Here is a 72,089-nt window from a genome sequence, read left to right as displayed (position 1 = left end):
CAAACATATCTCACATTACATCTTCAGTGCCTGTGGGACACAGACACTTTTCTTCATCAGCTAGTTGCTTTGGTTGGTTCTTTTAGCAGCTGTGGTTATGACAAAGCATTGCCTTCTGCAGAAGGGCAGGATCTCAGAAACCCCCTTTCTCTTCTTCCTAGATGTATGTTCCCTCAAAGGTCGTGCCTACGTAGGATGCGGACCATCTTTTTTCTCACTCAGGTGCTGCACATTTAACTATGTAGGGCACACAGAAGGTTGGAACAGATTTTGGACTATTTTATCCAAGACTTTTCTGGCATAATGCAGCTTCACCACCTACCCAGAATTCTAGCTGGGGTTACCAGTCCACTAGAGAGTGACACATTAAGAATGGGGGAAGAAGGGGAAATTTTCCCCTAACTCTTGTATACCATGTGGAAACCTCAATAGCAATAACTACAATACTGGATAAAATGTTTATTATTGAGAGTTTGCATTGTACCTTGCATTCATTAGCTCATTAAACCCCCCACGATAACTACTTGAGACAGGTACTTTATTCTCCCCACTCTGCAAATGAAGAAGCTGAAGCTTTAGATAGATACGTGACTTGGTCAAAACTATACAACTAGCAGTCTGAATTCTGGTCCCCTGGTCTCTGTGCACAGATCCTTTTCTTCCACATTAGTGGGGACCAAAGCCAGGTTCATTATATAGAGCATGTGCTCGTGACCCTCGTTCAGTACGTGGACAGCTCTATCTCAGATTTCCTTTTACTTCAAACATGAAGTTTATAATTGAGAACTAACAGATAGCTACAATTTAATACATTGCTCTAATGCTCTAAGAGAAACATCTGCCAAAGTTGGTAATCAGATTAGAGGATTGAGAGAGTTAATCCCTGAAGACCTTATTATCAGGGTTATATTTAGCAGTAAGTAATGGATCTTGACCTTTCAAGTATAAAGATACCCTTTCATGAAAATGCCTTGTTATTTTTATACTCTAACCCAAATTTCATGTTGCTTATACATTACTTACTAAAGTGTCATAAGCCCTCCAAATGTTCATTTGTTCTAGCTTTATGTAGAAAAACTTTGTATATTAAATCACACAGGAGGGACAACCTGCCATTTGGGGGCAGGAGAAAACATTAGTTGCAGTTTGAAATGGGCGTACATCTCCTAGCACTACCACTATTTTTTTCCTCTTATTGACTATCTATTAGCTGAGGGAAAAACTGAATTGAACTGAAATGTCTGTATTAGAAGAGAATTGAGTACACTAGTCTGGACTAGATATACTGAACCAGCCAGAGAAGGGTCAGCTGTTCCTACTGGGCAACTGAATGTCCTGTATTCTCTGTCTTGCTTTTTCTTGCAGTGGAGGGCATGCGCTGGTCTGGTCAGAGACCAACCCCTTGGCTACTGCTCTGGCTCCTTTCCTCTCTTGCCTTCTCAAGGACTTCACTCACTCCTCTGCGACATTCAGCACATACACCCAGGTTTTACGTTTCCATTTGGAGTGCTCTATCTCTGATTCTTTTTCATCCCAAACTTAAAATTCTTATTTGATTCTACATCCCTTTCCTGTAAGGACCCCACTTCACTGCTCCCTCTCCCAGCAAAACTTATCAAAAATGTTATCTTCGCTCTCTGGCTCCACTTCCTCTCCCTTTTTTCCCACATTCCACTCAGTAAACTTTCATACTGGGAAGAGGAAGAACAGGAAGTGCTCTTGTCAAGAGCAACTCATCATGTTGCCACATCTTACTGGACCTCTCAATACGTATGACAAAGCAGCTGGCCCTAAGGTCACCAAAGACCACATTTTTCCATCTGCATTGTGTTTAACCTCTCAGCAGTATTTAACAATTTCAAATCCTTCGTCATTCTTGAAATGCCTTTTTTTTAGTCTTTACCATACCACATTCTTTTGGCTTTTTCCTACATAGTTGACTGCTTTTCAATCAATTTATCCTTCTCCTCTGCCTGCCAATTAAAGGTTGGGCTGACTCAAGGCTCTAACTCTACTCTCTCCTTATGTGATTTCAAGTACATATACACATAAACTTTACATACACATACATATACATATATTTATGGATAGTCTCGATCTCACCACTGGATTCCAAACACTTTTATCTACTTAACATATCCACTTGGATGTCTAACAGGCATCTCAAATGCTATATGTCCTAAACTGGAGTGTTGGTGATAACCCCCAGTCTTCCTCATTTCTGTAAATGACACACTTGGATTCTCAAGCTAAAAACTCTGGAATCATTCTTAACACCTCCCATCCATTCATTGCCCAGTCTATCAATAGTCCTGTCAATTCTACCTCCAAATCACGTTTTTAATTTGCCCGTATCTCTTTATATCTACAGTCACCAGTTTAATTCAAATCTATCTGTTCTTATGGGACCATTATGTTAGGTTAGTGGAAACTCCCAGTTTCCACTTTAGTTCTCCATTAAACCCCACAGAGCAGAGTATTTTTAACACATTAGACTGTGTCATAACACCTGACGCCTTCAAAATAAAAATAAAGCCCCCCATTTAGCTCCTCATTTATTTCTCACCGTGGAAGTCACTAACTGAGTGACTATGGGATCTGACCACTGTCTCCCTTTACTGACCTCATCCCATCACTCTTTCTTGACCTTACTAGACTCAAGTTACACTGTGTGTTTTATTCTCCTCATAGAAGTTCGTTCCCACCTCGGGTCCTTTGCATGAGCTGTTCCCTCTGCTTAGCCCTTATCCCTGCATGAAATGCTCATCTCCTGATCTTTACTTCACTGACTCCTTCTCGGCATTTGGGTGTTGGTCCCACTGGCACTACCTCTAATCAGCCTATATGATGTTGCCCAATATCTCAGTCACTCCTTATGACTTCATGGTATCACAAACTATCCTTATAGCTTTATCATTTGAAATCACTATGTTTATTATTTTAATTTGACTTGTCTAATCCTCTCACTATTATATAAGTTCTATGAGAACAGGAAACTTACCTGTCATACTCACCATTGTATCCCGATGCTAAGAACAAGACCTGGAAAGTAGGATCTCATAAATGTCTGTGGAACAAACGAATTACTTATTATTGCCACAATCACACTTCTTTCCAAATGTCTTGAAAACCCATCTGGCTCAGTAGAAACAGAGAAATAGAGTTGCCCTGGGGAAGAAAGCGAGTTGTCATAGAATATATTTGAATGTCTATGAGTCACATGTGTCTTAAGTATAGGCTATAGGTTGAGAGAGATTGGTATTCATGTAACAAAAATAGCAATATATACAAAAGCAACTGGCTTTTTTTTTTTTTATGTTGGAGTATAGCCGATTAACAATGTTGTGATAGTTTGAGGTGTATAGCAAAGGGACTCAGCCATACATATACATGTATCCATTCTCCCCGCAACTGGCTTTGAAAAATGAAATATGATAAAATGTGTGATCAACTTGATTAGATGGAAGAAAAAACCCCAAATACAAACTACCTTTTATGTGATAAGAAAAAAACCCTCAGCTGAAAAGAATGATTTATAGAGTGATGTAGTATAAACACAGTAAGAGATAAGAAAGTTGATTTTGTTTGCTGCTTCAACCCCTAGCAATCAAGAGTGCCTGGTCTGTGGTAGTTACTCAATAAATATTTGCTGAATAAACACATGCTTGTTAGCTGCTATCATTTTATTGGTCCACGTACAAAGACAGAAGGAAGAAGAGTAGCTACATACAGATATAAAGCGATAGAGGTATTGCATATGTGTGTTCAGCACAGTGTCTTGGCACATGGTGAATGCTCAAAAGTTATTAACTAATCATCACAACAAACTCACTTTCCTTTATTAATTTTGTCTCATCTCCCTCCCTTTAGAGGGTTAGTGTTTAATCCTTTGTTCTCTTCTCTTTCCTATTCATCCTGGGTATTCCCATCCATTCTCATGGCTCTCTCCTAAGCTCTGGCCTTTCCCCTCAACTCCAGACTGCCCATTCAAATGAATGTGTAACAAGCATCTTAAACATGGGATTCCCCTTCTCAAGTCTTCCTCGTCTCAGGAAACAGCATTCCTTCTTCATTTGTTCAGACCCAAATCATTGATGTTATCTTGACTTTTTCTTGACTTTTGATCTCTCAGCGTATCCTATTATCTCTACTTTCAAAATATATTTAGAATCTCACCACCCATCCCCACCTCCACTGCTATTACCCTGGTTTTAGCCACCATCATGTCTCACCTTAATAACCGAAATTGTCTCTTCTCTGCTTCTACCCTTGCCCTCTATGGTCTAGCCTCAAAATAGCTGCCAGAATAATGCTACTAAAATATATGACAGATAGTATCACTCTATTACTCAAAACCCTCCAGTGTTCCCTAAGTCACTGAGTGAATCCAGAGTCTTTACAATGGCCCGAAAGACCCACGTGATCACTGATACCATAAACTACTCTTCCCCATATTCACTTGGCTCCTCCCAGTCGTACTAGCTCACTGCTCCCTGGAATAATCTTCTCTTATAATCAGTAATAATCAATAAGCAATAAGCATTCATGGCTCACTCCTTCAGGTCTTCATTCAAATAGCATTGTCTCAGAGAAGCCTGCCCTGGCCACTCTCTCAATAATTGAAATACTTCTCTTGACACTTCCTGTTCCTTCTCTGTTTTATTTTTCTCCTTAGGACTTATCACACTATATTGCCTCATTTAATTTTTTTTTAACCTTATTCATTGCCTGTCTCCTTCATTAGACTGTAAGTTCCCTGTAGGCAAAGTTTTCTGATTTTTTTTTCTCTGCTCTACCCTCAAGCATCTAGAATAGTGTCTGGCACATAATAGCACTTGGTAAATATTTGTTGAATGAATGAATAAAATGTTAGCTGTTATTCTTTAATAGTCCCAAGTATAATGTCAGGATGAAAAAGAACAGTATGAGACAAAATTTATACCCATATGATTACAAGCTTATTGTACATAACAGAGTGGATTTGTTTCTGGAAAAAATGTGTCAAACTGAATGTTTATGAATCAACATATTTAAAGTGCTAACATTTCTATTTCAAAGAATCTGTGATTGACCCTCTGTATAAAACAAAGGACTTTTAAAAATTAATTTTAATAATTTCCCCTAATATAGCCCTTATAAGTTAAATATTTTATTAGTCAAGTTTTCTTTTTTTTTTTAATAAATTTATTTATTTATTTATTTTTGGCTGCATTGGGTCTTCGTTGCTGAGCGTGGACTTTCTTTAGCTACGTCGAGCAGGGACTACTCTTCATTGTGGTGCGTGGGCTTCTCACTGCGGTGGCTTCTCTTGTTGTGGAGCACGGGCTCTAGGCATGTGGGCTTCAGTAGCTGTGGCACGCACATTCAGTAGTTACGGCACGCGGGCTCTAGAGCACAGGCTTAGTAGTTGTGGCACACGGGCTTAGTTGCTCCATGGCATGTGGGATCTTCCTGGACCAGGGCTCGAACCCGTGTCCCCTGCATTGGCAGGTGAATTCTTAACCACTGCACCACCAGGGAAGCCCTAGTCAAGTTTTCTTACTTCAAAATACGTTAGTCTATAATTGGTAAAAGCAAACAGGAAACAAGTAGCCTTTTGACTTTACACTAGGCCGTTTTAGTTCTAAATAAATTATCAAGAAACCTATGGAAACTCTGAAAGACATTAGTGAGACACTGAGCTACTCTACGTAGTTCTATCCTCAACATCCCTAACCGGTACCTACAAAACCAGTGAAAACCATAAACAACATGACAGTTTCAAAAGGCCCCCTAGGGGGCACTATTGCTCCCATTGAGAACCAGTGCTCTGTGGATGGGGTACAGCTCTGAGAACTTTCTCCCCCTCCTCTTCTCTTCTTGGGTTTTTTGGGCCTTAGCTCCTCTGATAGTAGTAGTGCAGGATGGAGGAAGAAGTAAAAGGTGACATATATTCTACCTAATGAGGGTATGTTTCTCCCCTGAATTAGCTGTAACTGCTACCTTAGCTTGTTGGTCTATGAGTCTCCAGTCCTCCCGTTATATTCTGGTGAAAGTGGGAATGGGGATACTTGCTAACAGTTCCAGCAATCTGATCTAGCCCCTCTTAGGTCTTCCCATGGAGGGTGGCCCAACCTGGAAGTTTAGAATATAAGTGGCCTAGTTAGTGGAGGCACTGGGGGGATGGAGGTGGTTAGTGCCCTTGGTTGTCAACTCTGTGCTTTCTTTCTCTATGTAATTCTGGAGTGATGGAGTATATATATATTAAAAAAAAAAAAAAAAAAAAAAAGCAAACCTACTCTTTTAAACTAGTTTGAAGAGGGTAACTGAGAGAAGTGTGCTAGAGTGGAAGACATCCTAGACCAGAAAACAAACACTTGTGTTATATCCCCAGCTCTGTTGTCACCAACTGTGTGATTTGGGGCATTTCAATTCTCTGGATCACCTTTGCCTCATCTGCAAAATGGGACAAAGAGAAATTAAATGATAACATGGCCAAAAGATGAAAAGATGCTCAACATCACTATTTATTAGGGAAATGCAAATCAAAACTACAATGAGGTATCACCTCACACTGGTCAGAATAGCCATCATCAAAAAAATCTACAAACAATAAATGCTGGAGAGGGTGTGGAGAAAAGGGAACCCTCCTACACTGATGGTGGGAATGTAAATTGGTACAGCCACTATGCAGAACAGTATGGAGGTTCCTTAAAATACTAAACATAAAACTACCGTATGACCCAGCAATCCCACTCCTGGGCATATACCTGGAGAAAACCATAATTTGAAAAGATACATGCACCCCAGTGTTCATTGCAGCACTATTTACAATAGCCAGGACATGGAAGCAACCTAAATGTCCATCAACAGAGGAATGGATAAGGAAGATGTGGTACATATATACAATGGAATATTACTCAGCCATTAAGAAATAACAAAATAATGCCATTTGCAGCAACATGGATGGACCTAGAGATTGTTACACTGAGTGAAGTAAGTTAGACACAGAAAGACAAATATCATATGATATCGCTTATTTGTGGAATCTAAAAACGGGTACAAATTAACTTATTTACAAAACAGAAGTAGAGTCGTGGATACAGAAAACAAACTTATGGTTACCAGGGGATAAGGTGGAGGAGGGATGAGATTGGGATTGACATATATACACTACAATATATAAAATAGGTAACTAGTAAGAACCTGCTGTATAGCACAAGGAACTCTACTCAATACTCTGTAATGGCGTATATGGGAAAAGAATCTAAAAAAGAGTGGATATATGTATATGTATAAATGATTCACTTTGCTGTACACCTGAAACTAACATAACATTGTAAATCAACTATACCCCAATAACAATATTTTTTAAAAAGAGTAATTAAATGATATTATATCTGAATCTTTTATTTTTTTAGTTTGTAATTTTATATTTTCACTATTATTAAAATGAATATATGTATATAACTATATATTCAATATAATAAATTTACATATAATTTTTAAAGATTCCACTTTTATAATTTTTGAAGGTTCTATATTATTTTTTTTTAATACATCTTTATTGGAGTATAATTGCTTTAAAATGTTGTGTTATTTTCTGCTGTACAACAGAGTGAAACAGCTATATGCATACATATATCCCCATATCCCTTCCCTCTTGAGCCTCCCTCCCACCCTCCCTATCCCACCCTACTAGGTCGTCACAGAGCATGGAACTGATCTCCCTGTGCTATGCAGCTGCTTCCCACTAGCTATCTATTTTACATTTGATAGTGTATATATGTCAGTGCTACTCTTTCACTTTGTCCCAGCCTGCCCTTCCCCCTCTGTGTCCTCAAGTCCATTCTCAAAGTCTGCATTTTTATTTCTGCCCTACCACTAGGTTCCTCAGTACCATTTTTCTAGATTCCATATATATGCATTAGCATACGGTATTTGTTTTTCTCTTTCTGACTTACTTCACTCTGCATGACAGACTCTAGGTCCATCCATCTCACTACAAATAACTCAATTTCGTTTCTTTTTATGGCTGAGTAATATTCCATTGTATATATGTGCCACATCTTCTTTATCCATTCCTCTGTCGATGGACACTTAGGTTGCTTCCATGTCCTGGCTATTGTAAATAGAGCTGCAATGAACATTTTGGTACATGACTCTTTTTGAATTATGGTTTTCTCAGGGTATATGCCCAGTAGTGGGATTGCTGGGCCATATGGTAGTTCTATTTTTAGTTTTTTAAGGAATCTCCATACTGTTCTCCTTAGTGGCTGTATCTATTTACATTCCCACCATCAGTGTAGGAGGGTTCCCTTTTCTCCACACCCTCTCCAGAATTTGTTTCTAGGTTTTTTGATGTTGGCCATTCTGACTGGTGTGAGGTGATACCTCATTGTGGTTTTGATTTGCATTTCTCTAATGATTAGTGATGTTGAGCACCTTTTCATATGCTTGTTGGCCATCTGTATGTTTTCTTTGAATCCTTTTAAATCCTTGACTTCAATACAACTCTGAGCATTTGAACTCTCCATGCAGACAATATATGCTGTGCTTCTCTGTGTATCTAGGTGTCCTTGAGGGTGGTGAGAGTTTTGATCCTCACTCTTTGAAATTTTTCATACAAGACCCATGGTATCAAATTTGGCAAGCGTTCTCAAATCTAAGATTCACCTCCACCAAATGAAGTGTGTTTTGCTTAAATTATTATTAAATATGGTGAATCACAGCATTTTAGAGTTAAGAAATCATTTGTTATTAATATGAAGTTATATACTGGAGGGGAGCAGAATATGCCACCCCAAAGTATTCCTCTCTGGCATAAGGAGTATTTTGAGCTAATTATTTTTAAGAAACAGCAGACACAGGGGAAGCCATGAAAACCAAGTAGAAGTTATCCTCTTATAAGAGACATTTACATTTATAAGGGAAATCTCCATTTGTAATTGTGTCTCCCTCTCTGTACCAGAAAGAGGAGGATGAATCTAAATCTCTAAAAGCTCTTATCAGTGGAGAAGGCAGCAACTCAACTCTCATAACCCTTGTTTACTGTGCTTTGCCTGCTAACCTCCCATGTCTGACTCCCCCTCCCCCTCCCCAGCATCTTCTTTTGTCTTTAGCTGGAAGCGGCGTTTAAGGTGGTGGCTTGGGCCATTTGTGGGAGTTACTCAGTTTTCCTGGGTCTCTCCCACGTATACAGGAGGTATATACGTTACTAAACTTTTGTTTGTTTTTCTTCTATTAATCTTTTATTACAGGATGGTCTCAGACAAGAACCTAGAAGTATAGAGGGAACATTATTTTTCCTCCCCTGCAACATCATGCACTTTTCTCTATGTCTAGGTGAATATTTCTGATGTAAGTTGCAAGTGACTTTATCAATACTTCATGATTCTCTTCTGTATACCAAACAATATACAAAACAGTACACAGTGATAAGACATAAGTTATGAAAGATATGGATGCTCTTGTAAAGGTCTTTACAGTCCTTCGTGTCTTAGAGTTCTTAGAAGCAGAGCCTAAGACAGGGACACTTGTCCAGGTGATTTATTGATGGTGAGCTCTCAGGAGAAATCTCTGAAGGAAGGAGGAAAGCAGGATGAAGGAGGAGAAGACAGGCAAAGATGCGGTTTCAGAAGTCTAGCTTCATCCTGAACCCATGGGGTGCTCAGGAAGTTTCTCAATTACACCAAGGCTTTTCAGCCCAGAGGCAAGTTGTCTGGGCTATTAGAACCCCATTTCAGCCAGCCATTTGCTACAGGACACCCACAGGGGCCAGTTGTCGTAATCTTCCAGACATCACCAGCTGAAGTGGCTTCCATCAGCTAAGGACAAACGTATGTAAAGGTTTGGTGGTCAACAACTGCAGCTTCTGGAGGTATAAATACCCCAACCTGGAAAGGGAAAGGGGGGTCTGGGAAGGGCACCATCGGCATGTACTACACATGGTATTAAAGGAGCTAAATCATGTCCACATGATATCCTTTAAGAGCATTTATAAAGCCACCTATCAGCAAGTGACATGTAAGACAACATAATCTGAAACTCTAGACGTACAGAGTAAGTGAGTAACATCAGCTAACAGGTACTGAGGGCTTGCTCCATGCTATGCAGTGTTATGTGATCTTTATTCTTCTCAGAAAACATCTACAATGTAGGTACTGTTATTGCTCCTATTTCCTAGTAAACTGAGGCACAGAGAGGTTACATAACTTGATCAGGACCACACAGCCAGCAAGTGCCAGTGAGTGATCATTTCATTGGCAATATATGGTAAAGCTTTACTGGAATAGAGAAAATGAAATCCTAACCCCTACCCCAAATCAAAATCCCTTAAGTTGGGCCTCTATTTTAACAAATTCCTAAAGTGATTCTTCAAAGTCACTGCCAAGTGGAAAACATTTTCCAAGATGGAGAAAAGTTGTGCAAAAGACAATGTCAACAGGTAAAAATGATCAGCAGAAACAGAGGTGCTTGTGAATTTTTGCAGGTAGTCTGAAGGGAGTAAGAAGGAAGGTAAGAATAACACTGAGAATGGGCTCTTGAATACCAAGCAATAATTACACAGGAAGAAATGACTTTTTTGTTGTCATATTGATTCTTAAAATAAGAACAGAATAAAATAAAAATTAAAAGGATAGGAAACATTGGCTTTGGGTACCCATCGGGTACCTCTATGCTGGCCTATGTAGGTATTTATCCCTAAAAAATAGGTTAAACTACCTCTTTTCCAGAGAAGAACAGGATATTATAAAACAAAGAAGGAAAATAATATTTCCTCAAATGTTTTGGAAATGAAAATACTATATAAATGCAAGGAAGTAAGTTAATTGCTGAAATGTGATTAGCAGCGTATTTTTATGTAGATGTATGATGTTGTTTTCTGAAATAACATGTGACCTAAATGTGTCTACTTTAATAAAAATATGTCGTCATAGAAGTTGGACCAGAGAAACAAAAGAGAAGAGAGGACCTAAAGAGGACAGACTATAAAGCGTGATGCCACTTGGCTACAATGAAATATTTTCCAGGCAATTTCATACAGGAATCACTAGCTACTGTGCCATCTTTCCCATTGCCCATTGATCTAATTAAGAAGAAGAAGACATTGCTAAAAGGGCAGAAGAGTCTGTTTTTTTATGATGTACATCAGGAGATCAGACTCCCCGCATCCCCTTTATCCTGCTGCATTTGCTCATCATTGCTGTCCAATTCGTTGTGACAATTACATAAAAAAAAATTCCAGGAGAAACACATCTAAGTAGTATGCTAGTTTGTTTCTAACTAACAAGGTTATTTGTTTGCTATATTTTCATTCCATTGGTTTATATTTCAATCCGTTATTTACAAGGAACTTATAATAACACTTTTTGTATGTTTCTCTGTTAATACCAGATCAAATACTCCAGCGATTTAGGGGATTAATGGGTAGTCCTCAGAATGACCTCAAACTAACTTAAATGGCATAAATCGTATGGGGGAGGGCTTTGGAGTTGGAGATAAGGGTTGGAACCTCAAGTTTTTACACTGTGTCAAATAAACAGGGAAAAGGAGGAGCATTGGATATTTAAGATTATTTACTGACTGAACTGACCTCTCCCCACAAACCTACTAGCAGGTATTTAGAGTCAAATACTTAGTTTAATCATATTAATGAAGATTATAAGGAAGCTTTAAAACCTCAAGGCTAGTGTGCAGTGCTAGAATTGTTCAGAGAGCATTCAAGAGAAATTGACTATCACAGGAAGTTAAAACAAACAGTTCACTTAGTAGGTTAAGAGCTGAGGGAAGGGTTGGCTAACATTAACTTGACGTGAGTCTAGCAATTCAGGTGTATAAATTTTCTACCTTTTCAGCAGGCAAAAGATGCCAGTGATCAATATTGAGGACCTGACAGAAAAGGACAAATTGAAGATGGAAGTTGACCAGCTCAAGAAAGAAGTGACACTGGAAAGAATGCTGGTAAACTGCTGCTCTGTTTTGAATTTTATTTTTAAACTAGAGATAACTGTAGCACTACCAGGTTAAAAACCATTGAAGGGGAGCAGAATTTGCCACCCCAAAATATGCCTTTTTGGCATATGGATTCTTTTAGGCTGATTATTTTTGAAAAATAGCAGACGCAGGGGAAGCTCTGAAAACCAACTAGAAGTTACCCTTTCCTAAGAGACAGTTACATTTATAAGGGAAATCTCCATTAGTAAGGGTGTCTCCTTCTCTGTGTCAGGAGGAGAAGCATGACTCTAGAAACTCTTATCATGGAGAACACAAGGATTAGATCTGCTTAACAGCCTTACCCTTGTTTGCTGTTGTTAAAAAACAAAATTCAACTGAGTAAATTTGAAGATATAATTGGCTTTATTAAATAATTCATGAATTGGGCAGCATCCCATCTAGCAAGTAGAAAGGCTCACCAAGGAGCTGTACAAAATGGAAGGTTTTTATAGGCACAAAGGGGTGGGACAAGGAAGTCATAAACAAAAGAAAGAATTATTTCAGGCAGGAGCAACTTCCTTTGTGGGAAGAGCAGGGGTCTATCATGCAGATTACCTCACTAGTGCTGATCAGGAAGTTACAGATTGACAGGTTTAAATTCCACTCCTGGGAAAGGCTGAAACTGCAGTTAAGTTAGGTATTAAGTTTTGGTTTGTTGATGTGGAGCTTTGTCCATTTAGGGACTGTTCTTTGTTTTTGCTTTGTTTTGTTTTTTTAATACTGTGCTTTTCCTTTTTTTTCCGAATAAAAAACGTGTATTTGGGGTGTTAAGAATTACAGTTCAGGAGACAGATTTGGGTAAAACGGAAAAAGTGTTCCAGGGAAGAGAAGGAGTCAGGGGCTTACAAAGGCAAAGCCAAGAGGTTGTACTCTGACATAAGGGAGGAAATATTTGTCCTTAAGGGATAGGCTGTCATGAATTATTTTAGGGTAAGGTTCTGGTAATTATCTTAAGCCCGTAACTGGCTCCCCACACCCCTGTCATCTACACCTACCATCTTCTTTGGTCTTTCACTGCAGTGGGATTTAAGATGGTGGCTTGGACTATTTCAGGGAGCTACTCAGTTTTCCTGAGTCTCTCCCTTGTATACAGGAGGTGTACATGTTATTAAACTTCTGTTTGTTTTTCTCGTGTTAATCTGTCTTTCTTATTACAGGGTTATCTCAGTCAAGAACCTAGAAGTGTAGAGGGAAAATTATTTTTCCTCTCCCACATCATTCACTGGAGAAACTCAATATAGTTGAAAACAAGTTGTTCAGATAAAATTCATCAGAAATTAAGAAAATTAATAATCATAATTATCTTTTGATTTAGAGTTAAAATCAACAGTTTGACAAACTATTTTCCATAAGCCAAATCCAGCAGTTAGCCTGTTTTTCTATGGCCACTAAGCTAAAAATGTTTTAAAATTTTTATAGAGTTGCTTTATTTGTATTTATTTTTTAATTTTTATTTTTACATCCTTATTGGAGTATAATTGCTTTACAATGGTGTGTAAGTCTCTGCTTTATAACGAAGTGAATCAGTTATACATATACATATGTTCCCATATCTCTTCCCTCTTGCATCTCCCTCCCTCCCACCCTCCCTATCCCACCCCTCCAGGCGGTCACAAAGCACCAAGCTGATCTCCCTGTGCTATGCGGCTGCTTCCCACTAGCTATCTACCTTACCTTTGGTAGTTTATATATGTCCATGCCTCTCTCTCACTTTGTCACAGCTTACCCTTCCCCCTCCCCATATCCTCAAGTCTATTCTCTAGTAGGTCTGTGTCTTTATTCCTGTCTTACCTCTAGGTTCTTCATGACATTTTTTTTTCTTAAATTCCATATATATGTGTTAGCATACAGTATTTGTCTTTCTCTTCTGACTTACTTCACTCTGTATGACAGACTCTAGGTCTATCCACCTCATTACAAATAGCTCAATTTCGTTTCTTTTTATGGCTGAGTAATATTCCATTGTATATATGTGCCACATCTTTATCCATTCATCCGATGATGGACACTGTCTTGATTACTGTAGCTTTGTAGTATAGTCTGAAGTCAAGGAGCCTGATTCCTCCAGCTCCATTTTTCTTTCTCAAGATTGCTTTGGCTATTCAGGGTCTTTTGTGATTCCATAAAAATTGTGAAATTTTTGTCCTACTTCTGTGAAAAATGCCATTGGTAGTTTAATAGGGATTGCACTGAATCTGTAGAATGCTTTGGGTAGTGTAGTCATTTTCACAATGTTGATTCTTCCAGTCCAAGAACATGGTATATCTCTTCATCTGTCTGTATTATCTCTAATTTCTTTCATCAGTGTCTTATAATTTTCTGCATACAGGTCTTTTGTTTCCTTAGGTAGGTTTGTTCCTAGGTATTTTATTCTTTTGGTTGCAGTGGTAAATGGGAGTGTTTCCTTAATTTCCCTTTCAGATTTTTCATCATTAGTGTATAGGAATGCAAGAGATTTCTGTGCATTAATTTTGTATCCTGCTACTTTACCAAATTCATTGATTAGCTCTAGTAGTTTTCTGGTAGTGTCTTTACGATTCTCTATGTATAGTATCATGTCATCTGCAAACAGTGACAGCTTTACTTCTTTTCCAATTTGGATTCCTTTTATTTTTTTTCCTCTCTGATTGCTGTGGCTAAAAGTTCCAAAACTATGTTGAATAAGAGTGGTGAGAGTGGGCAACCTTGTCTTGTTCCTGATCTTAGTGGAAATGATTTCAGTTTTTCACCACTGAGAACGATGTTGGCTGTGGATTTGTCATATATGGCCTTTATGATGTTGAGGTAAGTTCCCTGTATGCCTACATTCTGGAGGGTTTTTTATCATAAATGGGTGTGTAATTTTGTCGAAAGCTTTTTCAGCATCTATTGAGATGATCATATGGTTTTTCTCCTTCAATTTGTAAATATGGTGTATCACACTGATTGATTGGCGTATATTGAAGAATCCTTGCATTCCTGGGATAAACCCCACTTGATCATGCTGTATGATCCTTTTAATATGCTGTTAGATTCTGTTTACTAGTATTTTATTGAGGATTTTTGCATCTATGTTCATCAGTGATATTGGCCTGTAGTTTTCTTTTCTTGTGACATATTTGTTTGGTTTTTGTATCAGGTTGATGGTGGCCTCATAGAATGAGTTTGGGCGTGTTCCTCCCTCTGCTATATTTTGGAAGAGTTTGAGAAGGATAGGTGTTAGCTCTTCTCTAAATGTTTGATAGAATTTGCCTGTGAAGCCATCTGGTCCTGGGCTTTTGTTTGTTAGAAGATTTTTAATCACAGTTTCAATTTCAGTGCTTGTGATTGGTCTGGTTATATTTTCTGTTGCTTCCTGGTTCAGTCCCGGAAGGTTGTGCTTTTCTAAGAATTTGTCCATTTCTTCCAGGTTGTCCATTTTATTGGCATATAGTTGCTTGTAGTAATCTCTCATGATCCTTTGCGTTTCTGCAGTGTCACTTGTTACTTTTCCCTTTTCATTTCTAATTCTGTTGATTTGAGTCTTCTCCCTTTTTTTCTTGATGAGTCTGGCTAATGGTTTATGAATTTTGTTTATCTTCTCAAAGAACCACCTTTTAGTTTTATTGATCTTTACTATCATTCCTTCATTTCTTTTTCATTTATTTGTGATCTGATCTTTATGATTTCATTCATTCTGCTAACTTTGAGGTTTTTTGTTCTTCTTTCTCTAATTGCTTTAGGTATAAGGTTAGATTGTTTATTTGAGATGTTTCTTGAGGTAGGCTTGTATTGCTATAACTTCCCTCTTAGAACTGCCTTTGCTGCATCCCATAGGTTTTGGGTCGTGTTTTCATTGTCATTTGTTTCTAGGTATTTTTTGATTTCCTCTTTGATTTCTTCAGTGATCTCTTGGTTATTAAGTAGTGTATTGTTTAGCCTCCATGTGTTTGTATTTTTTACAGATTTTTTCCTGTAATTGATATCTAGTCTCATAGCGTTGTGGTCAGAAAAGATACTTGATACAATTTCAATTTTCTTAAATTTACCAAGGCTTGGTTTGTGACCCAAGACATGATCTATCCTGGAGAATGTTCCATGAGCACTTGAGATGAAAGTGTATTCTGTTGGTTTTGGATGGAATGTCCTATAAATATCAATTAAGTCCATCTTGTTTAATGTATCATTTAAAGCTTGTGTTTCCTTATTTATTTTCATTTTGGATGATCTGTCCATTGGTGAAAGTGGAGTGTTAAAGTCCCCTCCCATGATTATGTTACTGTCGATTTCCCCTTTTATGGCTGTTAGCATTTGCCTTATGTATTGAGGTGCTCCTATGTTGTGTGCATAAATATTTACAATTGTTATATCTTCTTCTTGGATTGATCTCTTGATCATTATGTAATGTCCTTCTTTGTCTCTTGTAATAGTCTTTATTTTAAAGTCTATTTTGTCTGATATAAGAATTGCTACTTCAGCTTTCTTTTGATTTACATTTGCATGGAATATCTTTTTCCATCCCCTCACTTTCAGTCTGTATGTGTCCCTAGGTCTGAAGTGGGTCTCTTGTAGACAGCATATATACCGGTCTTGTTTTTGTATCCATTCAGCCAGTCTGTGTCTTTTGGTTGGAGCATTTAATCCATTTACATTTATGGTAATATTGATATGTATCTTCCTATTACCATTTTCTTAATTTTGGGGTTTTGTTTTTGTAAGTCTTTTCCTTCTCTTGTGTGTCTTGGCTAGAGAAGTTCCTTTAGCATTTGTTGTAAAGCTGGTTGGGTGGTGCTGAATTCCTTTAGGTTTTGCTTGTCTGTAGAGGTTTTAATTTCTCTGTTGAATCTGAATGAGGTCTTTCCTGGGTAGAATAATCTGGTTTGTAGGTTTTTCCCTTTCATCACTTTAAATATGTCCTGCCACTCTCTTCTGGCTTGCAGAGTTTCTGCTGAAAGATCAGCTGTTAACCTTATGGGGATTCTCTTGTATGTTATTTGTTGCTTTTCCCTTGCTGCTTTTAATATTTTTTATTTGTGTTTAATTTTTGATACTTTGATTAATACGTGTCTTGGAGTGTTTCTCCTTGGATTTATCCTGTATGGGACTCTCTGTGCTTCCTGGACTTGATTGACTATTTCCTTTCCCATGTTAGGGAAGTTTTCAACTATAATCTCTTCAAATATTTTCTCAGTCCCTTTCTTTTTCTCTTCTTCTTCTGAGACCCCTATTATTCAATTGTTGGTGCATTTAATGTTGTCCAAAAGGTCTCTGAGACTGTCCTCAATTCTTTTCATTCTTTTTTCTTTATTCTGCTGTGTGTTAGTTATTTCCACTATTTTATCTTGCAGGTCAGTTATTCGTTCTTCTTCTTCAGTTATTCTGCTATTGATTCCTTTTAGAGAATTTTTAATCTCATTTATTGTGTTGTTCATCATTGTTTGTTTTCTCTTTAGTTCTTCTAGGTCCTTGTTAAATGTTTCTTGTATTTTCTCCATACTATTTCCAAGATTTTGGATCATCTTTACTATCATTACTCTGAATTCTTTTTCAGGTATACTGCCTATTTCCTCTTCATTTGTTTGGTCTGCTAGGTTTTTACTTTGCTTCTTTATCTGCTGCGTATTTCTCTGTGTTCTCATTTTGCTTAACTTACTGTGTTTGGGGTCTCCTTTTCACAGGCTGCAAGTTCATAGTTCCCATTGTTTTTGTGTCTGCCCCCAGTGGGTAAGGTTGGTTCAGTGGGTTGTGTAGGTTTCCTGGTGAAAGGGACTGGTGCCTGTGTTCTGGTGAATGAGGCTGGATTTTGTCTTTCTGGTGGGCAGGATCGTGTCCAGTGCTGAGTTTGAGGGTGTCTGTGAGCTTACTATGATTTTAGGCAGCCTCTCTGCTAATGCGTGGGGATGTGTTCCTGTCTTGCTAGTTGCTTGTCATGGGGTGTCCAGCAGTGGAGCTTTTGGTCGTTGAGTGGAGCTGAGTCTTAGCGTTGAGACAGAGATCTCTGGGAGAGCTCTCACGGTTGATATTATGTGGGGCCAGGAGGTCTCTGGTTTTCCACTGTCCTGAACTTGGCTCTCCCACCTCAAAGCCTCAGGCCTGACACTCCGCCAGAGCACTAAGACCCTGTCAGCCACACGGCTCAGGGTGAAAAGGGAAAAAAACAAAAGAAAGCAAATAAATAAAGTTATTAAAATTTTAAAATTTTTAAATATTATTAAAATAAAAAAGTAATTTAAAAAAAGAAGAGAGCAACCAAACCAATAAACAAATCCACCAATGATAACAAGTGCTAAAAACTATACTAAGGTAAACATAAAAATCAGAATCTAGTCAGTCACATACAGCAAACCCCAAGTCTACAGTTCCTCCCAAAGTCCACCTCCTCAATTTTGGGATGATTCGTTGTCTATTCAGGTATTGCACAGATGCAGGGTACATCAAGTTGATTGTGGAGATTTAATCCGCTGCTCCTGAGGCTGCTGGGAGAGATTTCCCTTTCTCTTTGTTCGCACAGCTCCTGGGGTTCAGCTTTGGATTTCACCTGCCTCTGTGTATAGGTTGCCTGAGGGCGTCTGTTCTTCACTCAGACAGGACGGGGTTAAAGGAGCAGCTGATTCGGGGTCTCTGGCTCACTCAGGCTGGGGGGAGGGAGGGGTACAGAATGCGGGCCAAGCCTTTGGTGGCAGAGTCCGGCATGATGTTGCACCAGCCTGAGGCCCGCCGTGCGTTCTCCCGGGGAAGTTGTCCCTGGATCCCGGGACCCTGGCAGTGGTGGCTGCACAGGCTCCCGGGAGGGGAGGTGTGGAGAGTGACCTGTGCTCGCACACAGGCTTCTTGGTGGCAGCAGCAGCAGCCTTAACATCTCATGCCCGTCTCTGGGGTCCGCACTGATAGCTGTGGCTCGCGCCCATCTCTGAGGCTCGTTTAGGCGGTGCTCTGAATCCCCTCTCCTCACGCACCTCAAAATGGTCTCTTGCCTCCTAGGCAGCTCCAGACATTTTCCCAGACTTCCTCCTGGCTAGCCGTAGTGCACTAGCCCCATTCAGGCTGTGTTCATGCAGCCAACCCCAGTCCTCTCCCTGGGGTCTGACCTCCGAAGCCCGAGCCTCAGCTCCCAGCCCCCGCCCACCCCAGTGGGTGAGCAGACAAGCCTCTCAGGCTGGTGAGTGCTGGTCGGCAGTGATTCTCTATATGGGAATCTCCCTGCTTTGCCCTCCACACCTCCGTTGCTGTGCTCTCCTTCGCGGCTCTGAAGCTTTCCCCCTCCGCCACCCGCAGTCTCTGCCCACGAAGGGGCTTCCTAGTGTGTGGAAACCTTTCCTCCTTTCGGCTCCCTCCCACTGGTGCAGGCCCTGTTCCTATCCTTTTGTCTCTGTTTATTCTTTTTTCTTTTGCCCTACCCAGGTACATGGGGAGTTTCTTGCCTTTTGGGAAGCCTGAGGTCTTCTGCCAGCGTTCAGTAGGTGTTCTGTAGGAGTTGTTCCACATGTAGATGTATTTCTGATGTGTTTGTGGGGAGGAAGGTGATCTACACGTCTTACTCCTCCGCCATCTTGAAGCGTCCTCCTATAGAGTTGTTTTAAATAAAAGGGAAAGAAAAATAAAATGAAGAATATGAGACATCATATTTTAGCTTAGCAATAAAGTAAAGCAATGTGTATAGGCATTTTGTTTTTACTTTTCTAAATTGATAAGCTTCTCTTTATTTGATATTGTTCAAATACTTTTAGCCAAGACATCCCCTCCAGCACTGTCATGGCCAGTAATGAATGAATACATTCTATTCCTTCTTTGCAAATAAAAATGAGTTCAGGCACAAGAACTCACTGGTTTCTCCTAAAAACATTTGTCAGATCTTAGAAATGGTTACCAAAAGTCCTCTGCCAGTAGAAGGAGGAGAAATGGCAAAGGAATAAAAGTTTCCACCAAACAGTGACTGAAGCTTAGAAAATGTAGATATGTATTTTAGATTTCTTTGTTTTGGGAACATCAGTAGAACAAAAACTCCTTCACAAGTGAGAAGAGTATATTTCATATTTCTTAAAAAAAAGAAAAAAACAAAAACCTCATCAGGCCAAAGCAAAAAAAGAAGCTTGTATTATCTTCATACTTTGCTCAAAACTCTTACTCCCAGTAAAAATTGGAATTTTGACTTCTTTTATGTTTATAGTTGTCTCAAACTTCCCTGTTGCCCTTTCCATACAGGCAAAACATGTAATTTTTAAAAGATAAAATTAAATCTGTAAACAGCACAGAAGCTTGGAACGCACACCAAAAAAGTTTAAATCCTTATGTTTATAATTGGGGGAAAATAAACTTTTGAGGTAAAGGAGGGTTATCTTTTTCTTCTTTATTTGAAACATCCAAAAGCTGTTTTGTTATTTATATACTCAGGATTGTTTTGTAGGCAGTTTGGTTGTCGTCATGTTTCCTATTCACTTGTGGCAAGTTCACCTGGGAATTTTTGTTTTGGATAAATATCGCATCCATCCCCATTTGTCAGGTTTTGGGGTTCCTTTGCCCTATTACTCAGTGTGTCATTGCTCTTGGAAGTCAATTTAATCTAGTATCAGACTGCCAAAACTACACATACATGCTCACACACAGAACTTTCCAAGCCTGAATCCAGAGCTCTGACACAGGATAGCATAGTGTCATCACGGTACGTGTAAGTGGGTATCCTCTGGAACCATATTCCTGGTTCAGATTGGGGCTCTACAACTTACTTCCTTTGTAATACTCACTTAAATGAGCTAACTCATCTGTGCCAGTTTCTTCTTCTATAAAATGGGAATAGTAACAATATGTAATTATTATTACTTTAAAAATTATTATTTATATCTATGAACCAGACCGATTCATAATGTGCCTCAACCTACTTTGCTGTTAAGGCAGCATTATTGTCAGAGTAAGACAACTCTTTGCATCAGTTTCTACAGCTGAAAGATTTACAATGACTATAAGCAAATATAATAGGCAAAAACTAAAAGCAATCTTTATAGTAATAGCTACCATTTGATTGACTATCTCTGTATGCCAGGTACTTAATGCAATCTGTGTTGCTTCTCATATTTCATAGATGAAGTAACTATACCTTAGATAAACTATTTTAACTAAGGACACACAGCTGGTAAGTGGGCAGAGTCAAAATCAAACCTGGGATGGCCTGAATCCAATGCCCGTGCTCTTTGTACCATGCCATGTAATCCTGTATTAAACTATATATACTTATAATAAGGCTCCGTGAAGTAGTTTTGAAGCACATCCACCCACACAGGATTTTAGGTAGTGTGTTCCTCAGGATCCTCAGATCCTAGCCAGGCACTGTCAAAACTAACCCCTCACTGAGTCCTGTTCCTGACAACTGGTTGGGGCCCAAAGAGCTGGTGTTTGGAAGACAGGGGAAGAAGTGAATCTAAATCTCAAGTTTGAATTTTGAGGGGAAAAAAGTGAATCTAAAGTATTGCATATTTCAAACGTGTGCATAAACTCCAAGTATCGTCCTGTGAAGGAGCCACCTGAACGATGTCCTGCCCCCGATTAGAAATGATCTGTTCTAATATGTAGATAATGAGTTTGCAGAGTCTAAGTAATCTTAAGTCTTCTGTCTAATGTTGCTTAGAACTTTCATGCAAAAATGGTGTGAAGATTTTATTAAAACAAAACAATAAATTCCTTAGGTAACTTACAGAATGGTCACTTCATGGACTGCCAAAAATGAAGCAGTTTTGTGTTAATGTCATGAAGAATAAATTAAGTGAAAACAAAACAAGTTGACCATTAAAAGAAATGAATAATTTGGTCCCATGTGTGTATATGCATGTGTATACACACACACACACACACGCACACATACTCATACTTACACGTGTATAGAACTTTGCCTCTCTCTAAACAGTATGTTACATGGTACATTAACAGGCTCTGGCTGAGTCCATTAAAATACTAAAGCCTGATTTTTCACAGGGTCATTACTGTAATGGAGCAGATGACTAAGGAGCAAGCTCATAAGCAAAACGAATGATCTAGTTTAGCCAGTATTTATTTACTGAGCACCAACTAAATGCAGGCTCTGTTCTAGATGCCTGGGATACATGTGAACAAATCAGCCAAAGGTCCCTTTGGAGCTCACCTTCAAGTTTACAATCATGATCAATCATTGTAGACCAGCTTAAAATAAAATTACATGTGTATACTTCTGAGAATCCAGGAGTGGTGATAAACCTGGAATTTAACAATTATTCATTCCCTTCCACCTTCACAGGTCATATTTTTGGAATGAAGTCAACGATTTAATCAATGCTCACTCTGGTAACGTTCTTGACTTGTGCTGTCAGCTGTGTTCTGATCCCTGGACCCTGTCTCCTCTAAAGAAGCTGGAGGCAGCGTGCGCTGAGAGCCCTTAGCTGGAGTATGGCGGCTGGTTAGCCTTTGCCCAGAGATATCCACAAGGACAGGGCAGGGAGCAGCTATTTCTTCTTCTCTCGTAGAAAGTACAAATGCATTGGCAGAAAGCAGAATCACATTAAAAAGATAGAACACACACAAAAATTATTATTATAAATGCATTCTTGGATTCTGCAGTATTCTCTATTAAGCCAAATGAGTCATCTCTTTCTTTTTTTCCTTTAAGGTGTCCAAATGTTGTGAAGAAGTAAGGGATTATGTTGAAGAAAGATCTGGGGAGGATCCATTAGTAAAGGGTATCCCAGAGGACAAAAATCCCTTCAAGGAGCTCAAAGGAGGCTGTGTGATTTCATAAAAAAAAATTTTTTTAATTCCATGGAATATCTTGAGCTTTAATGACATACTGTTTGGTCATATGTAATAATACTATTAAGCATGTACATGAATTTTAAAATTATAAATATGAGCATTTAATAAAATTTGGACTGTGATAATGCATAAGTCTACGCTTTTCTTAAAGTACTTAGCACAGGGTTTAACACATAATTGACAACAAATATTGACTGACCCATTTCTTTAACAATAATATGTTTTATAAATGAGTCTATATTATTCCGGATGCCAGCATATAGTTTATGTTTTATGTTTCTCCATTACCCTTTCAGCACTCTTAATTTCATGGTTAGACTTGTATTTTCCCCAACCTTTCACTTACTTAGAGAATTAAGAAATCTATTCTTTTGATTCACGGAAAACCTATCTTGGCAGAATGTATGCTGTGAAGAGTTTTGTTGTTGATGTTCTGTTTTTTGTTTCCCTCTTTCAACCCCCAGTCAGCAGCAGTGGTTGTAACATAACCTCTTTCTGCATTCTTACCAATTCTGCTTGTCACCAGTGACATGACTTTTTCCCAGAATGCCAGTTGGATTAAGGGTTCAGTCTGTGGTCATGGAGCATGGTGGATTTAAGCAGCACTCAAATAAAGGTCATGAGAAGCCAGAAAGGTCTGGCTCTGGCACTTTACTGCCTGCCTGACTTTGGATAAATTACTTAATCTCAGTTTCTTCTACTGTAGGATAGGGATAATAATGATCCAACCCCCTTTTTCATGGTGGTTAAATATTATACTAGGGTAACTACAGCACTTAGCATATTGTCTGACATGTAGTAAGACCCAATAAGTGTTAACTAGTATTATTACTGGGAACAGAACTAGACAAAATACTTAGAATCCTTTAAGATGCATGCTATTCCATCCCCTCCCCACGAAGACTCACCAGTATAGTCCTTTTTTTCTGCAGCAGTGATAGAATAGAATTTTTTCTGCAGATGATAGAATAATAGCCATCACCTGCATCACCTTCCTAATCAGTTTCCTCCCGGCATCTTAACTCTGTTTTCATAAGCCAAATTTCACTACCTTTGTGCTAATGACTAAGAGATAACTTGCTTACGCTTCTGTAACAAATGACAAGTGTAAACTACCCCAACTCGGAAACTATTTTTGTTGTTAGTGTCTCTTTGTTGCTGTCCCACATTTACAGTGCTGTTTTTGGATACATTAGTAATCAGAATACTCACAAACGCTAATTGATTGTCATCCTTTTAAAAACAAGGTAAGGGCTTCCCTGGTGGCTCGGTGGTTGAGAGTCTGCCTGCCGATGCGGGGGACACGGGTTCGTGCCCCGGTCCGGGAAGATCCCACATGCCGCGGAGCAGCTGGGCCCGAGAGCCATGGCCGCTGAGCCTGTGCGTCCGGAGCCTGTGCTCTGCAACGGGAGAGGCCACAACAGTGAGAGGCCCCGCGTACCGCAAAAAAAAAAAAAAAAACAAAAAACAAGATAAAGGTTATCTATGATTGGGCCTGGAAGGGAATCTAAAGGTCGTCTCAGGTTTGGCTCCTAGCACAGTGCCCTCCTACTCTGAGTAAATGTTCAGCAAAGATCTGTTGACACTTGTCCAACCCCTTCATCTTGGAGTGGAGAAAATCGAGGATCAGAGAAATGAATTGGCAAATTTCTCAGGGCCAAATTCTGGATCTCTGGATGAATCGCTAGCAACACACTCCAACACATATCAAACTGTTACTGAGTCTAAGCGCATACTGCTTGCCGCACGACAGGCCAATAATCAAGAGATGAATGCTTCGGGAAACAACTCTATTCAGAAAGCAATAAACAACTCTATTCAGAAAGCCAGCAAACTAAAAAAGATGATGGGCTTGTGTCCCAAAGAACCATCTTGCCTGAGTTAGAATTCTGGCTTCTTTTATACTAAAAGGGGAGGGAGTAAAGTCAAACCTTTCCTGGTTCCCATCAGCCTCTGGAGGGGATGTATTCATTTCTTCTTCCCTGCCATCGTTCATAGGTGGGCCTGGTCAGAATGTTTCCTGTGAGCTAAACAAAGGTATTTTAGCTAAATGCATATTACCTAGGAGGCAGGGTTCCCAAATATGGGCCATTATGTATAATTTAAGCTTATAGGCAATATCCCTTTAGTGATTAACTTGTAATAGAATACAAAAGATTCTTCCCTATTACAAAACATGCTTTGTGTATTAAGGAATTCCAAGATAAACTACAGGAGTCTCGTCTTTTTTCCTCAGGAGAAGCTTTTTTCCCCTGTGTAAAATTACAAAAACCCTCTCCACCCTTACCCCCAGCACTCCCTATCTCCCTTTCCCACTCTAATTTTCCTCCATAATACCCACCACCTTCTAGCATCCTATATGTTTTATCTATTTGTTTGTTTAATTGTTGTCTGTCTCTAGGAGCTTTTTCCATGTGCCATTTAATGTTTATTAAGTGTTCAATATATCTTTTTTTTTCTGATTAAAAAAATATGAAGTCTTGGCTTTGGCATTTAGTAACAGGTATAGTCCTAACAACATCTCTACCTTTCATCTAACAACTGGAAATAGATTTGGGAGCCAGAAGATGCTACATTAAAACCCTGACTCATCCACTTTATAGCTGAGACCTTCAGATAAGTAATTTCAACACTTGAACTTTGTAAAATGGATTAAGGTGGATCCTTATGTGACTATATAAAATCATTTAGATAGGAGATAAACATATAGAAAAAAAGTAATAAATGTCTTCTATTATTATAAAACCTTTAGACTTCCTGTAGTCAACAGACTTAACTATTAAATAATCCCTGACGTGCCACCTCATTTTCTCACCTGGATTTAGTCATACTGAGCTCTCCACCCGAAATGTCCCTCCACTCCATCTCATTTCAGCCTTTTGAAATCCTACCCTTCTTCTGAGGCTGACTAAAAACTATCTCAGTCTCTCATTCCATTCCCAGCATATATCTCTTAAGTCATTTAACATTACTTTGCTTTCTCTTACTCTAATTTATATGGTTGTCTTAGTATCAATGCTATACTGTAAATTTCCCAAGTCAGAAACTGTTCATCTTTGAAACTGCCATATCAACTAATAAATTGTCTCTACAATTTAATTAACTTAATAAGTGTTCAATTAAAAGCAGGCAAGGGAGGTATTTTTTATATTGGATAACTCAGAATTCTTATTGGCTTAACTAATGATTAAATCAACCATAGGGTAAAATTCCTGTTGCTTAAAAATACAGATTGTCAGCAGAAATTTGAATAAGATCAAAATTATAGGAAAGATGGTCCAGGAAGAAGGTAATAAAATCAGAATGTCCCTCAGCCTACACAGCTACAACTGGCAGTCAGTGACTGTGGGTTTTTTTCAGAAGTTGTTATTCCAGGGCCACCAGTGTACATATAGGTGAGTTTAAACTTTAGCAAGAAAAAAAAAAAAAAACGCTCACTGTTATTTTAATTTGGATTGATTTGATTTTTGCCCAATTTCAAAACAAGGCTAATTTGAAACTTCCTAAATTCTTAAAAGAATGTATTGCCACAAGGAAGACAGTAAACTGAGTAATGAAAAAGACCAATTATATGCAGTAGAAATTAAACTCTTATATGGACAGAATTGGTAAATCATTTTGATACGATGAATTGTAAGTAATTGTTAATGAAAATTGGAGCATCAGACCTGGTCATCTTGTGATTTCCTATTATTTTTATCTGGAAAAGGAATCTTATAATAAATTGAATGAATATCAAATGAACCGAGTGCATCAAATGTGGGTTAAATATTTCCCTTAAAGAAACAATCATTTTCATGGCCTAAACAGTCACCATTTACTTTATAAATTTTAGAAGAGCAGAATTTGGGAGGTAACCTAGTTTTATTTATACTACAGAACAGAGGCAGAAGGGATCTATGTCTTGAAAAACTCACAAGATAAAACCAGAACCCTGCTTTTTTGAGCTCATGTTATATTAAATCAACTCCAATAAAATTAACCTCAACATTTGCTTATAGACTTTTCTTTACATGGATTTTTAACAGCATACTTAATACATTAGAAAAATAGTCAAAGAGCTTTCCCTTTCTTTACATGCCAAGGTAAATATGTCATAGTCTTTGCTCTTTTATACTTTAAAAGTGAAAATAACCACATGGCTGATTTTTTTTTTTTAATTTAGCAGATTCTTTAAAACATTTGTCAAGAGACAGTGGGCTAATAAAGGTTCATTTCTGATTACATCTGTCATCTTCACTGCAGAATGGTTTCTACACATGCCATTTTGTAAAGTAACTTCATTAGAGGTAATATGTACAATATAAGTAAAAAGTTAACACAATTGGATACAACTAATAATGGATTTTAACATTTGTTTATCCAAAATATTTTGCTGATGAAATATGTCTTCGAGAATACACGAGAAATTGCTTACCATGGTTGCCCCGTAGGAGGTGAAGTAGTGCTTAGGAGTAGGGAGCTATGTACTCTTGTATTTTGTTTTTTTGTTTTTTAAAGAAAAAAGTACCCATCATTTTACCATTTAAAACCAAACAACAGCAAAATGTTTTTCAGTGCCATGTGATCATGAGATGTCAGCATTTCCCAACTCAGTTTAATCAATTTACTTAATATGATATTATTAGCATGTGAATTATTTGATAAGAATAAATTTTTTAAATTATTAAATTTTAATTTAAAATTTAATTAAATTTTAAAATTTAAAATTAAAATAAATTTTTAAAATTAAATTTTAATTTAAAATTTAAAATTTTTTAAATTATACTAATATGTATTTCATTTCTAATTTAAGTCTCATAATACTGTGGAAGAAGTTAAAGAACCATTTAAAGAACCATTATGGATTTATAAATATCACTGCATGCAACTAGATGATTTCACAGGGAAGAAATTTCAAGGCCAAAATAACTCTATTCTTATGATTTGGAACGGACAAACATTAATTTACTTAACCAACTTATTTAATTTGGGTGCTGAACTTATTTAATTCAGGCCACATTAACTTACTTTCACTGACTTATTTAAGCTAGTTTTAACCAACCTTTTAAATTTAAGCAATGGGGAAATTAAAAAAAAAAAAAATCAGTTCTGGAAACAGATGTGAGCTTTTTGTGTTGGCTCACTGCTTGCTAACAGGGAAAGCTCCTGCAGCTGATCCAAGTTTTTTGAGCCTGGGAGATCCTGGAATGTGTGGTATTTCAAATACAGAAAATGAAGCTCCTAAATATTTTTCTTTGTGAAAGTGATGTGTCAGATGTAGATACATAAATATAATTAGAAATGAAATTCACCTTAGCTAATTCACCCCTCCCCTACCCCATGACATATCTCACAAACCAGAAAACCAAAATCCAGGAAGAAATAAGTGACTTTTCTAGTGATGGCCAGTGGCAGAGCAGGGACTGCAACCCATCAAGGGGCTCATTGTTCTTTTCATTCTAATATATTTATTGAGGATAAGTGGGTGGAGCCTGGTGAGGAATTATGAGCAAACAAAAACCTCTGCTTACAAAACGGAATGGCTATGGTGTCTAAGGCCAAATACCCTGAAATATTCAGTTACTGCCTCTACTCAACTTGAATTTGACTCCATAGGCAGGAGGTAATCTCTGGGGAGAAAGGAATATGTATCTGACTGCTTGGGATACTTTATTTTTTCTTCCTACATGCTTTATTTTTCTTCTAGACTTTTGAGCATCATTAACAACGTTTTAGATAGTCAAAGGGAAACCTTGTATTGCATGCAAACGTTTGTCACATCAGACATTGTTCCTGGCTTCACAAAGTAGCAGCTAGATGCATGTTGCTTTCCAGAAAGTGGAGTAACCAATACTAAGCGAATCCACTGCAAACATCCAGGAAGATGCTTGAGCCAGGAATTCAAAACCCTCGGTGTCAAGTGTCACCCAAACCTTGACAGATGGGGAATGGAGAAATACTTTCTGGTAAGAACTTCAAGATTTCTGCTTCTGTCTTTTCTAGGATCATCCGCTTATACTTCGAACATTACAAAACATTCCCCTGCAGAAAGAATAAAACTCTATTGTTGAGGATGACAATTTATTAATGTCAGAAAATGGCTGTGCGAGTTATAAACAATATTCACATCCCGATGCCTTTTTTATTCCAAAATTTGTTAATCCGCTTCAGGCATTTAACAGACTGGGTGTGTATACATCAACAGATGCGATGGGCGTTTCTGTGATTACAGCTCAGTTTCATTTTCCTCTTGGGCCTTTTCTTAAGCGTCCACATTTCCCACAGTAAACATGTATGTAGCTGGAGGAAAGTTACATGCTGTATATTTTTGAAACTCTTGGAGAAGTGAAGGGCCGTTATTTCCTGCCGGCTAGTGTCCTCCTTTTCTTGCTTCACAAACAAAACCCGGATGTGACTTGGGGGGAAAAAAATGGAACAAAAGTAAAACTTTTGTTGTTTCTGCAGGAAAGTGGGCTCGCTCAACTCCAACCCTTTGGCCCCAGCCCAGGCCGGTCTCCCGCGGGCGTGGCAGGGTCGGGAGCCGGGGCGGGCCCGGCCAGCATCCCCGCGGGAGACCGCACAGCGCAGCGCGCAGCCTCTCTGCGTCCTTGGGCCCCCTCGCAAATTCAACCCTCCCCGGGCTCCCGGGGACAGGCCTCCTGGGGTTGTGGAGATCTGAGAAAAAGAGCAGGGGTTTTAAGATCCTGGGACGCTAGGCAGGGCTGGCGTGAGGGGAAGTCGTCGGGGCGGTGGGGGAGGCTGTCACCTCCTGCGCTGGCCGGGTGCGCAGGCAACGTAGTTAGTTCGGGACGCGCCCTGGTTTGCGGCACGTCCAGCCGCCCCACTTCCACAGCTGTCCCTGCGCCCAGTCTGGGGCGAAAATGCCGGCCCTTCACATCGAAGATTTGCCAGAAAAGGAAAAGCTGAAGATGGAAGTTGAGCAACTTCGCAAAGAAGTCAAGTTGCAGAGACAACAGGTAAGTTGGATGTCCCAGAATATTTCCTTCTCTGAAATGAACCAAAGTCAGCTTTTCCTAGTTTGTTGCAGTAAAACAGTTTTTGGCTCGGGGGGGTGGGGGGCGGGGGTTGGGGTTTTGTTTTGGGTTTTTGTTTTTGTTTTTTTTTTTCCTTTTTTCTGCAGCTTCTTTTGAAGAAGGGCTTTGGTGGTGCTTGGGAACTGCCAGCTGATGTGGGGAAATCACAGGAGGTAAAGGAGAGAGCAAGGATCTCATGAGTAATTTTAAAGCCAAATATTTGAGAATGAGGGGAACAGACAAGAAATTCTGCCTGCTGTTAGTTGGTTTTAAAAACTACTCAAGCTGTAGGGAAAAGGCAGATGGCTACTTAGTTCCTTGATCTTTTTCATAATGGGAAAGAACAGTATTTAAAGGGTTTTTTAAAAAAATCACAATGTAAGTCTTGAATTACCTAGTTTTGAGTTTCATCAGGGCTCTCTAGGAAGTGTGTGATGAACAGTCCACTGGGGCTTGGGAGCAAAACATTACAGTATCTATCTTTATTTATTTGTAAATCTCATCCCTTTATAATTTCCACTTTATGTTTTGTAAGTATGTGCAATGAACTCATACCTATACAGTAGTATCTGTATTTATTTATGAACAAATAATTATACTGCATACAAAAGTTCTTTTTTGTGATCATGATTAGAAATTTTAGAGACCACTGAAGTGGATTACAAATTCTGTTAGAACATATGTCCCAGTGTTCAGAAGTCTCCACTGAAATTTGTTGGAGACTTTGTAATTTTTACTTTAAGTTTTTACTGGGAATACAGGCCTTCGTTTCTTCCCTTTTTCCTCAATCAGGCAACCTGTAGTCCAGGAATAGGTTTTTGGATAGATAATTTTTTAAGGGAAAAATAGTCCTTTCTCCCCAACAAGAAACATAGTCCCTTCTCCCCAGCAAGAAAAATTTAAACTGATTTTATTTCTCTATGGTCTAATACTAGAAAAAGGTAAGGAAAAAATGGAAAGGAAGTAGGTATGGTTAATACGTTCACTTACCTTCCTGCTCTAGTTATGGTAAATCTGTTCATAACAAGAGTCTTGTTACTCAGAAGGCACATTTTGAGTGATGTTTGGAATGTGCAGGCTTTTTTGTGTTTTACTCTTTATACATTTCTTTTCTCAAATTTAATCTGTAACTTCCAAATCCCTAGTCTTCCAGGATTTTGAAGTTCACAGTCCTTTTTGTACATGTTGAAAGTTTCTGTGGCTTATTAATACTGCTGTGTTTAAAGGCAAAACCAAAGTTCCAGGACCCAGTGCATAGGATTGTTTCTTGAAACTTTAAGGGATCCATTTTGTGGATGGCAAAGCCCACAGCTGGGCATCTGTTGATCACTTAGATTTTTTTCACGCATTGAACCTCAGAGGTTACAAATTAAACAGAGTTGCATATATTGAAGTTGAAATATCTTAATATTTGGTATCACTATGCAGAACTTATAGGGAAAAAAAGAGACAAGTGTCTTCCAGTTATCAAGCTTCAAATTAGAAATTGGGCAGGGGCCTGGATGCAGCTGACTGTGTGGAAGTTAAAGGTATCCTTCATTAGCCTTTCCTCCCTGCCAGCTCCCTCCACTCCTTAGGACACACCCTGCTGGATTGGCTTTTCAGTTCCAGAAACCCCAAGTCTGTGCCAGAGGGAGAGAAAGCTTCAGGGATAACCTTAGAGGGTAGAGGGAGAGGCATCTACGTCCTAATAATAAGATTCCAGCATTTTATTATGCACTTTGAATTATAGAGTCTTAGTGCTAGAAAAACATTATGGCTCTTAGAGATCATTCAACCCACTCACTTTTAAGGATTAAAAAACCTGAATCCTGAGGAGGCTAACCAGCCTTTTATTTAAGACCCCAGAAATAATGATAGAGCTGTTATGAAAACACTAAAACACATATCTTCTTGATGCCCAGTCCACTATTCTGTCAATAAATTGTTCACTTCTGAGCCGTGTACTCTGCTCAGGCCAAGGATACAAAATACACAGTCTGAATTCTGGCTCTAGCTAGTTGTTGTTCAAACATATCCTCTTGACTGTGGAAGGAAATGCATCAGAGAAGTCATTATTCACTTCCGGAGGTTACACATCTTTTTGGAAACCTAATGAAGAAGCCTCTCTAAGAACAGATACAATTTGGGGAAACATGAGTCTTATCCACAAATTTCTCTGTGGCCACAGAGCCCAGCTTATGGACACTTACATCATCACCTCTGAGAATTCACTTAAAATGCCCGCACAATGAATGTCAGCAGTGATTGACAGCAAATGTTACCTGAGAGAACGAACGGTACTTGTAAAGATTTGTAAAGATTTTATTTTGCCACATTTTAACTGTATCACCTAGGCCTCCACCCTGACGTGCCAAGAATCTTTGAGGTGTGGGAGTAAAACACTAAATTTTTTATTAAAAAAAATTTTTAATTGTGGTATAATAGACATGAAACATTATGTTAATTTTAGACATATAACATAGTGATTTGATATGTGTATATATTGCAAAATGATATATTTTTGGCTAGTTTAGAATCTCATCTTTTAATAATTTCTAGTTTATATTTTATGATTATACATGATGTATTAACACAGTAGTAACTGCACTTAGTTATAAGTAAATAATTATTTACATTTTGGGATACATATGCAAACATTTTTTAGTGATCAACATTAAAACGGTTTGAAGATTTCTAATCTAGATTACAAAATCAATGGGAACATTTGCCTAGTTTTAAGAGGACTCCACTGGAATTTTCTGGAACTTCTCTAATTTTTACTTCTAATTTCTTACTACTAATGCAGGCCTTCATGAAGACAGTAATCCTTTTTTTTTTTTCTTTCTTGTTTATTCCCCTCCCTTTTTTAAAAATCAGTCTTACAAACTGTCTCTTTTGAATGGAGTTTTTGAAGACACTATTCAATCCTTCCTCCATTCAGAAAAAGTTTAAACTACTTATATAAACACAAGCCTCAGATAAGCCTACTAAGCCTCCGATAAGTCTTTTCTTATGATCAATTCTGAGCAGAAACATGGGGTGGGGATGGGGGTGACTTTTGGACAACATTAGCCTCTCCGGAGTCAGACTTTCTTCAATGCTTCTATCATTTTATGAAATTGCAGAACCTGGCACATACCCAGTAAGTGAGACTTTTTGCAGGTCACACCCCCAAACATTTGGGGAGTATCTACTATTGCATCTGTTCATTAGCGTGCAAAATTGAAAGTGGAGTATGTTTCAGTTCCTAAAATATGGTGGACACGTCATAATTGTATTTCAGCAGAGGAAGGAAATCATGAGGCATAGTGAATAGAAAATGCTGGTGGTTAATTTTTTTCTTTTAGCAGCTTTATTGGAGTATAATTGCTTTACAACGGTGTGTTAGTTTCTGCTGTATACCAAAGTGAATCAGCTATACATATACATATATCCCCATATCTCCTCCCTCTTGTGTCTTCCTCCCACCCTCCCTATCCCACCCTTCTAGGTGGTCACAAAGCACCGAGCTGATCTCCCTGTGCTATGAGGCTGCTTCCCACTAGCTATCTATTTTACATTTGGTAGTGTATATATGTCCATGCCACTCTCTCACTTGGTCCCAGTTTACCCTTCCCCCTCCCCGTGTCCTCAAGTCCATTTGGAGGTAATTTTTTTAATACAGTGACTTTCAAACTTTTTTGACCCTGACCATAGTAAGAAATATATTTTACTTAGACTGTATCATTCATATATATTATATAGGCTCTGTGCTGTACTCTAATATTTTTATTCTATTCTATTTCATTTAAAAACTTCTGGTTGTACCCAATTATATTAATTTCACTGAAGGGTGGTGACAAAGTTTGAACAATCCTGACCTGATTCATTCTTTCTTTCCTTTCTTTTTCTCCTTAAGGTGTCTAAATGTTCTGAAGAAATAAAGAACTATATTGAAGAACGTTCTGGAGAAGATCCTCTGGTGAAAGGAATTCCAGAAGACAAGAATCCTTTTAAAGAAAAAGGCAGCTGCATTATTTCATAAATAACTCTGGGGAGAAACTTCCTCCTCAGTGGAAGAAGTAGTTTGTTGTAGTTTTCTGAAATAAAACCGACATGCCTTTTAAAGAAGGAACAACAAAATTTAAAGGAGACTTTCTTAAGTGCTCACAGAGATATGGTTTTGTCTGAAAGCTATGTGCTTCTCATCTTGCGCACTACACACCCCTTTTAAGAGGACAGAGAGTATCAAATGTACGATTATGGGAATAAGGACATCACTTGTGCATGACTCACCTCTTTCAGTATATTGCTTGATGCCTCAAATAAAGTTTTATCTCTGGAAAATGAGTGTGGGTGATTTAAGAAGGCTGTTGTTTTGGGGGATTTTTTGTTTGTTTGTTTGTTTTGCATTACCTTTTATACTTCTCCCATAACCTTTTGGGTGTTTGGGACCTGTATCTAAAGATTAGGTGGTTTGATAAATCAGGTCTCAGATCCAGCTCTCTCTGCTTCAAATCTCAGGAGGTTTACAGCACTGAGTTCTGACTCCTGGAATGTTTTCATCTAACATTAACTATTAGGGAACTGAGTGAGCAGAGTTCCTAAAGTTGATGGAGTCAGATTATTTGAGTCAGGAACCAGGCCAAGCCACGTCTACACTAGCACTTCCCGGTTTATGTCATACAGATTTTGTTCAGAGTGTTTCTACGATAGTGGCCTGGAGAAAGGGAGTGGGCTGGGAATCAGGAGGACCCCCTGGGGGCCAGCGCTGGTCTGTCCTCCCGCAGGGAGCCGCATCTCCAACGTGATTGCCAGGCCTTGGCGTGGCGACCCTCCAGTTCTGTGGCATTGGGCACTGGCACAGATGCTTAGCTCTGCGCCTGTGCCTACCAGCCTCTTCCAGCAGGCCCGGGCCAAGCTCGCCTCCTTTCTTTCTCCAAAGGGACAAATTAACCTTTTGCCACTTTCTAAAATTAGCTTGCCTTATTTCTCTTTGCTTCGTTGGAATTCTTCATGTATTCTGACCACTCATCCTTTGCAGGTGAAAGGTGTTGTGAATACTTTCTCCCGATTCACAGCTTAACTTTTCACCATGGGATCCTAGCTACAGAAGTTTTAGCCTGAGGATGCAGCACGCCAAAGTATATGGCCTGGCCCCAAAGATATCTCGGAAAAGCTGTGGACCAAGATTGTAAGGGTTCTGCTGGGTATGTAGGTGTGGGACGTATGGTCAGGCCACTCAAGATGGCTGTTCCCTTGCTCTGTGTACATCCGCTGCCAGACCAGGGCCTGCTTCACCTACATCCTATGCAGGGTACTGACTGACCTTCCTATGCCCTTGCCCCAGGCCCCAGCTGGTGATTGTTATCAGCAAAGGGGTTGTGAGGGGCGTGCACCTCTACTGGTTTCCCTGGTAACTAATGAGCCGGCCTGACGTCAATTCCCCTATAACTGGTAACCTCTCCCAGCACACCCTCCACCGGCCCCTCCCCACACGCCCTTCCCCGGAGCGAAGACTGCCGTCGCGTCGCGTCCTGCCTGCAGTCCGCAGTATCCGGTGAGGTGTCACTCCAGGACCGTGCTTCAGACATGTAAGCTCCCCCGTTCTTTAAACCATTGATGTCTCTGTTGCTGGGAAAAAACAAACAAAAAAACCAACAACAAAGTATATGGCCTGCTCAAGTCTTTCATGAAGGCACCGGCAGCACGACCTCAAAGAAAAGGACCTTTCTTCCTTTCTTTGAGCATTTTTCCCCTCTCGCTCTGTTTTTTTGGATGCAGATTGCGCCAGGTTAAAGTGAAAAGAAAGACGAGCAAAACCGTGACAGGTTAGCTCCAGCTGAAATGGGTTTAGTTACTAACTTGCCCTGCAATTTTCAGTGTGGCATGGAAGCCCAGGTTTCTCCTCAAGGAGGCCTTTTCTCCTGCTTATATGCATAGGTGTACCTTATTAAACCAGAGAGGTGCCCGTGACCTCTAGTAGCTTCCTAAAGTATATCAGCATCCTGCTTCCGAAATTACCTTCCTTCCCCTCTCAGAGAAGGAACAAGATACCCCAGGCCTTTGAAAGAGCAGGTTATAGCAAACCAAGAGCTGGAACGATTTCCTTCAGTTTCCTGCGTTTTTTCCAAGTGTTGACGTCAATTGGGATTACTGGGAGCGCAGGGATAATTTTATCCCAAAGCATGATCAACTCCATGGTAGAGTTTAAAAAAGTAAAGATATTTTTTCCAACAACCATAGTACAATTAGTATTGGGGATGTATTGCTACTATTAGTTATTTAACATTTAAGGTGGCATGGGATTAGTACCTTGGTGCTTGAAAAGTTTTACTTTAATGAGCTGTTTCATTTCTTTCAAGTCATAAGGTTTTCTTCGGTTGTATAGGGAAGCAAACATCTGGTATTCTGGTTATTGGGAAGGTAGGTCAAATCATTTGTTTCCTTCAGGGAGGGCCAAGTCAGCACCTGTATCCCCTCACTTCTTGAGAGTTGTGGATTACAAGGCTGATCCTGAATTTCTATGAGTCACATTCACCTATTCAGTCATGTATGCCTCCAAGTCCTAACGTTTGCTTTTCATGTACTTTCAACTGTATGACAAATTAGTCAGCCCACTTCAGTTTTTTTCCTTAATAAATATCCAATCTCACAGATGTTTCTACTAAATCTAATTATGTTTTTTTCTCACTGTTTCATCATAGTAAATCAGCAAACCTGTAGAATTGTAATAAAATCCTCTTGATTTTAGAGTGTTCAGCTGCTAAAAATGTATTAGCTTACATTAGGAAGAAAATGAAAAAATATGGTAACCGTGTATTTGGATATATTGTAAAAGTAACCTTCAAGTAAGTGGGAATTTGTTAAGTAGAATTTAAATCATGGGTTTAACTTCTTCCCACATATCTAGTTCTGTAATCATTCAGTATCTGATTAAATCGTTACTGTGCTTTGTGCTTTGAGACTTAGATTCTATGAACTCATTAGCAAAATTGGTTTTTCTGTTTCTAGGCAGAATTAACAATATGAAGCTTACCCATACTTGGTATTTCAAGACAATTTGTTTTGTATATTGGTTGCAAACTGGTATCTCATTATTTCTAAATTTGCACTTCCTTGATTTCCTGTGATTTTTGCAGTCAGATTTTCATGTACCTGTTGACCATCTTCACCTATTTCACTCTCTCAACACCCCACCTCTAGCAACCACCAGTTTCCTGTATCAATGAGTTTGCTTTTCTTTTCTTTTCCTTTTTTTTTAGATTCCACATATACGTGAGATCATATGGTATTTATCTTTGTCTGTCTGACTTATATCACTAAACATAATACCCTCAAGGTCCATCCATGTTGTTACATGGTAAAATTTCTTTCCTTTGATATGGCTGAATATTAATTTCATTGTATATCTATAACACAATTTCTTCATCCATTCATCCATCAGTGGACACTTAGATTGTTTCCATATCTTGCCTATGGTAAATAATGATGCAATGAACACAGGAATGCATATATTTTTAGAAGCTTATGTTTTCATTTTCTTTGGATAAATACCCAGAAGTGGAATTGCTGGATCGTATGGAAATTCTATTTTAAATTTTTGATGAAGCTCTGTACAATTTGCACCAATTTACATTCCCACCAACAGTGCACAAGGGTCCCTTTTTCTGCACATCCTCGCCAACACTGTTGTTGCTGGTCTTTTTGATAATAGCCATTCTAACAGGTGTAGGTGATCTATCAGTGTGGTTTTGATTTGCATTTGCCTGATGATTAGTCATGTTGAGCACATTATATTATACCTATTTGCATCTGCTTTTATTTGTTTAAATAAACTTTGGACGTTTGTACAGGGAACTAATAAAAATTGCTACGTGTTAGGGCCCGTGTTGGGTACAGTCAGGTGGGAAAGGATGAGATGGAGATTTCTCATTGTATATTTGTGTATAAAGTTTTGATTTGGGGATCTTGCAAATATATTATCTAGTTTAAAAATAAAAGTAATTTAAAAGTAGAGCAAAATTCATATTTCTATGTATAGCCTTTTGAAAGTAAGTATATTTGGGTATTAATATCATATGAATCAGTAATAAGTTTGTATAGTTTACAGGATATGACTAATCATCATAGAGTTTGATCTGTTAAGCTTATCCCACCAAGTAAGACAAATATATTGAGTCAGTAGTAGTTATACTCCACCTATATCTCTTCTAATTGAGTCTTAGAAGGATGATGATCAATGAGAAGTAAGCCCCTATTTCTATTAGAACAGTCTAGGAGAGCAGGGACCAGTGAGAAGATATCTTTGATTTAATAGAAGGAGTGGGAAGATCACAGAAGGAAAGTGCTGGGGGCCCTCTCCTGTTAGGGTGAAACCTCATACCGTACTCTGTGCCTTGAGCTGTCCTAACCAGGGAAGACCAGGACATCCTCAGCACCTTTTCCAGTCAAGCTACACTCAGTCTGAAGGGAGGAATCCACAGACCATTAAAAACCATTCACTGACACTGGGAGAATGTAGAGCCTCACTGATGCCATTGCTTCCTTTTCCTTTTGGCTCACGCACGCATTAAATGATGACCTCTTTTTCTTTGAACAAGGAATAAAATCTAATATTAAAGAGTACATAATTTCATTGAACATGAAAATGGACAGGGAGGGATTAAAATAGGTGGCTTATAAATTTCAGAAATTGGCTCCAAAGTTATTGTGCAAAAGTTACACTTAAAATGAAGGAAATAGATCCTTGTAAAATTCTACAGTCATGAAAAATAATCCATATTAACAAATATGTAAAGGTATGTATGCATTTATTTATTCAACAACAAAAATATTTGGAGCTCCCTCTATGTACAGGGCACTGGTTTAGGCCTAAAGGGTACAGTATTGAATTAGATAAAACCCTTAGGATCATGGAATTTAATTTACAGAAATTATACTTACTCAGATATAGGTGGAAATTACAGAGTATATTATGATCTCTAAGGATAAACAGGAAAGTATGTTTTGTATTTTTCAGTGGTGATGCTGATGATGGCATGATGATGATTACATTTAAATGATTATTATTAATTATTTATTTTTGGCTGTGTTGGATCTTCGTTGCTTTGTGTGGGCTTTCTCTAGTTACGGCGAGCTGGGACTGCTCTTCATTGTGGGGTGCAGTCTTCTCACTACAGTGGCTTCTCTTGTTTCAGGGCACGGGCTCTAGACACGCAGGCTTCAGTAGTTGTGGCATGCGGGGGCTCAGTAGTTGTGGCTTGCAAGCTCTAGAGCGCAGGCCCAGTAGTTGCGGCGCACGGGCTTAGTTGCTCTGTGGCATGTGGGATCTTCCCAGACCAGGGCTTGAACCCGTGTTCCCTGCATTATGATTATGATGATGGTGATAAATGATGATGATGCTGATAGCTTATACATATGAAGTGCTTAATATTTGTCTGACACTGGAGTAAGCTTTTTACATAGATCATGTCTTTCAATTCTCACAAGTACCTTATGTATTGGGTAAATAATTCACTCAAAATCATATAGCTAGTGGAACTAGCAAAACAGAGACTGTGCCTTAAACATTATGCAATTGTACTTTCTTTTAGAAGCCAAAACATATTCAGAGTGAAAAGAATTATTAGCTCAAGAATTTTCCGAGGTGCCTTTTGGCATATGTCTAGCCAGCTACTGTAGCCTCAGAAATTTTTGCCCTGTGTATGACATCGAGTTTTATCGTCACTTATTTTAATTGTTTTCATTTGTTGGTTGATTGGTTGATTTTTTTTGTAATCACAGCCTAGCATAACAATTTTAACTTATCAAAGGGGTGAATTTTGCTTTGTTAAAATCATATCACAACTCTGAATTATTATAACAGTGATGAATTCTAATTGTACAATCAAATAGCTTTGCTCTTTTGCTGAAGAATATGTCTCAGTTTAGTACCAGAATTTATCTGATAGAAGCTACATGAATTATGGTAGAGTGCCAAGAAGAGATAAATCAGACTCTATAAAGACTTTCTTGCAAATACCAAAATTATTAGTGATACCCCTAGAGAACTGATACCCCTAAAGAACAGGTACCAAAGAATCTTTTCAAAGAAGTCATCAAATTCAGTCTCTGTAAACTGAGTTTTCTTTAGTAAAGGTAGTTTTAGCTTGTGTCATCTCAACCTTTTCTTACAGCCAGCCTGAGACAGACGAAGTAAATGACCTACGTCACAGAGTTGTTTTGGGAATTAATGGGTCTGATTGTCTAGGTTGTGAGTAGAGCTCCTTAAATTCATAAAAAGTCCTCATGTATTGATGATGATCAGTATTTATCAACAAACACCCTCAAATCCCATTTGGAAATAATTCGATTAAATATAAATATATAAAGAATTATCCATCCTACAGACTTGGCGTAGTTACTCCGACTTTCACAGCTCTGATGGGCACAGTACAGAGAAGGAAGGGGAAGGAGTTGGTCTTGCCTTGTTGGGTGTTTTGGAATAGTATTAAAGCCTGGATGTGTCTCAATCTAAGGGAGACAAAGAAGAAAGGAGAGAAACATTTAAAGCGATATTAAATATTTTGAAAACATCATCTAAAAACTCTGATAAATACTGATATAGTTCACTGATTACTTAAGAACAGTTCAAAGACCATTGTTGCTAAATGTTTCCTTTTTATAACTAAAGTCATGTATTAACGAGGAACATACAACGAGGATGCACTTGCTCTTTAATTGCCCATGTCCAGACTTGCCTTTTCTTTTATTGTTTTAAGTAATTGTTGGAAGATTGGGTTTTCAACTGATCCTTATTTACATATATTATTTTAATATAAAAACAGATATAAGGTAGAATAAATTAATATTTGGACTTTTCCATTTGGAGCCGGGAGTCATTCAAACATTTAAAAACCATTCATTTTAATTTGATTTGACAAACGGATTAAGGGCCTGTAAACATGATACTCTATGGACAAGTTCTGCCAACATTTTGCCTGCATTCTAGGAATTGGCAGTCGAGACAAATGGTGGTGACAGTTATCAAGTTTACTTAATGAAGCCAATTTTATGTGCAAAGTGTAAGTGGATTAAGTGTCTGAGAAAAGGAGGGGTAATAAGTGAATGATGAGGGTAAACCTAGGACGTTTTCTACCTTTTCTTCTGGGAACATTTCATGGAAAGAGACACAGTAGCATAAGTGAAGGAAAAGAATTTGTGGTATTAAAGTAAGAGAGAGAAATTCCACTTAGTGAGTTCAGCTTGGCCGACTAAGAAGGCATTTATCAAATTTATATCGCAAGAACAGAAGGAACTTATAGTTAATTGGGTACACTGTCATTGATAGAAAGTCTTTAAAAATGCTTCTCAGTTATTGTGGGCAACAAACTACCCCAAATCCAGTGACTTAAAACAATGCATTTATTATTGTTTCTGAGTTCACCAGTCAATCTATCTGGGCCTGGCTCTGTTGATCTTGGTGGGTGTCACTGATTCATCTGTAGTCAGTTGATGGATCAGCTCCGGGCTGACTAGTCAGTGGGTTTCGGCTAGGGGTTGACTGTGGCAAAGTTGGTGACTTTCATCCTTTAATAGACTTGCCTGGGCTTGTTGTCAGAGTACAGCAGGGTTCTAAGAGAGTGGAAGCAAAAACAGTGTCTTAAGGCCTAGGGAAAGAACAAGCACACCATCACTTCCACTGCATTCAGTTGTGCAAAGCAAGACACAAGACAAACTCAGATTCAAAGGAAAGGACAATAGGTGCCCCCTCTTGAATGAGGGAGCTTCAGAGTCACGTGGTAAAGGGCACAGATACAAAGAAGGGCGGAAAGTTGGGGATATTTTACCATCTACCTGCATCATTGGGTGAGGATCTTGGTCTCAGTTTTGGACCGTGGAAGCCAACAGGAACAGCCTAGGGATACAGGGGAAAAGCAGCTCCAGTAGAATAAACTAGAAGGTTTTGGTGCTAAAAGCAAAACATGGGCATGTTTAGGGCACAGACTCAGGCAGTAATTTAAAAAGGTGGGAAGGGGAAGATTAGAAATCTGTATCAAAGTGAATTTGAGAGTTTCAGTAACTTGACAAACCTTCACAGCTGGTGTGGCAAAGCTGAATTGCACCAAGGAGAAAACGAGCAGCCTCTTGAAAATTAATTTTACTAAATCCGTTTACAGACGTACCAATTTCTGGAAAGCGGAAGGTTACGGGTTCTGATTATGTCCTTTTCGCACCTTACGTTAGAGAGTAGAAAGGACCCCTGCGACTTGATCACCTCTTTGAGCAGAGGGGCTCATTTTCAATAGGGTCAAACCCCATGAAGTCACAAGCTTTTATTTCTGTTCCCAACACCGGTCAGTCAGTCTGGTGAGGCTAAAAGCCAATCCTGCTAATATTTCAGAAACTGATATTATTGTGCCACTCCTAGCTCACCCTCTGGGGAAGCCTGCATTTCTTTCTAGTCTCTTCCTAATACTCGGTCTTGGAGGGCTGAGATGAGAGAGATGTCCAGAGTGAATTGGGGTACTCCTCTCCTCCCAAATTTGCTCTTGTTTTAATTCTTCTGAACATTTCATCTGAATGTGGACTTTAGAGGGGCCCCTACTGACATTTCTTTGGGTGTATGTGTTGGAATTTTTTTTCTTGGTACATTTCTCTTATGAAGGCTGAACTCCTTCTCTTTAATACCGATCAGTATTTCTCTGGCTTCTGATGTCTTTGACGGTGCCAGATGTTTCTCACATAACTTCTCATACTTTGCTATAGTTAAAAGGGTGCAGGTTATCTAGAAGGGAAGGAGTTTGCAGATGCTTTTTGAATAGCGAGGAGCACAATCACACATTTGAGAACACAAAAATCATGGGCTTAAACTATCCCCTGGAATCTAATATTTGTGTTGTTATCATGTATTTGTACAAACTACAAAACGGGTAAGTTTATGAATTCATCATACATTGGAATGGATATAAGGCAATATCATAAATGTATTTTCCTGAGGTCACAAATCATGATACTACACTCGATCAGGGGTCGTCAAACTTTTTCTGTAAAGGGCCAGGTGGTAAATATTTTAGCCTTCGCATGCAGTACTATCTCTGTGGCAACTACTCCAATGCTATTTTATAAAAATAAGCAGCAGGCTGTATTTGGCCCACAGGGCCCTGCTCTGAATCACTGTCTTTCAAACTGCACGTTGAGGCCCATTAGTGGTCAATTTAGTGGAAAGTTACCAATATTGTTCATAAAATAAATTCAAACAAACTAGAATATCAGCATACATTCCGTATAGTAAAAGGGTATTTGTCTTATGAAACACGTATATGTTGAAATCAACATGTAAAATTCATTTCTTTTTGTAGGTTCCAGTCAACAAAAATTTGAAGGTTGCTGGTCTAGAGTGTTAGAACTGGAAGTCCAGCTTTTGATAGTATAAAGAATTTAACCTCATCCAAAGAGAGGTCTGGCCTTTCCCTACCTACCTCTGGGGGTGATCTCTAAGCCCTCTGAATGTCCTGCCTGATAAGAGTGTCTGTGTACCTGGGGACTTTGGGCCGTGTCAGACAGTCTAACGGTGTGACTTACGGGGAATCTTTGAGTCATGTGGTATCAGCTTGATCTCTGGAGAGGCTGGAGACAGGACAGCCATGGGGGCAGTTGATCATGGAGCCCCGACAAAGATTCTGCATATGAAGGCTTTGGTGAGTTTCCCTGCTTGGCAGTACCCAATGCATGTCACACACTGTTTCTGAGAGAGCAGTGTTGGCCGTGATTCCACTGGGAGAAGACAATTGGAAATCTGGAACTTTCCTAGACTCTTTCCCATGCATCACTTTCCGTGGCTGATTTTACTCTGTCTCTTTAGCTGTAATGAACTGTAACTGTGCGTGTAACAGCTTTCAGTGAGTTCTGTGAGTTCTTCTAGCAAATTACTGACTCTAAGGGTGGTCTTGGGGACTCCTGAACTTGTAATTAGCATCAGAAGTGAGCGAGGTTTTGTGGACTGTGTCTTTCTAAATTCTCAGATGAGGAAACCATGGGCTAATGACATTTATAAAGGTTGTACAGCTAAGTAGTAGCAAGGCCACAGTGAGAGTATCAGCTCTGTAAGTCTCCTTATTCAGAGGCTTCTTCCTATTCCTGTGTCATCCCTGCTAACAAATGCTAACATTTGTTGAGTTTTTCTGACTTTATGCTAAGGGCTTGCTACACATTAAGTCATTTAATCCTCACAAGGACCCTATAACATTGGTACTAGGATTAGCCCCATTTTACGGTGACAAAACTATGGCTTGGAGAGCTTAGGTACATTTCCCAGGATCATACAGGTTTTTTGTTTTTTTGGGTTTTTTTGTGGTACGTGAGCCTCTCACTGTTGTGGCCTCTCCCGTTGCGGAGCACAGGCTCCGGACGCACAGGCTCAGCGGCCATGGCTCACGGGCCTAGCCGCTCCGCGGCATGTGGAATCTTCCCGGACTGGGGCACGAACCCGTGTCCCCTGCATCAGCAGGCGGACTCTCAACCACTGTGCCACCAGGGAAGCCCCATACAGGTTTTAAACGGTGAAACCAGCACTCAAAGCCAGAGACTCTGATTCCACCTGAATCTCATTTTCTCATTGCTCAGTATTGTTTCCTTGGATGTTGTACATTCCATTCTCTAGAGAGGCTGATTTTATTTCACAAGAAACCACCTAGTTACCTGGTAGATATGTACATAACAAAGAACTGAATCATATACATCTTCAGTATTTAGTACATGGCTCAGTTAACCCTTAATAAACACAGGTTGATAATGAATGAGGATAAAAGATGTAGGGTCTTCGGTTAGAATCCCATATATCTTCCTGGTTTCCCACATTGTTGTTGACATATTGGTTTTCTTCCTCTCCATGTTTTCCTCCTCTCCCTTCTCTTGTCTCTCTCTCTCTCTCTCTCTCTCTCACTGTCATAACTTGCAATATACATAAGCATGTGCGAGTGAGTTTTAGGAGTTAATCAACCTTCTAAAATTGAATTTAAAATGCTGTTGTATATGCTTCCCCCACCTCCTCCCCCCTTTGGTAAGACAATCTACTATTTTCATCTCAAAAGTGTCCATAAGCCAAAAAACAGTTAGGATTCTTTACCTTGAGAGGGAGGTTGCTTATATAATCCATATGAAAGTTCTGCCTTCAGTTTAGACCCTGTTAATGTTTCACCGCGTTGGAGGCTTGGACCCCAGTCCCATGTGCCCTCTGCTGAGCCCTGCCTACCTTCCATTCTGCGGTAATCAAACGGACCCATCTTCTCAATTGTTTCCTTCCCGTGGCTTTCCCCATTATCACAATCACTCAGAGACTTCTCCTCCTTTCACCGGTTTTCCTTCCTGGGCCGAGGGCTCCCCACTGCCATTTCCTGACCACCACCGGACTGCCTTCACTCACCCACGTTCGAAGTTCAAGCTGCTCTCTTTTGCCATCCTCTCTCCCTGCATGTAGTCACCTGCTAGCCTTGCTTCTCCCTTGATGACATCAGAGACCTTGCCTCCACCCTTCCCCCTAGTCTCCCGCCAACCTAAGATGATGAGGTGACTTTTGACACTCCCACCTTAGAATTTCTCAATCTCCTTAACCCCAGTGATTACAATACTAGTATTGCCCATGATACCCTTCCATTATACAGGCCTACTTTGTGCCATGCCATTTAAGGTATTCAAATACTAGTATTTTTGTTGGTATGTTACCAGTTTGGGATATTAATAATTTCTATCTTGAACTATGCCCAGAAAGTATTAAAAATATGAACAAAGTAACACTGTACTTTTTAATGCAAAATCAATCCATGGTGTTAAAAGTCAAGATTGTTGTTGCTGTTAGGGGAACGGCATGACTGAAAGGGGGACAGGAAGAAGCCTTCTGGAATGCTGGGTATAGGTTGAGGTCCCTAATTACACAATTGTTTTCACTTTGTGAAAATTTTTTGTGCTGTATACTCTTATGATATGTACTCTTTTTGCCATCACATAGCAAATATGTGATACCTTTTAAGCTATCTAAAAGGTATTGTTTTTGTCTTCATTCTAATTTCTCAGGTTACTAGTGAGTTGAGAATCTGATGTTCTAGTCGTTTGGGGTTCCCCAAAGACAGTTTGTCCCATGCTTCCTGAGGTCCATGAGAGGATCTTAAAAACATGTGGGGAGAGACACTAAGAAGGAGGAGTGTGGTAGGGGGATTGTAGGAGTTGAAGAGAGCAATGAAGGGTGGGAGGTCATTACCTTGTCTAACTCCCAGACTGTCTCTCAGGCTGATTACTGTTGCACTTCACTCTCCTCCTCTTCTTATTCTAAGCCTGCTGCATTGTCAGGGGCCAGACCTCTGGTGCTCTTAGATGATTTATTTAAACCAGGACTTTATTCCTCAGTCACGGAAGCCACAAGGTCAAAGAGACTTCAGGCCTGAACCCTGACCCTCTTTCAGGCGGAGCAGCATCTGGGGCAGAATGTACAATATAATGACAACCACGTGCTGCTTTGTGAAAAATTACCAACTGAAACATCAAAATTCCAGTATTGTTCTTTTGCTGCAGGATTGCAGTCACTACTTTGTTTCCTTCATCTTTTCTTTCACTTTATCTCTGCCAGCACTGGCTTATCTTAAAATTCTTTCCCCTTCAATCCCAAGCTTGTGAATTTTTCAGGCCTTTGTCTTTCTTTCTGTCCTTTATAGAAATACTGCTGTTCATCCACCTTCTCCTTTATAGTCCCTCTACTTTTCCCAATATTTTTTCCCCACATTTTGAACTTCTTTGCCTCTATCCAGCCGGGCCCAGGTAGTCACCCATTTTAAGCATCATACTTGTATTACTCTGACATCAGATAATTTCATACTGTCCTTTAAGAGTTAGACAAAAATCACTCAGGCCCCGTGGGAAGTCGATCCCCATGTATGTGAATTCCTGAGGCTTACTTTCGCAAGTCACCTCTGGTTCTGCGTTCTACCCAATTATCCCTCCAGCTCCCTCACATTCCACTTTGGGCCAGCATTCTCTTCTCTGAGTCTTTTCTTCATTTCCCCAAAACTGTTCTCCCAGGGCATTTCTTTTTTTTTTTTTTTTTTTTTTTTTTGGTGGTACGCGGGCCTCTCCCGTTGCGGAGCGCAGGCTCAGCGGCCATGGCTCACGGGCCCAGCCGCTCCGCGGCATGTGGGATCTTCCCGGACCGGGGCACGAACCCGTGTCCCCTGCATCGGCAGGCGGACTCTCAACCACTGCGCCACCAGGGAAGCCCTCCCAGGACATTTCTGTATGTAGCAAATATTATCCATGACTTGAGTGAAGAGGAGTTTATAAGATAAAAGAAGAAACAACCTCAAGTGAAGTATCAGGTATCTCTGGTACTGTCTTTCCACCATATTTCTCTCCAAGCCTTGCTATCCAGTTTCCGGGATGATGACGAGGTGTGGAGAAGCCCTGACTAATTTTGGCAAAGCCCTTTGCTGCAGGGGGGTTCTTTTACTTCTCGCCTGGATTCTCCACTACATCGGTTGCCAACTTTCTGTCTTTTCTTCAAGAGTCCAGCCTTATTTCAACCGGCCATCTTGCGGGCAAATGTCCTACCATTTTATTCAGTAGGAGAGTTTGAGAACAGCAGATGTACACTCCCCTACTTTTTCTCCTTTCTACATGAGAATGTGTCAAATTCATCTTTCTTGATCCCTCGCTTTTCTGATGGAGAAGCAAATATTTTCCTTTTTTTGCTAAGCCTATCTTCTTGAGCTCTGTTATCCCTGGATCTCCTAGGACCTAAGTCTATAAAGTATGCCATATCTTAGATTTTTCTTTCTCTCCCCTGATTGATTTCTTCTTTTCTGCCTAAAAGTGTGACTTGGATTCTCTACCCAAATTGATTAACAACAATCATAATGGTAAAACTTCACTAAAAGGAGAAACTTGCCCTTGTTCTGCTTCCTGTCAGAGCAAGACTCTCCATGCTTTTATTCAATTTCCCACATTTTAGAGCATTGCCTGTATCATTGCCTGACTCCATTCCTTACTAATTTCTCATTCTTTGAGTAATCTTCGAAATCTTGCAATTTCACTTCCATTCTCACTAACCACTTTCTCCACATGACTTTCTTTTTTTTGAAATCTGTTTCTGTTTTATGAAAGTAAGTGCAACTTGTGAAAAGTGAAAGAAAAACTACTTTGATAAGCCCAAAGTCTTCTCTTCCATACACATACTTGTTCTGAAAATTCAAGATGAAACAACTTCCCTATGTCGAATCAAAACTGCCAGGCATTGAACCTTCTCTGGGCACTAGACAAATCTTATGCTTTCTCAATTCAAATCAGAAGAAAGGTGTAAACTCAGCTCCTATCCTCCAGGCTCACCTGTGACTTTTACTCTAGGTAGACCATAATGAATCACATGTTTAACTGGATACCTGAAATGTTGCATAGAAGGTCATTCCTTTCCAATTCACTTTTTTTTTTAACAGGTACTTGTTGGTTATCTTTTTTTAAACATCTTTATTGGAGTATAATTGCTTTACAATGGTGTGTTAGTTTCTGCTGTATAACAAAGTGAATCAGCTGTACATATACATATATCCCCATATCTCCTCCCTCTTGTGTCTCCCTCCCACCCTCTCTATCCCACCCCTCTAGGTGGTCACAAAGCACTGAGCTGATCTCCCTGTGCTTTGTGGCTGCTTCCCACTAGCTAGCTATTTGACATTTGGTAGTATATATTAGTCCATGCCACTCTCACTTCGTCCCAGCTTGCCCTCCCCCCCCCCATGTCCTCAAGTCCATTCTCTATGTCTACATCTTTATTCCTGTCCTGCCCCTAGGTTCTTCATAACCATTGTTTCTTTTTTTTTTTTAGATTCAATATATATGTGTTAGCATAGGGTATTTGTTTTTCTCTTTCTGACTTACTTCACTCTGTATGACAGTCTCTAGGTCCATCCACCTCACTACAAATAACTCAATTTCGTTTCTTTTTATGGCTGAGTAATATTCCATTGTATATATGTGCCACATCTTCTTTATCCATTCATCTGTTGATGGACACTTAGGTTGCTTCCATGTCCTGGCTATTGTAAATAGAGCTGCAATGAACATTGTGGTACATGACTCTTTTTGAATTTTGGTTTTCTCAGGGTATATGCCCAGTAATGAGATTGCTGGGTCATATGGTAGTTCTATTTGTAGTTTTTTAAGGAACCTCCATACTGTTCTCCATAGTGGCTGTATCAATTTACATTCCCACCAAAAGTGCAAGAGGGTTCTCTTTTCTCCACACCCTCTCCAGCATTTATTGTTTCTAGATTTTTTGATGATGGCCATTCTGACTGGTGTGAGGTGATACCTCATTGTAGTTTTGATTTGCATTTCTCTAATGATTAGTGATGTTGAGCATTCTTTCATGTGTGTGCTGGCAATCTGTATGTCTTCTTTGGAGAAATGTCTATTTAGGTCTTCTGCCCATTTTTGGATTGGGTTGTTTGTTTTTTTGATATTGAGCTGCATGAGCTGCTTGTATCTCTACATGACTTCCCAACTGCCAAATCCAGGGCATTTAAATTCTCATCCCTTGTGACCTTCTCTATCATTGGAATCTGCTTTACACTCAAAGTCCTTTCCTCCTTTGATCTTGAAATCTCACCCGTCATGCTCCTCCAGCTGCCTCTGCCTCTTGGAGCTTTTCCAGCTTCTTTATTAGCAACTCTTTCCAGGCTCTTATACACAGACATGCCATGACCCCTGCCTTTCACACTTGTCTCTCTACGCCTCTTCATGAGGAATCTCACTAGTGATCCAATAATACACTTCCTTTTTCAAAAGCCTTCAATGGCCCTATATTATCTGCTGATAGAAGTAGAAACTACTCAGCTTGGCTTCAAAGTGCCACACCACACCTTTTGAATCCACCATGTTATATTTTCCTCCCATTGTTTTTCTGTATATACCTATCCAGGGGACCGCTGGCTGATAGCTAAGTATGCCTTAAGCTTTTCTGTCTCCCAGTCATTACATATGCCATTTACTCTGTCTGAAACCCTGTATTCCCTCCCTATCTCTCCCCTGTCCAGATAGCCCCAAGGCTAGAATGCAGGCTGAGCAAGGGTTCAGCCTGGGTTATTAAAATAAGAAACTTGCTTAACAACTAGCCTTTCTTAATATATTATTCTTAAAGAACAAGTTAGCTTTTTCTCTCTCTAATCTCTTAAATAACTCTCCACTTTCAGAAGAGAAAAAATGTAAATTCTGTTCTATTTTTGGAAGATATTAGAAAGGAAGTCTATTCTTCTATGGATTAAGAATTTGAATAGAAAAAAATAGCATTTTTTAGGTAAGAAAGGTAAAATAACATTAGAATGATGTTCCTCTTGTTTTTGTTTCATTTTGTTTTCTAACTATTTAAATTGCACATTTTGCTGTGTGCCAGAGCATTGAACTCTGTATTACAGGGGAGGCCATGGGTGGTATACAGTTCATGACTATGTCAGGGACAGCATGATCATACTGTTGGCTGGTTTGGCTTAGACAGTAGGAAACATCTGGTAGTTTCCTGATATTTATCAAGACAGAACTGTGTTTCCTTTAAAAACAGCTTCACATGAACAATGTACTACTTAATAGCAGAGGAATTTTATAACACAAGTATAGAAAACAAGAATGCAACTATTAAGTATAGAGCTTAGTTTCAACAGTGCTAACCAAAAAGTTAACTATACTCAAGAAATACATCAATATTTATATTCTTAGTAACATATCTTTACTAAAATGATGGACCTTCTGATTTTCTTTTCTATAGCTAACTTCTACCTCCAGTTAAATTGAGACATTGAAGCAAATGAACAGGACTGTGTTGTCCCAACCATACCCTGCCTTCTTCCCAGGGCCCCTGACCAATATTTACACGATAGGGGCTGGCACTATAGAAGGTGTTTTGTCATGGTGCTTCCACCAGCCCTTCCTCATCTGCAGAGACCTCTCGCTACACAGAGATGCTGCTGCTCTCCTCCCTCTCTGTCATTCTCTCTTGCTTCATCCCACTGTAAAGAGTACCTTTTGAAAGCTTTTTGATCCAGAATAGTATTCTTTCTACTGAAGAGAATATCAGACAACCAGTCTTGGATAGTGGTGCAAATTTTGGTTGTATGTATATTTTTTAAATGTAAAGTTCAAATGTGTTACAAGCCAATTCCAGATGAATTTGGGAGGAAGAAACAGACTTGAAATCTGAAACAGTTTAGAAAAATGAATGAGGTCTGGTATTTCTGCTTGAATTCTGCAGCTTTCAAAACCTGGGTTCCAAAGTCCACATCTTTCAGCTAAGGAATCTTCAAGTGGATGACTTTGCCTAACATTTCTACTTTCCTATAAACCTGTGATGAATATCTAAATGCTGTCTTGCTTCTGATCTGTACATCAGAAGATTAGACTAAATAACTAATAGTTATGGTTCCAGAGTTAGCAAATATATCAACCCTCTATGCTTGGCCCAAAGTAGACATTGCTAATCAATCACAGGGCACTCTCCTACTGAGCTAGAACAGGTTTCATAATCCTTTCCAATAGCACTGCAGGTTTACTAATCAATTGGAATTGACGTGACAGATTAAACCTATTTGCCTTCCCAGGGTCAGACTTCTCTAAACATAACAGATATAACAATCGTTTGGGCAAAACTCATTAATCACTTTTCAAAAGAAATGTTAAAAAACTACCTTGGCAGCCCCTCTTTTCTGTTTTGTACGTGGCCATTTTAGGAGATGAATAACTGCAGGTGATCTGATTCCTCCCTTATCTTTCTTTTCCAACAGTGCCCTAAAACTTTATCTCATCCAGACTCCTGAGTACCTCATTCTCAGGTCCTCACAACTGAGCTATTTTTGCCAAAACCTCTCCAATAATTGCCCCTCCACACTGTATAAATGTGCTGTCAGGTTTTCCTTAGCCTAAAGTAAGCAAGCAAAAACATAAACTTTTCACCGGTTTGACTCTCTCCTTAGACTAGTATCTTGTAACTTTTTTCTTCCTTTAACCACAACATTCTTCAAAGACCGAGCTGCTTTCATCAATCTCTTCCTAATCCCTTGCAAGGGAATTTGCGATGTCCTTTCCTCTCCCTGTGGCTCCTCAGAAGCATTCTTGACGTGCTTCCTTTCCTTGGCTTCTCTGGCCCTGCACAAATTACATTCATCTTTGCTTGTCTTTTGTTTGTTTGTTTGTTTCCTTCCTTAACATTTTATATACCTCCCAAGATTTTAGCCTTGACTTTCTTCTCTTCCATTTCTCTACTTATGCTTCTCTTTGGAAAAGTCAGCTGTGAAATTTTCAGCTCCCGTCTCTTGGAGTGTGACTTTTAAATTAATAAGAACACCCCAGGCCTCTTTCCAAGATGCTAGATCCGTGTTTTCAAATCGCCTTCTAAGCGTTAAATAGTGACTCCCTTTTTGTGATTACCTTCAACCTTCAAGAGAGTTTTCAGCCTGAATTTTCATCTGCTGCATGTTCCATGTATCACATTTTGTTGCTGTCTTTCAGTATGTTTTCTGGGCCCATTCTTCCAGTTGTCATTGTCAGCTTTTTTTTTTTAATAAATTATTTATTTACTTATTTATTTATTTTTGGCTGTGTTGGGTCTTCGTTGCTGTGCACGTGTTTTCTTTAGTTGCGGTGAGCGGGGACTACTCTTCGTTGCAGTGCGCGGGCTTCTCATTGTCGTGGCTTCTCTTGTTGTGGAGCACAGGCTCTGGGCACAAGGGCTTCAGTAGTTGTGGCACATGGGCTCAGTAGTTGTGGCTTGCAGGCTCTAGAGTGCAGGCTCAGTAGTTGTGGCGCATGGGCTTAGTTGCTCCACGGCATGTGGGATCTTCCTGGGCCAGAGCTCGAACCCGTGTCCCCTGCATTGACAGGCAGATTCTTAGCCACTGCACCACCAGGGAAGCCCTGTCATTGTCATCTTGATTGAGGCCTTTATCACCCCAAAACAGGAAACCTAAAATAATTATATCCCGATTTCATGTTCCAGCTTCTACAGTCTCTTTCCCTAAAGCCACCCTGCATAAGGCCCTGAGGTTTGTCATCTTAACCACTGTTTTGATACCATATGACCCTCACTGAAAACCATCATAGGAATACTCTTATCTTTTGAGTGGGGACTGGGCTCCTTATCTGACAGCCCAGTGCCTCTGTGACCCTATTTTTAAAGCTTGTGCTCATGTCAAGCAGGTTATTTACCAATTTCAAAATTCACCTTGATCTTTTCTTATGAATTTATGCCTTTGTTTTGCCATTTTCAATATCTGGAATAATTTCCTCTACTTCTGTATTCCACCTGGTAAAATTCTCCTCAACCTTTAACACCCAAGTTAACCTCCATATTCAACTTGAAGTAGAGGTGTAGTTGAGTCTAGGTGGGATGCTGACCAAGAAAAAAATAAGGAGGCAGTTGGGAGATATCTTAGGAGGTACGTGAGATTTACGTCCAATCTAGACATATGGATGGTAACTAAACCATGGAATTGCTTAGGGGGAAGCGTGAAAGCAGAAAAGAGCCTAGGTTTGGTCCGGAGGAAAGCCAAGAATTACTTCCAGGGTAGAAGAGAAAGAGCGTGTAAAGGACACCAAGAAGCTATGGCCAAACATAGGGGAAAAGCCAGGAGAATGTGCTATAGCACATCAAGAGAAGAAAGTGTCTTAAGAAGGAGATACATTCAACATCGTCAGATGCTACTGAGAAATCAAATAAGATGAAAACCTAAAAGAAAAATTCCATTTAGTAACATGGAGGTCACTAGGGACCTTGATGAAAGCTGTTTGGTGGAAGTGGTGGGCGTTCAAGCCAAATTAGAGTGCTGACTGGTGATGATGAAATGAGAATTGGAAACAGCAAAATATGCACAATGTTGTTGACAAGCCTGTTGTAGCTGAAGGGGAATGAGTGATGAGGTAAGAGTTTTAGTTTTTTTCTCTGAGAGAGGCTTGAGAGAGCTTAAAAGCAATTGACAATATTCAGGCTTAAGGGAAAATTAGAAACTATTGCAGAGAAAAAAATTTTTGATTGTGTAAAGTTCCTGGGAAGGTGGGAGAGGGTAGCCTCTCAGTCACAGCTGGGAGATGTTGAATTTTACAGGGAGGAGGACCATCTCCTCTCTCGCCAAAAGAGAGGGTGGAGATGGGTGAAGAGAGAAGGGATGTTTGGTGATTTAGAGATGGAGGAAATGTTACCTGGTGGCACCTACTTTCCCTCTGAGAGACTAGGTAATATGAACTACTAACACCAAGGACAATGTGGAAAGTAGCAGGGATGGAAGCTCCAGGAAAATGGAAAAGGTTTAAAACAGTCACTGCTGAGTAATGTGACTGCAGAATTATATGGGGGAAAAAAAAGGTATTGGAATGCCAACAATGAATATAAGCAAGTAGAGAATCAATAAGTGGGTTTATCCAAGACTGGTATTTTGCAAGACCCATGAGATCAAAATATAAGGACATAAATATATTATTGAAATGTTGCATAATGGAATATCTCCATTCTAGTTAAGAGGAAAACAAAGAGAAGCAGAAGGCTAGTATATTTTTTAAAAAGGAGTTGTAAATGGATTGCTGGTCCTGAGGAGAGGCAAGAAGGGTCTCAGATGTCTTATCTGATTACCCAGCTAGAAGCTCTCTTCAAGCAACCCCACTTAATCACAGTTGTTGATAGGCTAAACATAAGTGGAAAGAATAACGTCGTCCACCATGTACCACCATATTTCAGTATGGTGTCCTAGCTTCCTGATGCGTGCTGAGAGCACAGTAGACATAGCCACACACTTGACCTTGCTCATGATAGGTGCTCAATAAATATTTGTTGAATGAGTGAATAAAGGAAGCAAGGAAGGAAAGGAGAGAAAGTAAGGACAATGTACTTTAGTTTGGCCTTGAGTCACAGGTTATTTTGTCAGCACACATCTTACTGATGCCACTTCCTTTTCTTGCTACTTTAAGAGTTAGTGGAAGGTATTTTAGTCTTTTACTGATCAGAAGATTGAAGCATTAGATTGAATCACTCAAACTCGCAAAGCAAATGTTTTATTTGTTCATTAAACATACTTGGGTGATTTCTTAGTCTGAGGCAGAAAGTTGTGAAATTTTCCGGTAATGACGATTCTATCTAGAGAGCAAGTCTGGGAATGAGTCATCAGCCTGTCTGGACAGCATCAGACCATTATTTACGTGCATAGACCCTGTGGCTATGCCTGCAGCTGACTCTGAATGGTAACTGCTTTTCCAGTTCTTTTTAGTTTCCTTCTTTAAGAAGAAAACAATTGGACGTAACAGGAAAGAACTACATTGAACATCACCATTAAGAGAATGTCTTTTTGACTTTGTTGTTGGTGACATGAATGCTCTTCTTATTAGACTAATAATTAGCTATCTGCTAAAATATGAATTTTCATTTTTACCTCTGAATCCATAAAGAATACAAGTGAATCTGATTTACTTCCTTTATATATTTTATTATGATTGTACTGATATCTTTCAGTCCAGCCTGTCTATCTTAAATTTATTTTACCCTCTTTTGTATTAAGGATATTTCATGTAGTGTCAAAGTGGTTAGTGAAAAGTTTAAAATTTCTTAAAAATAAACAACTGTAAACTAGATTGTGCATGCTATTTCTTTTTTTAAAATTTTATTTATTTTTGGCTGCATTGGGTCTTCGTTGCTGCTCACGGGCTTTCTCTAGTTGCGGTGAGCAGGGGCTACTCTTAGTTGCGGTGCGTGGGCTTCTCATTTTGGTAGTTTATCTTGTTGCGGAGCACGGGCTCTCGGCGTGCAGGCTTCAGTAGTTGTGGCACGTGGGCTCAGTAGTTGTGGCGCACGGGCTTAGTTGCTCCACGGCATGTGGTATCTTCCCGGACCAGGGCTCAAACCCGTGTCCCCTGCATCGGCAGGTGGATTCTTAACCACAGCGCCACCAGGGAAGTCCTGTAGTGCTATGTCAATGACAGTTCAGAGTCAATATCTGTTGTTTTATTACTGAATTAAATGAATTTATCACTTGCCCAGATAATGTCTGACCATTAAAGTAGCAGATCTGTTTTACAGAACATATCAAAGTTTGTGTACATAATGCCTAATGGACTAATTGAGGTTAAAAATATTATGTCCTAGGGGTAGAACTTTGCTCTCTCCCCCCATCCCATTACTAATTCTTCATCATAGGAATCATCATCATCAGGGACCTCAAGGCTACTGCCGTCACCAGCAGGTGATGTTGATTGCCTTCTTTTATAAAGGCCTCATGACAAAAGTGGTGTCATATACAACCCCTCAAAAGGACAAATTCTCCCCAGTGCTTTTTTGCGGTCAACTAATTATCAGGAGGTTTCCAGAGTTCTAAAGAAGAGTTAGTGTGCTGTGCTATAAAGGGAATGAGGAAAAGATTTGGAGTCAGAGTGGTTTAGATTCAAATCCTGGATGTACTCTGTATTTGCTTGATTTTGAGAAGACTATTTTGGCTTCTTTAATCTCAGTCTCCTCATTTGTAAATCAGGGATAAGAATAGCTACATGATATGGTTCATTCATTCATCTATTTCTTAGGTATCTATTCTATGCCCTGGGAGCCAGGTAAATAGTTGGTGGCTTTGTGAAACCTATGATTTAATAAAGACTTCAAGCAAATGATTTCAATTTGAGTGGCAGTACATGAGTTGTTGAAGAGCTGGAAGTCTGGAGTCAGTCTACCTGGGTTCAAAACTTTACCACTTACTAGCTACGGCACTTTAAATTGCCTAATCTCATGTTGACTCAGTCTGCTTATCCATAAAATGGGGGTAATATTAGTATCATATCACAGGGCTGTAGGGAGGATATAAATTATTACGGATAAAGGTGGGTTTCTTTTTCCTTCTGATGAGAGAACTGAAGTTCAGTGAATGTGAAATAGGAGTTAGGAGTAATTCATAACTCTTAAGATAACTTCTTAAGAAAGAAAACCTCTTACCCTTCCGGCACCTAAAGAGAAGCAGAGAGATATTGCACTTCTTTAAATTGGTTTTTGATTTTTTAATGTCTGTATTGGGAAACATTATGGGACACTAAGGTCCAGTTGGAACTACTGTGCCACCACCAAATGCCTGTGCTTTAGTGACATCTGATGCTGCAAGTAAAGTCCCAGCTGCATTCAGGTGGACACATAAACTAGGACAAGATGAAAGGGACCCTGACGCGCAGAACACATAAAATACATACAGGCTCACCCTCTCTCAGAAACGCACACAGTCACACCATCAGAAACTTGTATTTTTGCTGTAAAGCTTTTCAGTCAGTGAAAATAGGAAGGCATTATCCATTCTTTAGAAAGGAAGAAAAGAGTAATAATGTTTAAAAATAATTTTATGACCAAAAAAATCTCTCTTTTCCTGTACTAAAGTGTTTAGAACATGATTAAATTTCACAACCAAATATAATGAGAATTTTTTAAAAATGTAGGGATCCAAGAACAACAACAAAAAAAGAACATCTACTGAACATCTAATTTTTGGCAGGATAAAAGTTAATATTATATCATAAATTTTCACAACATGTAGTTACTTGTAGCATTTCTGGCAAGGCAAAATAGAGACCTGTGTAATTCTTTATTTTTGTAAACTCTTTTGTAGTGCTTACTTTGTACCAAGCACTGTTCCAGAAGCTTTATGACTAATGTTCCACAATTGAGTAGGAAGTTAGCATTGGTTTTTTGTAGACTCCTTTGATTAAATTTATGATTTCTCTTCTACTCCTACTTTGATGGGAAATCCTTAACATTAATGGGTATAAATTTTTGTCAAATGCTTTGTCTGCATCTATTAAATGGATCATATAACATTTCTCTTTCATTTTGTTAATATGCACGGTTGATTTTCTATTGTCAATCCAACTTAGCATTCCTGGGATAAATCTCATTGGTCATGATGTATTATCTTTTTTATACATTGTTAGATTAAATTATCTAATATTTTGCTAACATTTTGAATATATGAGTTCATGAGGGATATTGGTCTATAGTTTTCTTCTCCTATAATGTCTCTCTCAGGTTGGTATCAGGCTTAGGCTGGTCTCCTGAAATGAGTTCAAAACTGTTCCACTTTCCTTTGTTTTCTGAAAATGTCCATGTTGCATTGCTATTATTTCATTCTAAATATTTAATGGAATTAACGAGTGGAGATAGCTGAACCCTATGTTGTCTTTATTTACGGTAGTGAATTCAGTTGTTTTAGTATAGTGGTTCTTAAGTTTTAGCATGTACCACAATCACCTGGTAGGCTTGTTAAACCCCAAATTGCTGAGCCCCCTTCCAAGATTCTGTGGGTATAGCGTGAGGCCCCAAATTTGCATTTCCCATAAGTTCCCTGGAGCTACTGCTGCTGCTGATCTTCCAAGCACACTTTGAGAACCACTGCTTGAATAATGAGAGGGCTGTCGATCCTATTCTGCTGCTGCTGGCCGATAGGAATGGTTACTTTAAAGTCCCAGTCTGATCATTTAACATCTGTTCCATGCCTGGGTTTTCATCTATTGACTGTTGATTCTTGACAATGTGTTTTCTTGCTTTTTCATGCATAGTGTAATATTTTTTTATTGAATGCTGGTCATTGTGCGTAAAAGAGGTAGTGTGGGGTATGGCGTGTTGGAGAATTTTGGTCAGTTCTCCTCACCCTTAGACACAAAAGGTCTTAAGTTTCCTGCATCTCGTTGTGGGTCCCTCTCAGCTCTCCTGCCCCTCCCTCTGGGGTAGACCATCACTGCCTCATATTTGATGCAAGGCCCAGACTGCAGGAGGCTTTTTCCTGGCCCTCCTGCTCTACTCTCTGACTTAACCCTACTTCCCAGTGGAGAGGGTGAGGGTTGTCTCTCTCAGTCCTTCTTTACGCCCTTAATGAGGCTTTGCGTTGGCCGCGGTGGTGACTTGTGGGACCTAACATGCCTGGCTGCGTTCACAGGATGGATCTCAGGCAATACGATGGCGTGAATTTTTGCGTATAATATATGCATATATAGGATTATTTTTAAATGCTTGAGATATTGGGAAACTACACTCATTTGACAAGAACACCTCCCTTATGGGAAGAATAGGAAAGGGGAAAGGAGTTGTGTCTAGAATTGAGACACTTAAACCAGGGAGGGACTGGCTGGCTTCAGTGGGTTATAGGAGCCTGACATCAGTGCTATCCAAATGAAGCAAACACGAAAATCTCATTTAAGAGAGAAATAGAAAATTGGATAGAGATGGGAGGGGCAAGATCTTGGGGGACAGTGTGCCTTTAAAAGGCATAGGGCTGTTGGACCACGTAAAACTTTTTGGTTTTTTAATTTATTACGTGTGAGTCATGGCCAGATTCTCGGACACAAAGCAGCACTCACTGGAGATGTCACAGATAGTGTTGTGATTGAATGGATTCAAGAGCTCTGAACTAACAACAGGGGCATTGCACATCCCTGCAAGGCCCTGCCAACTGTAACAGTGTGTAACATGGTGTTCTTGATCAAAACTGCTTCAACAGGTTAAAAAATGCCTCACATTTGCTCACAAATTATAATTCTTATAACAGTCCTATAAAGTAGGAGTTACTAGTCACGTTTTACACATTAAAACAAACACATTACCAGCAAAGGAAACACTAAATAAAACAAAAAGACAACACTCAGAATGGGAGAAAATATTTGCAAACGAATCAACAGACAAAGGCTTAATCTTCAAAATATATAAACAGCTTGTGCAGCTCAATATTAAAAAAAAAACAACCCAATCAAAAAATGGGCAGAAGACCTAAATAGACATTTCTCCAAAGAAGACATACAGATGGCCAAGAAACACATGAAAAGCTGCTCAACATCACTAATTATTAGAGAAATGCAAATCAAAACTACAGTGAGGCATCACCTCACACCAGTCAGAATGGGCATCATCAGAAAATCTACAAACAACAAATGCTGGAGAGGGTGTGGAGAAAAGGGAACCCTCTTGCACTGTTGGTGGGAATGTAAATTGATAACAGCCACTATGGAGAACAGTATGGAGGTTCCTTAAAGAACTAAAAATAGAATTACCATATGACCCAGCAATCCCACTACTGGGCATACACCCAGAGAAAACCATAATTCAAAAAGACACATGCACCCCAGTGTTCACTGCAGCACTGTTTACAATAGCCAGGTCATGGAAGCAACCTAAATGCCCATCGACACACGAATGGATAAAGAAGATGTGGTACATATATACAATGGAATATTACTCAGCCATAAAAAGGAACAAAACTGGGTCCTTTGTAGAGACGTGGATGGACCTAGAGACTGTCATACAGAGTGAAGTAAGTCAGAAGAGAAAAACAAATATCGTATATTAACGCATATATGTGGAATCTAGAAAAGTGGTACAGATGAACCAGTTTGCAAGGCAGAAATAGAGACACAGATGTAGAGAACAAATGTATGGACACCAAGAGGGGAAAGTGGGGAGGGGAGGTAGTGGGATGAATTGAGGACTGGGATTGACATGTATAAACTAATATGTATAAAACAGATAACTAATAACCTGCTGTATAAAAAATAAAATAAAAAAATTCAATAAAACAAAACAAAATAAAACAAAAACACATTACAACCAAAATGGAGGGTCTTCAGTATACATACCATATCCAAGCACAAATATCCAGTGTAAGACCAAAAAAACCTTTATAGCAAAAGACTTTATAGCAAGATGAGTTAGCTTAACTCTTATGTTTTTTCTCCTTTGCCACCATTGTTTCTTTGCAGGCTTCAGATGTCCTAGATTGGACACTTCCACTTTATACTAATATCATTCATCTTTATAGTTTTGCATTGCCTTTGCTTATTATTATTATTTTTTTTTAAAGAACTCAGCTTTTTATTGAACGTGCTACTCAAGGTTTAGTCAAAAAGACCAAAGCCCATGTCATCATCAGACTCTTCAGATTCTTCTTTCTTTGCCTCTACTTTCTTCTCCTCAGCTGGGTCAGCAGTAGTGGAGGGGGCAGGACCTCCTGCTGGTGTAGCACCAGCTGCTGGGGCAGGTCCACCTGCCCCCACATTGCAGATGAGGCTCCCGATGCTGACATTGGCCAAAGCCTTTGCAAACAAGCCTGGCCAGAAAGGTTCAACATTTACACGGGCTGCTTTAATGAGGGCATTGATCTTATCCTCCGTGACCGTCACCTCATCGTCGTGTAGGATGAGGGCCGAGTAGATGCAGGCGAGCTCCGAGACGGAGGCCATGGTGCAGGCGAGGGCTAGGCAGGGTCTGTCGGGCGCAGTGCTAGTCGCCGGATGAAGTGAGGGCCTCACCCCAACGCGGCCTTAGCTTCCTCGGAAGGACCGAGCACCTTAGCGGAAGCTGAGGAAAAGCTCTTTTGCTTATTTTTGTTGTTTTGTAGAACGGTTCATTTTGGAAATTACATCCTGGCTTGTCTGCACTGAGGAGAGAAAGGAAAGGGAGCTGGTTTGTTCACGCTGTGCCCGCGGGCGCTCACCTAGTGCTAGGCTGGACCATTGAGAGATGCTGCAAGCCCTGTGGGGTGAGGCATTTATTAAGAAATTCTTCCTGGAGAATGCATGGGACAAAAAAGACTGCTCTTTCTTCCCCTGCCCAGGGCTAGTCTCTTGCAAAAGCATATGTGAAAATGGTTGAAAAGGATCCAGTGCTATTAAAGTGTGCCAGATATTACATTTTTAGCGTAGCTCCCAGTTCAGTCTAAAAAAGAGCATAGTGTGGTTTATACATAACAGAGTCCCTTAAAAACAAGAGAAAATTTGATAATAGCGGAGAAAACCTAAACGCTGTGCACTGAATGAAGTTTAGACCCTGGGTGAGGTACTTTTAGGCTCTCAGCAAACGGAAATAATTTGATTTTTATAGTGGTGATATGAAAATACATAGTTCTCTGAAAGAAAGCAAAGTAGAAAATTTTATTCTCTTTCAAGTATGTATACATCCCTAACAAGCCATTCTTACTCTTAAAGTTGTGGTACATTTTTAACCCTTTGATAGTTACAGACTTGAATCCCCCCCCCCCCCAAATTAACATTACCTCTTGAAGGGCTGTTAGCATTTATCTCCATTTTACTGATTGTTTCACACTTATAATTTCCTTGAGACTAATAACATTTTTTGGTTCTTAATTCAAATGAGTTTTGCCACTGTTCTCAGCTTCCTGATAAGATGATTATGTATTCTGCATCTTAGTGTGCTTTCTGGTGATAAATTATATTACAATTGTCCCTGCCAGAGTTGCTGGAGTTAAGTGCCTGGTGGCATTTTCATTATCCAAGTCACTTTCCTCCCCAAGGGTTGGTAACTTTACCCTTCTACAGTATGTTTTTGGGGACTTCCTTGATGGCACAGTGGTTAAGAATCCCCCTGCCAATGCAGGGGACACGAGTTCGAGCCCTGGTCGGGGAAGATCCCACATGCCATGGAGCAACTAAGCCCATGCACCACAACTACTGAGCCTGAGCTCTAGAGCCCACGAGCCACAACTATTGAGCCCACATGCCACAACTGCTGAAGACCGTGTGCCTAGAGCCCGTCTTCCACAACAAGAGAAGCCACCACAATGAGAAGCCCACATGCAACAACGAAGACCCAATGCAGCCAAAAATAAATAAATTAAAAATATATATAAAAGTTACCATTAAAAAATTATAAACTTTAAAAAATAAATAAAATATGTTTTTGTTATTCATTTACTAATAGAATATGCATATTGGTACAGGGCAAAAACAGAAATCCCTAATATTTATATTTAGGCCTACTCTCAAAGTACTTCTTTGATTAGAACTTTTATCATAGAAAGGAAGAACTTCTCCCCCACTCATTGTTAGAGAGACAACAGTGGGAGTTAAGTGGACCCCCCCGTTGTTGGTCTGAAAAACATGGAGGAGGGCTGAATTTATTCTATGCCTGAATCTTCCTTCTCTCCTACACACATACAAAAAATGTGTCACCGGGAACCTGCTACTGGTTGTGTTCACAGTGGTTCAACAGCATTCCGTAAAGGCTCAAGAGGACTGATGAGATGTGAAAGATGGGCTGCTCATCAAAACAAGTTATTTTCTGGACTGTCAACCTTGCATGATGAGTCCATGATACAACTTTTGCTGGAAACAAAATTGAGTGCACCCAGTGGAACGCAGAGGGGTAGATGGAGTTCCTGGCATGATGTAATCGTGTGAAATCACAGATAGATGCTCACAGGAATTTCTATGTATTTTATGTAGCACATTGTAGCAAATTCTTAGAAAGAGATGCAGGTAGAGAATTTATAGAGACACACATGTGCTCATATATGAATATAGTATAAAACCATCTGGCCTAGAAAAGTGGCAACATAAGTTGAAATGTACATATTTAGGTATGAATGTGTATATGTACATGTTTGTATATAGACTATATATCCAATATAAATGGCCTGCAAATTAATTTTTCTTTTCTTTGTTTCTCTTTTTCTTTCTCTTCCTTCCTTCCTCCCTCCCTCCTTTCTTTCTTCCTTTTTCTTTCTTTCTCTTCCTTCCTTCCTTTTTTTTTTTTTTTTTTTTTTGCGGTACGCGGGCCTCTCACTGTTGTGGCCTCTCCTGTTGCGGAGCACAGGCTCCGGACACGCAGGCTCAGCGGCCATGGCTCACGGGCCCAGCGCTCCGTGGCATGTGGGATCCTCCCGGACCGGGGCACGAACCCGTGTCCCCTGCATCGACAGGTGGACTCTCAACCACTGCGCCACTAGGGAAGCCCTCTTCCTTTCTTTCTTTCTCTCTTTTCCCTCCCTCCCTCCCTCCCTTCCTTCCTTCCTTCTTTCTCTCCCTCTCCCTGTCTGTCTCTATCTATCTATCTATCCAGCAAGTCTATCTCTTTCTTTAGACAAGGATTACACAGTCGTAACATTTATGGATTAAGATACTCCTATTGTCAGAATAAGCAAATCATTTCCCTTTAAAGCTGTAGCCTTTAAAGGCCTATTTAAAAAACAGCATGAGATCCTTGAAATGACCCTTTAAAACAATGTAATAAATCAATTAAATAAATACAAGCAGGTTGTGAAAAAATCGATTCCCTTCAAATTCTTATTGTTATTTACCCTTGTTATGTCATTATTCTTTGGTGACGTAAGTACCACAGTGCATCAGAATGATTGTACAATCTGGAATTAGACAAACTTGTGTTTGAATCCCTATTTTATATATAATGCTGGGTGATTACTTCTCTCCTTGGCATTTTAGTTTCCTCATCTGTAAAATGAGTGTAATAATATCTACCATGCAGTGTTGCTATAACAATGAAATGTCATGTAAAGTACCTAACCCATTTCTACCATGTAGTAGGTGTATAATAAATACTGGGTTCCTCCCCTATATCACCTGAGAATTTTAAATGGGGGACAGAGGGCATGTTTCAGATTAAACCAATTATTTACTGTTTCAAGATATATAGAAATACTATTTAGAAAAGAGAAAGGCAGCTGTGTATTAGGTAGAGAATGTGGGCATTGAGTGCCTAAGCTTCCCTGGGATCAATATTGCAAAACTCTTGATTTTATCTTGAGGCTATTGCAAGTTGTCAGATTATCAGACTTATTTTTTATTAAAAGATTAAATACTAAGATATATTTCAAAGTCATATATAATAATTGGGAGACCACTGATGCTGTGATCAAGGAGTTCACAAGCTAGTTAGAAGACAGATGTGATAGCAAGTGATCCCCTGTGAACACTGCAGCATTATGTGTTTGGTAGAAGCCTTGCCATGGGACCAGTGGTTGGGCACGTCATCAAAAAAGTTGATAAAAGCTGTGAGTCATAAAAAGTGATACATGTATACCGTAAATATTTTGTTTAAATTTAAAACTTACAAAGGCATGTTCATTTGATATAGTGCCAACACATTTCCTTTGGGTGTGTATCTGCTGATTGCAGTGCCTACTTTTTTTTCTCATAAACCACAATCATAATGCAATATCTAGTGCCCAATTCTAGCTGTTAAAAAAGTAAAATAAGTCAGAGGATGTAATGTCCAGCATGGTGATTATAGTTAATAATACTGTATTGCATATTTGAAAGTTGCTAAGAGAATAGATCTCAGAAGTCCCTATCACAAGAAAAAACATTGTAACTATTTATGGGAATGGATGTTAACTAGAGTCATTATGGTGATCATTTCACAATACATGCAAACACCAAATCACTATATTGCACACCTGAAAATAACATAATGTATATATCATTAAATCTCAATTTCAAAAAAGAAAACATGTGAAACAAGAGTTTAGCGACTTGGAAAGCAATTTGAATGCTGCATAAAGTTTTAGAAATTTTATTGTCTTGCCCATACCTAATTCAACAGCAGTGTTCAGCAATCCATCTTTACAATGTTGTTTGTAAATTCATTCAACTTTGTTTTCATCAAACAACATCCTTTCTTTAACCCTTCTATATCACTTATTCACAAAATGAAGTCACATAATTAGAATAAAATGCACAAATGGCATAAACAAGTTTGAGAAACACAAACATAAACTAACCATAACCTGAACATAACCATCACCGTAGTTGTGATGGTTAGGGACTCTTGGATTGTATTTACATATGGTAACTATTGTAGGTGTTTAATAATGATGCGACCTCAGGTAACTTGTTGTAAACCTCAGTTCCTGCTTTTTAAAATGATCATAACTGAGTTGTTCTAAGGAGTAAAGCACTTAGCACAATGTCTGACACATAAGATGTTCCTAAAATGTTAAGGATGACGATGATGATGATATATCGGAGAAACCTTCAAAGCCGAGAAGATGTAATCATACTTAAGGAAATAGGTTATTTTATTCCCAAGAGAATCTCTTCTTACATTTATTTTCTGTAACGGTTGTTGTTGCTGTTAACTTGTGAAAATTCTCTAGCAGACGTGTAGCCACACTTTCAACAGGCATTTAAGGCTTCACGCACTTACCATTCCTAGGTTTTTCTAGGGACAGGGACTGTCCTAAAGGATAGGACCAAATATTTTGGAGTTGCTAGCTTCTGTTGGAAGAAATAGAAAACTTCACCACAGGCAGAGTTACAAGCAAAGGTTCTGGGTGGGGGTGAGGCAGGAAACAAACAACTAGAGCGACTTTGTGATGAACACAGCTCCTGCTAGACTGACTTAATTTCCTTTCATCATTCAACAGTGCTCTGTTTTGTGTATAAAATAAGCATAATGAAAGTTGCAATCTATCTACATGGTACCAAGTGTTTAAAAGTATTTGATTTTGTCCGTTATATAAGTTTTAGCTAAATAGGAAGCTGGAATCTCTTCGTCTTATTCTCAAGTATTGGTGTCTGCAAGCTTCTGTCCGTAACCACTTCTCACTTTGAATGCTTTCAACAGAGAAACAGACTTACTTCCATGGCCTCAACACCAACAAAACTGTATGTGTTTATCTCACTTATGAGTCTGTATGACCCTCAGGCATTTTGCATATGACACGCTCTAAAATGAACTAATTTCCACTTCTCACTCCTTTAACATGTTCCCTTTCAAAGGTTGTTTGCTCAAGCCAGACACCTGGGAACCAACCTTGACCCTTATGCCTTTCTTACTCCTCACATCCAAATAGACCTCCCAGAATTGTTAGTATTTCTTTATGAAAAAAAAAAATTAAGTTTTATTACAAAAAAGTTAGATAACCGTTTTTCTAAGGTAGCATTTAAAACACCTTAAATGATTAATTATGAAGGGAAGAATTGCTGTTAATAGCTGTAGAGGTTGATTCTATGATATGAGGATTCTATGACATGAAAGCTTTATGGATGAGGGAACATTTGAAATGAGATTTAAAAGAGGGGTGAGACTTCGGGGGACGGATAGGAGGAGGCAGATACAGCATTTTAGCCAAAGGCAAGAGAGATAGGGCAGAGCATCAGGAGGACCAGAGGAACCTAGTGTAGGAAGGTTGCGTTGAACGAGGGCCAAGGCAAGTCGAGGGACCTGAGCACCAGAGTCATCGTTCGTCTTTGAGCGAGCAGTGCCACTGGAGTTGACGGTGAAAACTATGTTGAAACGTGAAATGGGAGGACAAAGCATAAGAGCGTGGAAGAAGAAATTTGATAGTGAAGATAATAAAGAAGAATTGCTACCAGGAGAGGAAGTTGGGTGAAGAGAAGTTTTCCTTAATGAGAAGCTGTCTGGGGCAGTTTTTAGGTTAAGAAAAGGGAGAAATTGAAATGAGAAAGAGAAGCGACAATAAAGCAAGTTAATATCGCAAATAGAAGGTAGTGTGCGCACACGAGAGCATTATCTTGGAAAGGACAGCAGACAATTTTCCTCTAAGGTCATAGGGAAGGAAGAACATATGAGTGACAATAGCTGAAGAAATTTGAGGCAGAAGAAATATAATAATAAGAGAGTTTTTATTGTATGGTTCTGGACGAAGGAAGTAGGAAGTGGGCAGCTGGGCAGCATTTTAAAATACTAGTGCTGTCAGACGCAGAAAACAAACTTATGGTTACTAAAGGGGAAACGGGTGGGGGAGAGATAAATTGGATAAGTTAGGAATATGGGATTAACAGATACAAACTATCAGTACTTTATATATAACATAGATAAACAACAAGGTCCTAGTGTATAGTACAGGGAACGATATTCAATATCTTGTAATAACCTACAATGGAAAAGAATCTGAAAAAGAATAGATACGTATAACTGAATCACTTTGCTATACACCTGACACTAACACAACATTGTAAATCAACTATACTTCAAAAAAAAAAAATATCAGTGCTGGGTCACGCTTCCAAAGGTGCTGATATATGTGGCCTGATGTGGGGCCCAGGTGTCAGCATTTTAAAACATAGCCCAAGTGCTTCTAATGTCCAACCAGGGTTGAGGGAAAGGCTGGGGTGCCCATATTTAGAGTAGGTAGAGAAGGTTTGAACACCTGTTGAGATTAAAGAGCCATTAAGGAATAACATCTTTTGACTGAAAAATCAGGAAGAAGTGAGGGCCAGAGAGTAAGGAAGAGTGAACATGCAGTTTTCCTATGCATCCAGTGGACTGCATTCTCCCTTATTTAGTTTACTCTCATTTCTTATTACTTCCACCTGTTAGCCTTTATTTCTGACCACCCCCACACTCTCTGCTTTCGCATGACCTCCCTTTTCATAATCTGCTTCCCTTGCTTCTTCCATCCTTCACACTTTTCAACTTTTCCTAATTTTCTGCCCATTCGTTCCTTTCCACTTTCCTGTAGCCAAAGGAGCAAAAATCACTTTGGCCAGTCAGGGAGCAGAAACCAGACAGTTTTGATAAATGAGCCAAGCCCGAGCTGCCTGCAGACCTGAGCAGGCTTGGAGGATACGGCACTGCCAGAGAAACTGCTCAGAGAGTTGAAGCAGGAGGAGGTAAAGGGCGAGCCACCGCCTCCCCATTTTGTGCATTTACCTGCAGAGCTATCATCTCAGGTTCTTTGGGAAAGTTGCAGTTAATGTAGATCAGTCTCAGAGTATGAGCAAAATACTGGCAACCAGTCCGTGCTTTCTTGTGCCAGTGGTGTGACTGGGAGATTATACTACTTGGAACTGTTTTAATTGCAAGTGGGAGAAAGGAATTTGAAAGAGTTTGAGCTAAAAAGGAAACCATTACACAGAAATGTTCTAAGGATGCCAAAGACAGATAGGACTAAAACCAAGAACTAAAATTTTCCAGACTGTCTGTCCCTTCCTTCCCCCATATTCTGCTGGTTTTGTTTTCTTTTTCCCTCCATCTTGCATGCCCATGTTCCCTGCTGCTTTTCCATCCCAGTGGTAGAAACTGTTCCAGGGATAACAGTTCTGACCAGAGAAAGAGTGTGTGTGTGTGTGAGAGAGAGAGAGAGAGAGAGAGAGAGAGAGGGAGAAACTGCCCTAATTTTAGCACTCTTGCGAAATAATCTAGTTGGTTTATTAGGGTTACTTCCTGGTCATCTACAGCTGAGACATTCAGCTCTTCAATACCCACTCGGTGGCCTGGTGTGCAGCCCTCTAAATGAAGGGGCGTGGGGGAAACATGAAGAATCGGAGCCACCGAAAGGCAGTCGCTCTAGAGACAATCTGGTTTGGTAACTGATGTTAATTCCCCCCAAAGTTCTAAGGTTGATAATTAAGACTAAATATATCTTAGCATCCCGTTGGTAGTTCAATACATAAAATCTCTATTTTGAAACAAAATAAATAATGTATTTCTTAAATCAACTCAGGATTCACCCTAGAGAAATGCTGTAAGTGTACTTAAAGGTAAAAAAAAAAAAAAAAAAAAAAAAAATCTGAAAAATTACAAATGCAGTAAATTTAGGCAGGTATTAAATGTCACATATGGTCTCTAACAGTGAAACAGAAGGTGGGATAGGGCCTCTAGTAGCGTGTTGTACACTTCACCTCACACAAAAGTGAAAAGGGCAGCTATTAGGGGACAGTCATGTGCTTGACGACAAGAGTGCGAATTTACCCTTACTATCATTCCTTTCCATTCCCTCTACAACTGTAAACCGCGTGGCTTCATTTACATTTAAAACATGTGTATGTGCAAAAGTATGAGTCATAGTGGTAGTAGCAGTAGTGTCAGTGAGAGAAGTTTTTCATGTGTTTCAAGATTTGGGTTTTGTGTCACTGTATGAGAAGTCTGAGAATCATGGTGTACAAGAATGTCACTGATTATTTCACTGCATTTTTTAGCCCAGCAAATAAAACTGATGGTGGGAACTTATTGGCAATGAGAAAATAGCAATTTGTGTAAAATAGAGTTGAAGGCAAATTTCAGGAATTGTTACTTTAAGCCGCATGTCAGTGGTCATGGGAGGTCCTAACTGGGGTACAACCTGAGGCAAATTCTCTTACTCATTTTGCCTTAGACCCTCATTTTGATTTTATGGATACTATTCTGAACTAAGCTACTGTCATCTCCCGCCTGGACTACTCAAGTATCTTCCTAATTGGTTTAGCCCCATGTACTGTGGTCCCCTTCATTTTTTCTCCACGGTGTTGCCAGAGCGTTAATCTCATGATGCAGCTCTGGACCCTCAGTAACAATGTGGCTATTTACCATCACTTCCTACCTCTCCTGGGAGTCATCCAAAAGCATTGTAGTGTCAGGGTTCTCCAGAGAAACAGAACCAATAGGAGATGTATACATATATGTATATATATATATATATATACACACACAAACATATATATGATTTATTGTAAGGAATAGGCTTATGCAGTTATGGGGGCTGAAGTGTCCCATGATCAGATCATCCCTGGCATAATGATAATAAGGAAGGACTGGTTTCCTGGGCTTGCAACTTGTGTAGCTGTAGAGAGCCCCATGCCCAGAAGGGCACATTTGGTTTGATGCTCTGCTGATGCCATCGTGAAAAGCATAATAATTTTATATTTTGAGTTTATGTTTTGTAAGTGAGGTCTGAAGGGACAATCTGTAAATATTTTACACACACACACATAAATAATATGGTTGACAATAAATAGCAAATAAAAAATGCCATCAGAAATTGAGAGAGTATCCATAGGAAAAAAATACACTATATTTTAGTACCTTTAAGGGCAATTTTTTTCTGACTTTGAACATGGGGCACTGTGTTCTCATATTGCACTGATCCCTGGAGATTAAGTAGTCAGTCCTGGAGAGGGAATTTTGCAAAGGCGTGAATATCAAGAGGTGGGAATTGTTCCAGGCTTTCTTGGAGGCCGGCTACTACACTAATAAATACAAGAGGATAATTCTCCCTGCTAAAAAACTATTTTTTTAAAAAAAATTATTTATTTATTTTTGGCAGCGTTGGGTCTTCGTTGATGTGCACAGGCTTTCTCTAGTTGCAGCGAGCAGGGGCTGCTCTTCGTTGCAGTGCATGGGCTTCTCATTGTGGTGGCTTCTCTCGTTGCAGAGCACGGGCTCTAGGTGCGCAGGCTTCAGTAGTTGTGGCACATGGGCTCAGTGGTTGTGGCTCGCGGGCTCTAGAGCACAGGCTCAGTAGTTGTGGTGCACGGGCTTAGTTGCTCTGTGGCATGTGGGATCTACCTGGACCAGGGCTCGAACCCGCCTCCCCTGCATTGTCAGGTGGATTCTTAACCACTGTACCACCAGGGAAGCCCTAAAAACTATTTTTAACCTTACACCGAATTTATATATGCATATATATGTGTTGTGTGTGTGCGTGTGTGTGTGTATTTACAAAATTTTGACTCACCAAAACGTTGTCACCAATAGGTACCAAACTATGGATGAGTGTTATGGAAGTAGATTTTAAAGATTTCTAAAAGGTTGTGTGTTTTTCATCAGTAGATATGTGTTTTTTAAAATCAGTTTCCTCTAAAAAATTAGTTTTTTAACAATATCATAGTTCATTGGGTGTTGTCAACATTTTTTTGTTATAAAATATCACACTGTAAAGTTAATACGGTGCTCTATGGGAATAATTCTAGTTCTAGTGCAGATGCTAAGAACTCCCTAGATATTTCTAATTTCATGCAGAGATCATTTCATACAGATATAATTCTTTTTTTTTTTTTTTTTTTTTTTTTTTGTGGTACGCGGGCCTCTCACTGTTGTGGCCTCTCCCGTTGCGGAGCACAGGCCCCGGATGCACGGGCTCAGCGGCCATGGCTCACGGGCCCAGCTGCTCCGCGGCATGTGGGATCTTCCCGGACTGAGGCACGAACCCGTGTTCCCTGCATCGGCAGGAGGACTCTCAACCACTGCGCCACCAGGGAAGCCCCGTACAGATATAATTCTTAATGATCTATCTCCTAGTATTTTTATAGGCCAGTTATATGCTGCTAGGGTTATACACAGGTTTTACAGGTGAGCTTTACCTCATATATAAAAATACAATTCATGCTCTGTATTCTGGATGTATAGTTTCCATAGCAGTGGCCTTCTAGTCTTGTCAGAGAGTTGTCATTGAAAATAGATCATAATAAAAGAAAAAAAGTCAAAGGGAAATTATGCAAATTCAGCCATATTAAAAAAAAAATCTTAGTCTTTGTTTTGGTGTTCTTCTATATTCACTCATAGTCTGAAACTACAGCTGACCGCAGAACAACTCTGATAAGCATGGAAGCGAGGTTTCACAAAACAAAGATGAAAATACGTTGTTAGCTTTCAAAAGCTAATAGGACCTGTAAAGTATATTTAAGAATGTAAATTGAGAATTTCCAGGTACTAAGATAAAGTTCTAAGAATTATTTCTTTACACACAGGTTTCAAAAATTTCATAATTTAATGGTAAAATAAAATAGGATACATTATTTGAAATTCAAAATATTGAGCTAACGGACTCCCCTCAGTTCACATCACAGAATAGCTAATAAGATTCTAAACACCCTGACTGAGATTAAAACTGGTTATATTTGACTCTTTAACTATATCCCTGAAAC

The 72,089-nt window shown here is 39.4% G+C and overlaps 2 protein-coding genes and 1 pseudogene across 2 annotated transcripts; 2 read left to right on the top strand and 1 right to left on the bottom strand.

The window, feature by feature from the left end:
• Positions 1-11,472: 11,472 nt before the first annotated feature.
• Positions 11,473-22,822, top strand: GNGT1 (G protein subunit gamma transducin 1). Its single transcript, XM_073809705.1, has 2 exons — positions 11,473-11,943; positions 22,565-22,822. Exons 1-2 carry the CDS (start codon positions 11,848-11,850, stop codon positions 22,691-22,693), a joined length of 225 nt encoding a protein of 74 aa, XP_073665806.1. The 5' UTR covers positions 11,473-11,847; the 3' UTR covers positions 22,694-22,822.
• A 6,405-nt stretch (positions 22,823-29,227) lies between these two features.
• On the top strand, positions 29,228-34,031 carry GNG11 (G protein subunit gamma 11). Its single transcript, XM_004330862.4, has 2 exons — positions 29,228-29,666; positions 33,604-34,031. The coding sequence occupies exons 1-2, from the start codon at positions 29,571-29,573 to the stop codon at positions 33,727-33,729; spliced, it is 222 nt and encodes a 73-aa protein (XP_004330910.1). The 5' UTR covers positions 29,228-29,570; the 3' UTR covers positions 33,730-34,031.
• A 26,535-nt stretch (positions 34,032-60,566) lies between these two features.
• Positions 60,567-61,055, bottom strand: LOC101333655 (large ribosomal subunit protein P1 pseudogene; annotated as a pseudogene).
• Between the last annotated feature and the right edge of the window lie 11,034 nt (positions 61,056-72,089).

This window comes from Tursiops truncatus, chromosome 9 (assembly GCF_011762595.2).
Source record: "Tursiops truncatus isolate mTurTru1 chromosome 9, mTurTru1.mat.Y, whole genome shotgun sequence".
NCBI classification, from domain to species: domain Eukaryota; kingdom Metazoa; phylum Chordata; class Mammalia; order Artiodactyla; family Delphinidae; genus Tursiops; species Tursiops truncatus.
This window is presented reverse-complemented; position numbering and strand designations above follow the sequence as displayed.

Bases quoted from the DNA above. Each gene is read 5' to 3' on its own strand.
- GNGT1 (XM_073809705.1), top strand. From the start codon at position 11,848: ATGCCAGTGATCAATATTGAGGACCTGACAGAAAAGGACAAATTGAAG. The intron at 11,944-22,564 runs GTAAACTGCTGC...TTTTCCTTTAAG, and splicing joins TGACACTGGAAAGAATGCTG to GTGTCCAAATGTTGTGAAGA.
- GNG11 (XM_004330862.4), top strand. From the start codon at position 29,571: ATGCCGGCCCTTCACATCGAAGATTTGCCAGAAAAGGAAAAGCTGAAG. The intron at 29,667-33,603 runs GTAAGTTGGATG...TTTCTCCTTAAG, and splicing joins TCAAGTTGCAGAGACAACAG to GTGTCTAAATGTTCTGAAGA.